Source organism: Rutidosis leptorrhynchoides, chromosome 1 (genome assembly GCF_046630445.1).
Source record: "Rutidosis leptorrhynchoides isolate AG116_Rl617_1_P2 chromosome 1, CSIRO_AGI_Rlap_v1, whole genome shotgun sequence".
NCBI lineage: Eukaryota > Viridiplantae > Streptophyta > Magnoliopsida > Asterales > Asteraceae > Rutidosis > Rutidosis leptorrhynchoides.
The window spans coordinates 7,576,228-7,648,316 of record NC_092333.1 but is presented as its reverse complement, the minus strand read 5'-3'; the positions used below and the strand labels follow the sequence as shown (position 1 = coordinate 7,648,316).

Genomic DNA, 72,089 nt, shown 5'->3' with positions numbered 1-72,089 from the left:
CGAACACTGTGTGAAGACAACGCTCTAAGAGAATAAATTCTCAGTCAAGGAGTATTGAGCAAACACCTGCGGAAGAAGTTCCGGATATGGAACCCAGTGATCGACTACAATGTTTACTGTAGAATGGGAAATCGTTCACTTATCCATGATGTTCAGATGGCTCTTCTTTGGTGTCTACAAATGCAAGTACCAGTGAACATGGCTTACTTTATGGCCATACGAATGAGAAATGTGCCAAAGGACTCAACAAGAGCTCTTCCTTATGGAATGCACCTTACAAAGTTATTTGAAAAATTAAGAGCAACAGATGACATTCGCATAAATCCAACCAATCAAATATTCAATCGTCATACATTAACAATGATGGGATGGGATGATGAAGATGACTCTGATGAGATTGAGAGGGTCTATGAAGCCATGACCAACTCTCAAATCAACTTGGAAGATATATCCGACAGTGATGAAGAACAGTTTCTGGATGAAGCTAATGATCCTTTTTACGGCTTGGATCGTGATTAAAAGGTTGAACGAATCTACCTGAATCAAGCTAAGATAAAGAAGTATCAATCCAAGATATGTCTGCTACTGAAGAAATCGAAAAAGGCTTTCTCATGTCAAAGTAATAGCGATGTGAGAAGTAGAAGGTGAAGGAAGTGAGAGAAGATAAATTTACTATAATGTTGGTTGAATAACTTGTTTTGTAACAATTAAATGTGTGACTATTTGAATATTTCTTGGATAGCATCTGTTTAAATTAAGTTGTTAAATTAACTCATAATTCTGTCAGATCACACACGGCCAACAACACGGTCGACCGTAGAATCGATCGTGTATCAATCTGACATTTCTTCTTCTCTCTCCTTGAAAAATAAATGCACACTGAACCTCTCAAATCTAATTGGATCTGTTTTCAAAGTATCATTCACAAATTAGCATACTTGAATATGATCAAATTTCTCAAAAGATTCAATTACTCCAAAAGGGAATGAAAGATTAAATGAAGGTTCATCTTTTTCCCTTTAAATTGAGTAGATTGTAATGCAAAACTCACTACACAATCTCACTCAAAATGAGTCAAACAAACAACTCTCCTAACAATCCTTTTGTGATTGACTTGTCTTCTTCAATTTCTGACTCCTTTGACAATCACCTTCCTAACTCTCAAGAAGAACGAAATGTGATCAATCGCAACCTACAAATGGTTAGCACTAGACCAATTGTTGAAGGTTGTATGGTCACTATTGAGCACTTTTCAAAAGAGCTTCTCGTGAATTTTGCTTACATAAAATGGGATTCATTCTTAACCTTAAGAGGTCCCATTCACTCCACTCTTGTTCGTGAATTCTATGCCAACTATGAATTCACTCCCCCAAATAACATCAAATTCCGGTTGTTTGATAAAGGGTTTTCCATGTCTCTCAAAGACTTTGGAAATTTTATGCATGTTCCTGATGAAGGCATGGAATGTTTCTCCTATAGTCCATACCTCCTTTGTCTTCCCGAATTTATCACAAAATGTGACATCATCAACACCTTTTGTCAAAGGCCCATCAATCACATTGAAATCCAAAGTGATGGTCTTAAGGCAAATCATCTTGCACCTAAGTTTGACCTTTGGCTCAAAGTCATAAGTCAAAACATTTACTACAAGGTGGAAACACTATCCACAAATGTTCATGCCTGTGAAGCCTCACTACTCTGGTGTCTTCAACACCGAATTCAAGTCAACATGGCACTGTTCATGGCAAAGAGGATGAATGGATTGGTGTACAATGAATCTCTCTCCCTTCCTTATGGGACACACTTAACAAAGCTCATCACACAACTGGGCGTTCGAGATGTACATCCTGTTGGTCTAACCACCCTCCCAATCAATTACGATTCGGTTCGACCTTTTAACGAAGAAACAGAAGGTGAGAACACACCTGCCTGGAGTATTACGGGATCTGATGATAGTGTTGAATATGAACAGTTCATTGCACTATTATCTTCCACTCAAATGTCCATCCTTCATCGTCAGAATCGTCGAACTCACAAGATCCTGCGATGCTTTCTGAACAATCTTGTCTGTGAAAAATGCTCATCTCACCCAAGCACATCTCGTCCCATGTAGAACAAACCTAGGATTGATCTACTGTACTTTCCATGTATATTTTCATATATGCATCACTATGTTTCGTGCTTGTTTTGAATAAAATATGTGCTTGTTATGTTTTAATATATGTTTTCCAACGTGCACAATTAAAGGGGGAGCTTTGGTCTAAGGGCGAGCTTAGTTCTAGGGGGAGCTAACCTTTTTGCTTCGACAAAAGGGGGAGAAAGATGGATACAAGTGATTGTTAATACTTGCGTATTTATAGCAAAATGTCCTTCATAACTTGTATGTTTGTCATCATCAAAAAGGGGGAGAACGTTGGTTGAATGTTGGTTAATGAACTAAACGACAAACTTAAGTATGATGATTAACCAAAGAATATGTTTTGATGATGACACATGCATATGCATAAGTGATGACCGACATCTTAACATAAAACACGCAAGGTCACTAATCCATACTTTATCTTTCAAATGATCAAGTCAAACATAGCCTAAAGAATGAAATTAAAAGATCAGCTAAATACACGGTCAATGTACGGTCGACCGCACAACCAGCAGCAGAACCCCAAACTGAATTGCAACGCAGATTTATGAAAACAAGTTGCACGGTCGCCACCACGGTCAACCGCAGTGCGACCGCAGTTTTCCTTGTTACCAATTTTGACCAAATAAAGTTTGACTAGTTCCTGAAATCTATAATTCATGAAACCTTTCTCAACATGCTTAGAATAGATGTCCTCTCCATACTCAATTGAGTTTTGGTCATAAAAACACTAATTGTGGTTAATTACGTCTAATGACATCTTAATGACAAATTAACCAAGATTAGGCTTAACACATAAGTGTTAAATAATAACTTGTGATCTTAAATCTTATCTAGGCATCCTTAGTATGATCATCAAGTACCAACACACTTAAGCCAATGTCACTAGAACAATAATTGATATTGAAAATGACTTAGTGATTAATTAAGGCTAAATGAGGAACAATGCTCTCAAGTGTAACTAGTAAAGACTTGTAATCCTAAAATACATTTAGATACATTTAGGATGGTCACCAAGTCCCAACTAGAGATTGCTCTTACCTTGTGCATGTGTTGGACATTAATGTGTGCTTACACATTAATCATGCAATATGTTATATTGCAAGTAAGCTTGCTAAAAGCTTAAATTACAAGTTGTGCAAATATCTATATGATTGATCTTATAGTAACTATCTCTTGCTATGTGTGAGTATTACTTTCTACTTGCTAATATGTTTAATACTCATAAATTTACCAACTTGATTAACATGCTTGCTATGTGCTTACTAGTTAGGATTCAAGTAACTAATCTACTCCAACAAATTAAGTGTAAATTGGTTCACAATGAAATTATAGTCAATTGTCTATTTGGTCTAAGTAACTAAGTGTGATTGCTTATTCAAGAATGACTTAACTTTGATGTCTCTACATACTTCATGATTATCTTATAAAGACATCATTCAATTAATCTCTACCTAAACCCAAATGGAACATGTTTTGTGATTAATTGAAACTAGGAAGTTAATGATATAGTGACTAGTCTTTAGAATTGAACGAAAGGCATTAATGTGACTAACTAAGTCTTGACCAATCTGAGATTTCCCAAAATATCAATCAAGACACTTCTCCAAGAATGTTTGGTTTACCACTAATGGAGTGTTATGTCACTTTCATGCAATAAGACCAAATCTCACACACTTGATTCATATAGTGCTTGTATATGATGTTTGGTTTCTTTTGCAGGTGCTAGAAGGAGTAAAGGTGCCAAAATGTGGTGTTCAAATTTGAGTCAAACGGCTATATAACGGATACTAAATTTGGACTGGAGCACACACGGTCGAACCATGGTCGACCGTGCAGGCAACCGTGTGTCAACGGCTACTTTTTGAATCCCACTATAAAAGGCAAGCATTAAAGAGTATTTGAAGCTGACCCTCTTGCATATTTCAAAGAAATATTTCCAGAGATCACAAGGGCTCTAACTACTAATCAAATGTGATCAAGCAATATAAGATTCTATGATCTTATAGATATAGAATTTGGTTGTTGTAAACTTACTAATCAAATCATTAATCTTGTGAGTTTACTTAGTGTAATGGATGTCCTGGTATTGTCTTATGATCATCATTACAAAGTGTATAAGTCTTATAACTTCAATTAGTAGAAGCATATGCTAGCTTAGTGATCTACTTCCTTAAAGGGACTTAGGAAGTTGATTAATCTTATTTGGAGATTAATACTTGTCCAAGGTGAAGACAAGTTGATCTAGGTTGGAGTTGATCTTTCAAAAGGATAGAAAGATTAGGTTTGTTGTCTACCAAAGAAGTTGAAGACTTGTAAATCGGATCTCCACCGGGTTTGGAGAAAAGTGCTTAGTGAAGCAACAAATCCCGATTAGTGTAATCGAGGAGTGGATTAAGGTGAATTAGTTAACATCCACCCGAACCACTATAAATCCTTGTGTCTATGTTCTTTACATTACTTCATTTATCATTTTGAATATATACACTACACACATCAAGTTTGAGTTGAATTGGTTGATCAAAGTTAATCGAATTTGGTGATCAATTGAAAAAGTGTTGAAAACGAAACAAGTAACTATTCACCCCCCTCTAGTTACTTACATCTTTGATAATGCCCCTTTTGATTGCAACCCCAACAAATAATGCCACTTCGGTCTTTCGAAGGATACCTCTTCTTGAACTTCCCTTTACCCTTCTTCTCAGCGCGATCAACTTTCCTACCACGGTTGTCGGTACTTAATAAAGAACCGGATAACAATTCCCCCGAACTTCTCCTACGAGTGTCTTCATCGAGAATTAAATCCCCTATTCCTTCATACACAGGCTTAGTAGTACCGGTAGAGCTACTAACCGCGGTAACCGTACCCGACCAACTTAGGAAAATATCAAGTATTAGAACTGGATTAAGCGTTTTCACAATCTTTTGGATGTATGAACTAAGAAAGAAAGTATAGGAATGGTGAGAATAATGGGACGGAAGAGTTTAATTTATAATGGAAATATCAGACAGGAGTAATCGAGGCAGATCACCGTATTCAATTATAGAGAATTCTAATTTCCTTATTTACCGAAGAACCATATCTTGTAGATTTTAAAGATTTTCTTTAAATCCCTTGAATTCCGGAAATCAACTGTGACCACATCAAAAGTTAAGTCTAACCTCTACTTAATTCAATTCACTCTTTTGTGATAACTTCACTCATACGCTTCGAATAATTGAATTGTTTTATCTGTATTACTCGATGATGATAAGACTCTATTCATCAACTCATATTTGTCATGAAAACATTTCTATTGTCCGCCATGACCACCTCACTCAAATTTCAGGATGAAATTTCTTTAACGGGTAGGTACTGTGACGACCCGGGAATTTCTGACCAAATTAAAACTTAATCTTTATATGTTTCTGACACGATAAGCAAAGTATGTAATGTTGAGTCTAGAAAATTTTGAAACAATGTTCATATATTCAGTTGACCTACGACTGCTCTCGATGATTCACGAACGACTATTTGTAAATAGATACACACATATTTAAATATAAATGTAATTATATATATTTTAATTTGAAATAGAAACTTATATGAGTTAGTTTATTTGTGTAAATAAAATAATACATGACATTACTATAAATCTATCTATATATGAAAAGTACATTGATTTTATATAATTTAGAATTTATTTATTAAACGCTCGTAACACTCGTTTATCATCTTGATGGTTATTAATCAAGTTAAAAACTAACTTATATGATTTTAAAATAAAAGGTGATCCGAAAATGGGTCATATAAGTTATAGGCTTATTAAAAGTATATTTAGGATCTAATTATTTGATTTTAACACTTTTTATATTTTACTCAAAATTGAGAGGGACAATTGATGTAATTTTTATTTAATAAATTAAGGATCGTATTTCATACCATAATGACTAAAATAAATAAATATAGTTAATTTAAAAATATGAGATTTTTCTGAACACTTTTATATACCACTAATTATCAACGGAGTACGAAATACATTCCGTAAAAGACGATGGCTATTAGGTTCTCACGTTTTTAATTCAAATTATTATTATATTATTATTATTATTATTATTGAATTTGACACAGAAGTTCACGGGACTTAAATATTACTGTACTAGATTAGTACTTGTTACTACTTTTTGATTTGTTTATTTACACCCATTTAAGTATTCTGTTTTCTTTCCTATTCTTAATTGCCCACTTTCCAATTAGTCTTGTACGATCAAACTCACAATCCCACTTCTACTTTATTCATTGCATTCCATTAACACCAACTTTATTCTCTCACATATGTTGTAAAACGAATCTGTGGTTATATATATAGACAACTAAAATAAATATACATATTCATATATATGTACATATGCACACCAATCATCACCATATTCATCTACCCCCTTTGATATTTCCTGCAACTCAACACCCAAACAATCGACGAACAAACAACAAATTTCTTCTTCTTCTCCTTATTTGATAACCGCCATCTCCGGCCACCATTACCAACGTGAAACCGCCATTTTTGCATACTATATGTTTTCTATTTTCATTATTGGATCACCACTTGAACTTCTTCTCCACCATCACCACAAACGCCCACCACCTACTCGTCGACTACACTTCAACCACAAACAAACCGCCAACCACGAATCACCATCTTTTATATTTATTTATTTATTTATCTATTTTTTTTTGAATTATACCGACATCAAACTGCTGCTGGCGAGTTGCTCCTGTTCCGGATCCTATCTTAATCGATAAATGGCAGTTTAAACTGCTACTACCCACTGTTGTCCTACTTCTATGCAGCAACGACAAACTATAGCATAAGGATGTTGAAACAGTGATCGATCAAAAATTTATTTATATTTTTTTTCTCTTTTCTGTTACAACGACGGTGGGTTATGAAGATGAGGGGTACATGAATCAATGATAAGGGTGTTATGCGTGATAAAGGTGATGTATGTTGAAGATGATATTGTTGTATCATAAGGGTGATAAAGACGACAGTGAAAATGGTTAACGATGATTATGATTCTATAATTATGATTTTATGTGTACAAAGATGATATGAATGACGATGGTAAGCTAGATAACGATAACGATCGTGATGAAAAATGATGGAGATGATGAATAGTAATGGGTTATGGAGATGGAAATCGAAAATAATGATGATGTTGTTCATGATAATTATAATCGTGATGATTGTTAAATAATAATCATAAAGATAGTTAGATAAGTATGGAATGATAATTGGTGATGAATTAATGAGGAAGAAGAAGAAACAGCTAGGATATAAGTTATATATTATACTTCCCTGAATTAAACAGAAAGGATCAGATAGAGCAGATGGTTTGGGCAAATGTTGGGTGAGCGAGAGGTCCTAGGTTCAAAACTAGGCCATGGCGTTATTTTTTTTAATTAGTAATAAAAGTCATGGTTGGGCCATCATGGTTATTTTCTAGTGGGCCGTGAACTGTTTTGTTATCGGGCCAATAATTGATAATTGGACTTGTGCAAATTTGAGTTTAGTAAACTGCTGTTGGACCGAGGGAAATTGGGCCACGTTATAGAGATGATACGGGCTATATAGATATATGTCGTGTACTAAGACAAAAAATATAGAAGCAGAAGAGTGGCAAGGTGTTTGTTTGGGTTTACGAGAGGTCGCGAGTTCGAGTCCCGCTTAGGGCAATTCTTCCTTTTTGGAAAAAGCTATAAAAGGGGTATACACTCTTATATTTTTTTTCCCTTCTTTTCCCTATTATTATTACTATTAGTTATTATTATTATGTTTATTGTTATGTTATTATGCTTATTATTGTTATTATTATTAATTATTGTTACTAATGTTAAGATAATCATTATTATTACTATCATAATACAAGTTATTATTATTATTACAATATTAGAATTAGTATCACTTTTGTAAAAGTTAATATTATTATTATCATTATTATTATTATTATCACTATTATTATTATTATTATTATTATTATTATTATTATTATTATTATTATTATTATTATTATTATTATTATTATTATTATTATTATTATTATTATTATTAGTAAACCATTAATATCAAAACTATCATTTTAAAACAAATAAATATTTTGTACATAAAACATAGTTATTACATATACTATAATTATATTAATATTCCATATAATTATATATAAAACATATTAACATTTCTTATATAAAAACTTATATACAACAAATTAAGTATTTATAATATAATACTAAATATATATAGATATTAATATAACTATATTAATCACTTTAAGTACATGTACAAAATAAATATATATAACATATAATTTAAGATATAAAATAAAGTATATGTTTTGAAATAGAATCCAGTATAAATCATATATAACTACGAAATATATATATATAATATATATAAATAGATAAAATTATGAGATTTCTATTATATGTTTTAATAGAAATACAATTGATATAGGTTCGTAAATCCGAGGCCAACCCTACATTTGTCCATTGTCGTTACATGTATTTTTACTAAAAAATACATTAGGTGAGTTCATTTGTTCCCTTTTTACTCATTACATTTTTGGGCTGAGAATACATGCAAATGCTTTATTAACTGTTTTACAATATTTATATGCGTGAGTTTCATTTGCCTTTTTACCCTTTATACTTTTGGGCTGAGAATACATGCGCAACTTTTATAAATGTTTTACGAAATAGACACAAGTAATCGAAACTACATTACATGGTTGAATTATCGAAATCGAATATGCCCCTTTTTTATTAAGTCTGGTAATCTAAGAATTAGGGAACAGACACCCTAATTGACGCGAACTCTAAAGATAGATCTATCGGGCCCAACAAGCCCCATCCAAAGTACCGGATGCTTTAGTACTTCGAAATTATATCATGTCCGAAGGAGGATCCCGGAATGATGGGGATATTCTTATATGCATATTGTGAATGTCGGTTACCAGGTGTTCAATCCATATGAATGATATTTTTGTCTCTATGCATGGGACGTATGTTTATGAGAAATGGAAATATGAAATCTTGTGGTCTATTAAAATGATGGAAATGTTTATTTATGTTAAACTAATGAACTCACCAACCTTTTGGTTGACACTTGAAAGCATGTTTATTCTCAGGTACGAAAGAAATCTTCCGCTGTGCATTTGCTCATTTTAAAGATATTACTTGGAATCATTCATGACATATTTCAAAAGACATTGCATTCGAGTCATTGAGTTCATCAAGATTATAATTAAGTCAATTATAGTTAGATATATTATGAAATGGTATGCATGCCGTCAATTTTTGATGTAATGAAAGATTGTCTTTTCAAAAACGAATGCAATGTTTGTAAAATGTATCGTATAGATGTCAAGTACCTCGCGATGTAATCAACTGTTGTGAATCGTTTATAATCGATATGGATTTAGTCTGGATGGATTAGGATGGGTCTCTACAGTTGGTATCAGAGCGGTGGTCTTAGCGAACCAGGTCTTGTATTAGTGTGCCTAACTGATAGTCGTTAGGATGCATTAGAGAGTCTGGACTTCGACCGTATCTGCATGTCAAAAGTTTTGCTTATCATTTTTGTCGGAAATCATCTGCTTATCATCCTTAGGAAATTACCTGCTCATTATTCTTAGTCTAGACACATTTTACTGCATTGACTGCATAAATAGTGTATAGACAAAAATTCATATCTTAGCGAATCTGTCACTGTAGACTTTATCTGACACGTTTCCTTATTTATCTTCGTAATTCACGGGATCTTTGGAAGTATGTATAGATATTCTATATATAATTAGAATATCATTCGATATTCGAAAATCATTTCATATCAAAACCCTTTAACTGATCGTGAGAGATGGATCCTACACCTAGCTTGGATTCCATTAGTTCCGGAAGCGATTTCGAGATGTATATTGAAGCAGACTCCGAAGTCAATGAACCAGAAGTGCCTCAACCATTTAGTTATTTTTCTTTCTGGAGAAGATGGGGGTGGGTCCGAGACTTACTCACTCGATGGAGAAATGAAGAAGGCGAGCCCTACTGCGAACCAAACTTACCTCCTAACATTAGAGAAAACGATGTACTCACCGGTGAACCTATGCGCAACACTGTATTGACCCTTCTTGCTAAAATATTCCGCCTCGAAGGTCGCATTACTGCAATCTCAGAAAATATTCAACCTCTACTTTCGAATACCAATCGAAGGGGAATATTAGAAGAAGTTAGAGAACTTCGAATTGATAATCAAGATCTATCAAATCAGATGAGTGGATGGATAGAAATGATAGAGGGTAGGATAGAAACCCTGACAAGAATGGTGCGTGATCTACAAGCTATACTTACTACACCAACATCATCACCAACCTCAGCACCAACAACACTTGTAGCATTGACAGCAACAGTACCACCATCAGCAGCACCAGCAGCATAACCAGTACCAACAACAACAACATCATCACACGTCTCAACCTCGTAATCGATACCTCAAGCATAATCATCGTTCTACGAATCGTTCTACATAAACTATCTTCATCCTTCGTGATGATTACGTAATCTCTAATGTTTTAGAGATTATGTACTCTAGTTCTAGCCAGAAATCTGATGAGCTTAATATCATATTAACTCATTAAATCCATGATTATATCTGAAGAAAATATATATGTATATATGTTTTCATAAAGATTGTAATTAAAAATTCTTTTGTACAAACTGTTAATGGTGAAAATATTTTAACAGGTAGGTAATACCCGAGAAATATTTAGATCTCACTTTAATAAGTTATACTGTACATTCTTTGAATCTGATTCAACGGTCAATTACTATCCTACTTACATCCACAGATACACGTATCCGTTCACTGCAGAATAACCATTTTCATTTAATTTCATATTTGGATTTTGACCTATCAGAATCCAACAAGTGGCATAATGAAGAAAATATTGGACAAAATAAAATTTATTAGAAACAAACAAATTAACTATGAGAAAATTTTGTTAAGAAACCACGCTAACAAGATTCTAGCTAACTGTTCCTGGCTAACTGTTAATTCTGTATTACATTTTATTTTATCGCAAGTTATTTATCGCAATTTAATTATCGCAATTCATTTATCGCAGTTTATTTATCGCATTTTATATCCTCACAATTTTATTTATCGTCATTTAATTTCTGTTATTTACTTTACGCATTTTATTTATCGTCATTTAATTTCTGTATTTATTTTACGCATTTTAAATATCGGGACACGTATACAAGGTTTTGACATATCATATCGACGCATCTATATATATATTATTTGGAATAACCATAGACACTCTATATGTAGTAATGATCGAGTTCTCTATACAGGGTTGAGGTTGATTCTATAATAATATATATAATTTGAGTTGTGATCGAGTCTGAGACATGTACACGGGTCACGATACGTATTAATTAATTCGAATGTTATATATTAAACTGTATATAAATTATTGGACTGTTAACTGTGGACTATCGACTGTGGACGAATAATATTGGACAATTAAAATGAATTAAAATACTGATTATAACATATGAAACTAAATAATTCTTCAAGTTTGCCACTTAATTTCATCCTAAACCTCGTTTGTATCTTGACGATTACAATCTGCGTTCAAACCTTTCACAATTCTTGAAAACACCTCAATCGAGAGAATGAACCAACTGTACTTCATCTACGGAAGAAAAGATTGATGCATATAGAGATGCACCTGAAAAACTCTCGGAACCTGAGTAAACGTTTAACACATACCTGTACTAACTCCTTTGGCATTGTTATTACCGAAAATAACTTTGAAATTCCTTTTCAAATTAGCCAATTTTGTCACAGCTTCAACAAGTCAACTTCGATTTTCGTTTGAAACAACCTTATTATAACCTTGATTTATATGCGTGCTCTTTTATTGCTACCGGGGAACCTTTTATATTCCATCTTATTACCAGCAGACGTACCAGCAACCTCGTTGCTCTTTGGCTTGAATCCCTCCGACAAATCACTATATCTATCTATTAAAGTCTCATCATGTACTCATCCGCATCTTGTAACAAAAATTGCCATACCAATTACCGGGAATCAATAAATCTGTATTTTGAGTCTCGCAACGTTTCCACATCAATAGTTATATGTATCCATATAACATTTATCTCTTAGGACTATGATCTTCCATTCTGAAATTTTGAAAAGCAACCAGTCTGCGAATTAATGCTCTGAATTTTGAAAAGTTGAATGAAGCAACAAAAACTGTAAACGACCTCAACAGCCAACAGTTGATGATAAAGAATTGTATGTTGGCAAAGCTCAGAAAAAGTTTGAAACTGAAAAAAAACTGATTGAGCAAACTACGAAGGAGTCTCTGAACAAATCACAAGGACTAAACTTGTACATTAAGAATCCTGATGATTCTGTTTCTGATGAAATCTTTAGCGAATACCTTGCTTCTGACTCTTGCGGACAAATTTTCTTCACCATCCTTCGATACTAGAAATTCTAAGATATCATCGTATCTTTCATTATAAATATCCTCCATATTTCTGAAGATATTTTTATAACTATTCTTATCTGAAATCATTAATCTCTTCGTGCTATCAGTATTACATCATATAGAAACTGTTAGTTTCTATATTCTGTAAACTTTCGAGCTTAAAATATGAATGTTATTGAAGTAATGTTGGGAACTGATGCATGAGTTAGTATAATATAATGACACTTGATCAACGTGATTATATTACAATAAGTCATGCTGAGTTTCTAATGGGGCGTGATGATTCACAGATCATAACGTCATCTTGTGCCATGTTATATAACTCTTTCATTCTACTTAACTCCTGAACAAATCAAGAAAATGTATTCTTGATGGTTCTATCTTACGTGATGTTGATAAATTTGACAAATCAAATCGTGCTATTACGTTCTTTCTTGTTTAGAACATTAAGTTCATTCGAAACTCCATATTTACAAATTCTGGACCATTACTCGCTTTACTAGAGGTCGAGAAGAGAATAAAAAGGCAAAGAGCTCTAAAATATAAGAGAAAATATAAAGCCCAATAACAACACGGAGGTCACAAACCATGGATATTAATAAGAATAGCAATATAAAGACACGGTATAATTAAGAATAGTATCACCCAAGGTAATAGGAGAAGTAAACAGATTTCTCTGGTGGAAGATTGGAAAGAAGGATGACGGAAATGATAATTAGGAAAATATCAAGTATTAGAACTGGATTAAGCGTTTTCACAATCTTTTGGATGTATGAACTAAGAAAAAAAAGTATAGGAATGGTGAGAATAATGGGACTGAAGAGTTTAATTTATAATGGAAATATCAGACATGAGTAATTGAGGCAGATCACCGTATTCAATTATAGAGAATTCTGATTTCCTTATTTATCGAAGAATCATATCTTGTAGATTTTAAAGATTTTCTTTAAATCCCTTGAATTCCGGAAATCAACTGTGACCACATCAAAAGTTAAGTCTAACCTCTACTTAATTCAATTCACTCTTTTGTGATAACTTCACTCATACGCTTCGAATAATCGAATTGTTTTATCTGTATTACTCGATGATGATAAGACTCTATTCATCAACTCATATTTGTCATGAAAACATTTCTATTGTCAGCCATGACCACCTCACTCAAATTTCGGGACGAAATTTCTTTAACGGGTAGGTACTGTGATGACCCGGGAATTTCTGACCAAATTAAAACTTAATCTTTATATGTTTCCGACACGATAAGCAAAGTATGTAATGTTGAGTCTAGAAAATTTTGAAACAATGTTCATATATTCAATTGACCTTCGACTGCTCTCGATGATTCACGAACGACTATTTGTAAATAGATACACACATATTTAAATATAAATGTAATTATATATATTTTAATTTGAAATAGAAACTTATATGAGTTAGTTTATTTGTGTAAATAAAATAATACATGACATTACTATAAATCTTTCTATATATGAAAAGTACATTGATTTTATATAATTTAGAATTTATTTATTAAACGCTCGTAACACTCGTTTATCATCTTGATGGTTATTAATCAAGTTAAAAACTAACTTATATGATTTTAAAATAAAAGGTGATCCGAAAATGGGTCATATAAGTTATAGTCTTATTAAAAGTATATTTAGGATCTAATTATTTGATTTTAACACTTTTTATATTTTACTCAAAATTGAGAGGGACAATTGATGTAATTTTTATTTAATAAATTAAGGATCGTATTTCATACCATATTGACTAAAATAAATAAATATAGTTAATTTAAAAATATGAGATTTTTCTGAACACTTTTATATACCACTAATTATCAACGGAGTACGAAATACATTCCGTAAAAGACGATGGCTATTAGGTTCTCACATTTTTAATTCAAATTATTATATTATTATTATTATTATTATTATTGAATTTGACACAGAAGTTCACGGGACTTAAATATTACTGTACTAGATTAGTACTTGTTACTACTTTTTGATTTGTTTATTTACACCCATTTAAGTATTCTGTTTTCTTTCCTATTCTTAATTGCCCACTTTCCAATTAGTCTTGTACGATCAAACTCACAATCCCACTTCTACTTTATTCATTGCATTCCATTAACACCAACTTTATTCTCTCACTTATGTTGTAAAACGAATCTGTGGTTATATATATAGACAACTAAAATAAATATACATATTCATATATATATGTACATATGCACACCAATCATCACCATATTCACCTACCCCCTTTGATATTTCCTGCAACTCAACACCCAAACAATCGACGAACAAACAACAAATTTCTTCTTCTTCTCCTTATTTGATAACCGCCATCTCCGGCCACCATTACCAACGTGAAACCGCCATTTTTGCATACTATCTGTTTTCTATTTTCATTATTGGATCACCACTTGAACTTCTTCTCCACCATCACCACAAACACCCACCACCTACTCGTCGACTACACTTCAACCGCAAACAAACCGCCAATCACGAATCACCACCTTTTATATTTATTTATTTATTTATCTATTTTTTTTTTTGAATTATACCGACATCAAACTGCTGCTGGCGAGTTGCTCCTGTTCCGGCTCCTATCTTAATCCATAAATGGCAGCTTAAACTGCTACTACCCGCTGTTGTCCTACTTCTATGCAGCAACGATAAACTATAGCATAAGGATGTTGAAACAGTGATCGATCAAAAATTTATTTATATTTTTTTTTCTCTTTTCTGTTACAACGACGGTGGGTTATGAAGATGAGGGGTACATGAATCAATGATAAGGGTGTTATGCGTGATAAAGGTGATGTATGTTGAAGACGATATTGTTGTATCATAAGGGTGATAATGACGACAGTGAAAATGGTTAACGATGATTATGATTCTATAATTATGATTTTATGTGTACAAAGATGATATGAATGACGATGGTAAGCTAGATAACGATAACGATGGTGATGAAAAATGATGGAGACGATGAATAGTAATGGGTTATGGAGATGGAAATCGAAAATAATGATGATGTTGTTCATGATAATTATAATCGTGATAATTGTTAAATAATAATCATAAAGATAGTTAGATAAGTATGGAATGATAATTGGTGATGAATTAATGAGGAAGAAGAAGAAACAGCTAGGATATAAGTTATATATTATACTTCCCTGAATTAAACAGAAAGGATTAGATAGAGTAGATGGTTTGGGCAAATGTTGGGTAAGCGAGAGGTCTAGGTTCGAAACTAGGCCATGGCGTTGTTTTTTTTTAATTAGTAATGAAAGTCGTGGTTGGGCCATCATGGTTATTTTCTAGTGGGCCGTGAACTGTTTTGTTATCGGGCCATTAATTGATAATTGGACTTGTGCAAATTTGAGTTTAGTAAACTGCTGTTGGGCCGAGGGAAATTGGGCCACGTTATAGAGATGATACGGGCTATATAGATATATGTCGTGTACTAAGACAAAAAATATAGAAGCAGAAGAGTGGTAAGGTGTTCGTTTGGGTTTACGAGAGGTCGCGAGTTCGAGTCCCGCTTAGGGCAATTCTTCCTTTTTGGAAAAAGCTATAAAAGCTATAAAAGGGCTATTAGTTATTATTATTATGTTTATTGTTATGTTATTATGCTTATTATTGTTATTATTATTAATTATTGTTACTAATGTTAAGATAATCATTATTATTACTATCATAATACAAGTTATTATTATTATTACAATATTAGAATTAGTATCACTTTTGTAAAAGTTAATATTATTATTATCATTATTATTATTATCACTATTATTATTATTATTATTATTATTATTATTATTATTATTATTATTATTATTATTATTATTATTAGTAAACCATTAATATCAAAACTATCATTTTAAAACAAATAAATATTTTGTACATAAAACATAGTTATTACATATACTATAATTATATTAATATTCCATATAATTATATATAAAACATATTAACATTTCTTATATAAAAACTTATATACAACAAATTAAGTATTTATAATATAATACTAAATATATATAGATATTAATATAACTATATTAATCACTTTAAGTACATGTACAAAATAAATATATATAACATATAATTTAAGATATAAAATAAAGTATATGTTTTGAAATAGAATCCAGTATAAATCATATATAACTACGAAATATATATAAATAATATATATAAATAGATAAAATTATGAGATTTCTATTATATGTTTTAATAGAAATACAATTGATATAGGTTCGTAAATCCGAGGCCAACCCTACATTTGTCCATTGTCGTTACATGTATTTTTACTAAAAAATACATTAGGTGAGTTCATTTGTTCCCTTTTTACTCATTACATTTTTGGGCTGAGAATACATGCAAATGCTTTATTAACTGTTTTACAATATTTATATGCGTGAGTTTCATTTGCCTTTTTACCCTTTATACTTTTGGGCTGAGAATACATGCGCAACTTTTATAAATGTTTTACGAAATAGACACAAGTAATCGAAACTACATTATATGGTTGAATTATCGAAATCGAATATGCCCCTTTTTTATTAAGTCTGGTAATCTAAGAATTAGGGAACAGACACCCTAATTGACGCGAACTCTAAAGATAGATCTATCGGGCCCAACAAGCCCCATCCAAAGTACCGGATGCTTTAGTACTTCGAAATTTATATCATGTCCGAAGGAGGATCCCGGAATGATGGGGATATTCTTATATGCATATTGTGAATGTCGGTTACCAGGTGTTCAATCCATATGAATGATATTTTTGTCTCTATGCATGGGACGTATGTTTATGAGAAATGGAAATATGAAATCTTGTGGTCTATTAAAATGATGGAAATGTTTATTTATGTTAAACTAATGAACTCACCAACCTTTTGGTTGACACTTGAAAGCATGTTTATTCTCAGGTACGAAAGAAATCTTCCGCTGTGCATTTGCTCATTTTAAAGATATTACTTGGAATCATTCATGACATATTTCAAAAGACGTTGCATTCGAGTCATTGAGTTCATCAAGATTATAATTAAGTCAATTATAGTTAGATATATTATGAAATGGTATGCATGCCGTCAATTTTCGATGTAATGAAAGATTGTCTTTTCAAAAACGAATGCAATGTTTGTAAAATGTATCATATAGATGTCAAGTACCTCGCGATGTAATCAACTGTTGTGAATCGTTTATAATCGATATGGATTTAGTCCGGATGGATTAGGACGGGTCTCTACACTGATCACACGTTAGGCCGCGTCGCGCCTTCCAAGGCCGCGGCGCGCCTCCCCTGTTCGTCCGAATCTTTTGTTTTGATATCCTTCACATCCAACACTCGATATGTTCAAGATTCGTCACTGCTTGTTGGTGACGGGCAACATGTTCCTTCCACTCTACGCTATTATACTTTCTTTTTTTTTGATAAAAAGTTAAAAGTGAATAGAAATGAGTATAAAGAACTAAATTTTAATTCATATAACTAATAACGATTGTAAATAGTAAATTAATAATTATTAATATTAATAATTTAGGAATGGTGGCTTTTGTTCGGACGGGATTGGAATCGAGTCTACCTTCAAGTTCAAAGCGACCGGGGAAGATGGCACGTGATTTGGCTCTAGATTCTTTGTTTTAGTTGGTTGTGGTATAGGTTCGGTTGTATTTCTTTGATGTTTTTGGTGTCCACGTAAGGGCTCGGTCTTAGTTAGCGTTGATTTTTGTTTATTGTTGTCGAGCCTTTTTGTGGAGTTCTTTTGTATCCCGGTTTGTTTGTTATAAAAGTTTTTGTTTATTTGCCAAAAAAAAAAAAAAAAAAAAAAAAGGAAGAAATATAACATAGAAATGGTAGGTAGAAACCGTAGAAATGGTAGAATACATTATACAAGTATATACAAGTGGGACACTTGATGTGTAGCATCACGTGAATTAAATCAAACATAGATGTTTCAACCAGCTAAACATGATTAAGTCATTACTCACACCACCCATCTGCAAATTCAACTTGCATTTTTCAATCTTATATCAACCATCTATGGTTTAAAATGTTTAATGCACACTACTAAGATTAGTATCTACGCGAATATTAGCATCAAATTTAATTACTTTTTATCTATACCGATACGTATATGTAACATTTCTCATTAGTTTATCAGGGTTTGGCTAATGTGTACCCTAAATGCATACACTAAGAACATTATTACATCTAAAATTATTTATAACATAATTTTTTTTCTTTCCAAATTTACATTTAATCTTATCACTTTCAATAACTTAAATTTAGAGGAAAATATGAAAAATCATGAAAAAACAGCATGCCGAAACATTAAAAATTATTGTCGGAATATAAATTTTATATGTAATAATAGCCTAATCATGTGCCCTTAGGTACATATTAGATATTTCCATATATAAAAAAAAACTTTGACAGCTTTTAGAAGCATGTTTTATTTAATATTCAAAAAAGTTTTCGGAATGGATAATATTTATTTTTCCGTTATTGACCAAAACGCGCATCTTAAAATAAACTATAACGATTCGCCCTAAAAATGAAATTGCCAAAATGCCCTCGCAAATCGCAAGGGGTCTTGCGACCCTTGCAACTTAGTGTGATGTTTGGTCATTTCAGAAAAACTCCAGTCATGAACTAAAGATTTCAAGTCGCAAGGGGCTTGTGAGCCTTGCTACCTGTGTTTTTTGGCTTGCGATTTTGTGAGTTGGGCCTAAATAATGCATCGACAGGGTCGTAAGGTGACATTACGAAATAGGAAAAGGTTCATTAAATTGTAGTAGTTATAAGTTTATTCTAAACTTTGACACGTTATATATCATTTTACTCGTAGCTCGGAATCAGACACTGTTACTTTGTCATTTTTCGTTGATTTTGACTTTTAAACGCATTTTGACCACTCATAAGTAGCTATAGAACATTCTAGTTTGCGGTTCGTTTAATTCTCCACCATTACTGACTAAAATTAAAAACAATTTGAATTAACTCGAAAATCACGCATTTGTACATAAATCGCAACTCTCAATATGGAGTTGTTTTTTAATAAAAATTGAGACTTTGGTTTTAATAAAAACATACGGATCTCTAAAAATTATACCATTTCAAAAATAACAGGGCCTAAATACGAGCTACGGAATAAAAGTTATCTATATTTGAAAATTTTCAATCGTGCTCAGTAGCAATCAGGCGCAAGGTTGCAAGACCACCTAGCGCCCCGACGACCGCAAGGTCGTAAGACCTGGTGGCAAAGGCACCTTACGACTTGCGAGGGCATTTTGAATTTTTTTTTTTTAATGCGAATCGTTATAGTTTGTTTAAAAATTGAGTGTTTTTATCAGTAGCCCGTTATTTTTATCACTGCCTATTGCCCCAGTGACACAGCAAATGATGCTAATATATCCAGTTAGATTAGATAAGATAGTTACTCCCTTATAAATAAAATTAACTCACGATTCATCATGCATAACGTCAAGTTGCAACCAACACATCTCATCTCCGATGTTACTTTGGTAGAAACGGAAAACAGATGAAAATTCCAGTGTGCGTACATAATGTTCCATAGGAGATTACATTCTTTCTTTCATGCAAATTCGTCATTGCTGATAAACTTAACCTATAGACCGTTATCGCATGACGAAAAATCGATAATCAATGTTTTCCCGTCAATATTAATATTAGTTCTTACTTAAAATCGCTCGGTTTACTTCAAATCTTCAATCAAATTTACATGTTAATCAACTAGTACTAATGCCCATTAAGGCATTAACAGCATTCCATATCCGGGCTTCGACTTGGGCCAATGGCCATTAGTTTAAAAAACAGGCCTTTAAAATCTTGGTGCGTGTGAGCCTGGATGGTTCCTTCGCAAGTCCAATACCAGATAACATGATCGTTGGATTAAAATTGTAAGGGAAATTGATGAAAATGCCCTCATTCTGAATAGTGTTTAACAATATGCCCTAAAAAAATCGTAATTGTAAAAATGCTCCCGTCCGCCGTCCATGCATCACTCACCACGCATGATGCGTGTGTGATGCGTATTGCGCCATAATTTGGGCCGTCTCGGTGATTATCTCATAAACACGCATTACGCACGGATCGACACGCATAATGGGTGGTGCGTGATGTGTGTACATGTCGCATTTTTGCAATTGCGATTTTTTGAGGGCATATTGTTAAACACTTTTCGGAATGAGAGCATTTTCACCAATTTCCCAAATTGTAAACAAGGTAACATAAGAAGCAACTTTTTTTTTTCCCTCTTTTTACTTACGCTTGATAATATTAATCCTTTTTTCAGGTCGTTATTATTTCCGTTTGTGGTTAATACTATTGTAATAGGATATTGATATACCAATCATCATTTTTGATATATATATATATATATATATATATATATATATATATATATATATATATATATATATATATATATATATATATATATATATATATATATATATATATATATATATATATATATATATATATATATAGCCAAAAGTTCAAACGAGAACCATAAAAAGGGCGAGAACTGCGAGAACTTTTGATTTATATATATATATATATAATATAATATATAACTGTACATTAATGAAATGTAAAATACAACATATTAATGCATATTATATGATGGATTAGATATTCATTCGCATGACTGAGTCCATTGCTCTTTTAGATATCATACTCAAAATGCTATTCTTTTTCCTAATACTTTGAGTTACGCTTTCCTTATTATTAAAACCTCTCTAGAGCATTCGGAGTCGAAAATTCTTTCACCATTCTCCAAATTCAACGCCGAGATTTCAGCGTCGGCGACTCCGTGACGACGTTAAACCGTCTTCTTCCTTAACGCCGAGCTCCACCGTCGCCTATCCGACTTTGGCTTTGCAACGTTTTCTTCCTATTTGAAAATCTTTAGAGTAAAAATGAAATTAAACGACTCAAATTCAAAAGCTTAATTGTATTCGGTTCGGTTAAACTCAATCTCGATCATAATTTAATCAAAATAATCATAACAATGGATTTTATATTGACCTTTGCTTTTAACATCGGTTACGATTTATTTCAGTTTTCACTAGATTTGATTTTCGGATTAATCAGTGTGAAATTAAATATTGAATGTAAGCAACCCTTTTTCATGCCCTAATTCTACTAAAACAATATTTGCTTCAACCCACCGAAACCCATTTTGGATTTGAAATTCTGTCTCTAATTTTTGTCCGAAGGTCAGAGATTCTTGCTTTTTGAGCATTCCAGTAATCTCAAATTCAATTTCTTGACTCTTTCTAGTAAAAGTTTTAATCTTCACTGTTTTCTGCAACTTGGGTTTCTTCAATTTTGTTTTATTCAAGGTTTTGATGAGTTTTTGTTTGAAAAAGATCGAATCCTTGGTGTAATTGAAGCCCTAGATGTCAATTCTGGGTAAAAATCTCAAGAAACATATACATTTTGCATATGGATCTTGAAGCTCCACTCAGAGAACGATTAGAGTTAACAATGGCGGTTAAGAATGCTCCAACTTTTAATGAAGTTGAGAATGTTAGGTTGATGGCTCAATCGAATTTGGTGACAAATAAAGGTCCTACAATGATTGCAACAACCCTTCAAGCTATCGCGATTTTGTTGAAGGATAGCTTGAATTGGGATTGGTTTATTAATCTTGGTGCTTCAAATTATCCACTTGTGACACAAGATGGTGAGTTTTAAAATCTATTATGTTCATCTCATAACATGCTTTCTTGCTGATGTTATTAGTTTAGATGCTTCCAAAATGAACATTATCATCTTGTGGATATGTATGGGTAGTTATAACATGATTAAATGAATACCCTTTTTAATATCTTATCAGATTATGGGTGGTCATTACATAATGTTAGGAAAAATGATTTGAACCCACAAATTGGATAATCTAGCTAGTGATGCTATGTTTTAATCGCATTAGTGACTTAAAGCATATAAGTGGATCCTTACCTTCATTATATAGTTTTGAGATAAAGATCAATAATCATTGATATGACATTTGTCATGTTGATTGTATAAGTTGGATGGTATATTAACAACAGATATACTCTTGTTTAAGTGACAAGTAGAAGCAACACGACATTAGTAGCTCGATAATTAAACTTAAGATCAATAACCATCACAAAATAGTCTAGTGGTTGAGGCCCTGAATTCATTGCAAGAGGTCTCAGGTTTGATCATGTCTAGGACGAATATTTAGTGGTGGCCAGAAATGTGTTGGAAATAGCCAGAGAGTAATCATGTTGGGTTGCGTACATCAGAGTATGTGGTCAGATTACTCGCCTTCCCGGTAGCCCGGACAGGGAAAAACCTTCTACCGTTTACCCTTTTAGATCAACATATCATGCCTAAAAGTTTTGATATCAAGATATTTAAAATGAAAGATGTTGTGGTTTAGTAGTTTTACTAGTGAAATGACCCGTGAAATCACGGGGTTGTTTAAACGAAACAATTTAATGAGATGTTTTAGGTATTAAGTGAATGTAAATGTTAAAGTCATTTATTTTAATAACCCGTTTAACTAAGAAACTTGTCGTTGTTTTTACAAATATATAGAGACATGTATTTTCGCATACATATCTAACGTAATTAATTTCGTAAAAAGAATCCATATTTGAATATTAGTAATATAATAATTATAATTATAATTATAATTATTATATTAAAAGTAAATAATAATAATAATAAAGTTCGCTCAAAGTTAAGTATTTATATTTTTATTTTTAATAATATTAATAATTATTAGTAGAGGAATATTCAAATGAAAACAATTTTTAAGTTGAGATTCAAGGGACCAATCAGATTGCGACACGTGGCGCGATAATCACATGTGATTGGAAAAAAAAATTCAAAATTTTTTTTTTTCTTCGAAAAAAATTAAATTTCAAATTTTTTTTTCGAAATTTTTTTTTTCAATCACATATAATTAAATTTGACATACAGTAAATCACATGTGATTGTAAAACCCAATCACATGTGATTATCTCATGTCAAATCCAATCACATGTGATTGGAAAAAAAAAAAATTCAGTAAAATGACGAATAATGACGAATTTCACTAAATTTGTGCTAAAACCTTCAAACACCAAGTTTTTGATCAAAACTTGATTAAATCACCGAATTAAAGTCTAAAATTTTGATACGATCACGAAACGCTAACAAACTTGATCAAATCACCGAATTAAAGTATGTTTCCGGTTGAAATTTTTTTAAAAAAATTGTAATTTTTTTTAATCACGTGTGATTGGATTTGATATGCAAAATCACATGTGATTGAGTTCCACAATCACATGTGATTGGGTTTTACAATCACATGTGATTGGATTTGACATGCTAAATTTTAAAAAAAAAAATTCATAAAAAAAAATTTTCATAAAAAAAAAAATTTCGAATATTTTTTTTTTTAAATTTATATAAAAAAAATTTAATTTTTTTTTTCCAATCACATGTGATTGTCGCGCCACATGTCGCGCTCTGATTGGTCCATTGAATTTCAAGCAAATTTTTGATTTCAAGGGAATACAACTCATTATTAGTAACAATAAATAACTTTTAAATTTTTTTAGAAAATTAAAATTACAATTTATGAGAGATTAGTATTTTCTTTTATAAAAGATTTCATATTATTTTTTAATTAAATTAATATATAATTATGATGTCATCATTATGAAAATTAAAGGGTAATTAACTTAATGATAACATGATCATTTTAGAGCTTTATATGATTATATAGATAGATTACGTCTATGTCGCTAGGAAATTTACTTTTAATTGCTAATCCTGAAATTCTTTCTGAAAATTATGCATACAATGCAAAGAAATAATACCTTTAAAACTTGTTACATTTCATAGCCATTTTAATACTCTTCATGTGTTTGATTTTGCTGATTTGCTTCACGTTTTCTCTAATTTATCAAGAACTCTCAACTTTGTCGAACACATTAAGCTTACTGGATGGAAATTGTAAGAGAAAATTAACTTACCTTTTCGATTGTAATGCAAATAAAATAATGATACTTAATTTTATATGCTTGCTTTTGTAGGAACCAGAGGGCAAAGCCGATTATTGTTGATCCAGGTCTTTATTTTTCTAAGAAATCGGATCTTGCAATCACCTCTCAACGTACTCACTGGTGAGATATTTAATCTGCTAACTTCTAAAATTACCCTGTTTAGCTTTTAGTTCTTAAGTTTAAGCAACTCCTTTTCAACTTTAAAAGCGGCAAGGTTCTTCGAACTCTTCATTAATATTTCAGTAGCTGTGTCTGAACTTCATGTTATTAGATTAGATAGACTTAAGTTGGTGACAACTTTAATTAAAGTTGTCAAATCAGTTAATAATTCAGAATGAAAGGTCCAAACAATAACACAATAGTGACGTCTCTCCCACATTATTTATGGATATTATTTTGAGGTCCTTTCATATATATGTGGTTGCAGGCTATAAATAGTCTTGACTATGATTTTAGTCGTTTTTTGGGGACTCAATCAGTCTATTATCATATAATTGTAGGCCTATTACCCTGTTACTGGCGGCTTGATATGTCATACACGTTTGGTACAATTGAAATCTGGATTTTTTAAAGAATACTTTCAACATTTTCTAGACAAAACAGGGGATTTATTTGTGTTGATATCTAACTTCAATAATTGACTACTCCAAAAGAAAACTTCTTGATAAAAAAAAAATAATTGACTACTCGACTAAAGTTTTTTTTTTTTAGATTTTGAATAGTATTTTAATGGCTACTTTTGAACTTCATACAAGTAAATTGAGAATACTTCTTGATAAATTTGATTGCAATATTCATATTGTGTGTTTGAGATTGCTGTTCTTAAATAAAAAACAGAGGATTACTATGTATTATATGGTGGACTAAATTTGATTGCAATAGTCATAAGCCACGATCTTCATTACATCGCATGGGAGTTGGGACTATCCTCCGAAACAGCACCCGCGTTACTTGACCATTAAAGACTTTGAGAAAATGGTCAATAGTAGCGCACCTTTTGCTAGAATGATTCCCAAGGACGATGTGGTTCTTGACAAGATTGATCAAGAACTTTTGGGTCGTAGACATCGGTTTTCTGAAGGTGTGTGGTGTGTTGATGGTCCAAACACGGGTCAGACCCTTGTTTGGTTCGTGGTGATGATTCTGTTTTCAGACCTGGCCATGGTGCAACTAGGTTAAATGAACTAACTGTTCGCCCAACTTTTGTCAGAAGATTTTAAACACAAAAGTTGTCCCTCGTGGTGGTTTAATTGTGGTAACAACCAGAAGGTGAGTTAGTTCTTCACAAATGTACATTGTTTTTATACATAAAAAATTTGATGTTTCTTTTTTTTTTCTTTTCACTGCATTGAAAGAAAACAACCAGAAGGTACTTAGTTTTGCACAAATGTACATTTGTTTTTAAACATCAAGAATTGATGTTTTATTTCATTTTTCTTTTTATCTGCTCCGCAAACTTGTAAAGTTAAAAGAAATCAAAACAATATATATTTTCTTCAAATACTGTTTTACAACAGCCACCAGTATAGAATCTCCATTTTCATTACAATATAATTGGAATAATACTACAAAAACATTGTGTTTTTTTTTTAAACAAGTAGTTTAGGTGCCATGTTAGAAATATATATAAAGTGCATTAATATATGTTGACTAGATTCTTCTTAGAAATATGAAGATTGTATTAACTAAATTAAAATTAAGTCGCATCCCTATTAAACAACAGTTTTTTTTAAGACTTTGCTCAACTTCTTTATTCTAAGGACGATTGGTATTGCGTAACAAATAACCATTAACATCTCTAGACCAAAATATAAGGTAATAAAAATACATTAAAACATATTATTTGATCTTATTCTTATACCAATAAACACCACCTTTCTTCTCACCATCATCAGATTCAACATAGATGCATTCCTTCATTTCTCTCCAAAACGCCTTTAGAATAAAAGTATCATCGTAATTGTAGTACTCACCTAATATCGGCTTAACTGCCTCCAAAGCCTCGATCGCGTGATAATGTGGAATCGTTGGAAACAAATGATGTAACACATGAATACGTGGCAAATCGTGCACAAAATAATTCAAAAAACCAACATCTCTATCAATCGTCGATAAAGCACCTCTCATCCAGTTCCATTCGGTTGAATCATAATGAGCGATCGAAGGATGAGTGTGTTGTAAGTAAGTCAAAAACATCAAAAGACTACACATTAGAAACAGAGGTAGTCCAAACACATTAATAGCCCAAAACACCCCTTTAGCCATTGCTATTCGATAATATCCATAAAGAGCAACAAATATCCCAATATCCGAAAGAAAGATTAAACCACGTTCGCTATCATTAAATATGCGACTATTTGGATAAAAATGACTCGCGATCCCTTCATACTTTCGGCCTGTATAATTAAAGAATAAATAAGCACTCCATCCAAAAGTGAGATTAAACAAAATCTGTAAAATCACACCAATTCGATTGTTGAGAACTTTTGAATACAATTTATCATCATTGAGTTTAGGGACATGAATTTCGTCGTATTCTATTGAATTTGTGTGAGCATGATGTGTACGGTGACTAAATTTCATTGAATAGTACGGAGTGAGAAGACAAGTAAGGATCAAGAAACCAATTGGGTCGTCTAACCATTGACGACCAGTGAAGCCACGAAGGCAACATTCATGGCCAATGCCCCAAATACCGCCAAATATTACAGCTTGGAACGACCAATAAATAGGCCACACGACATAAGAAATGGGCTTAGGAAGAAGTGGAATATAGTTTATTGATATGTAAAAGAGGGTACACATTATGAAAATGTCGCGAAATAGGGATTTAAACGAGCGAAAAAGAGAGTGTTTGAAACAGTGTGGTGGTACTGCTTTCTTGAGATCACTATACTCAAATGGAGGTTTTGAGATGTGAACTCTTTTTAAAGACTTCATGTGATTAGTTTCTTCCATGGTGGTTGTTTTTGAGTTTTGCTTGTGAAGTTTGGAAGTACGGAATAGTATGTTTTTATACATGGTCCTTGGGTGAATGGTGGCTTATAAATTATAATATCACGTTTAATTATTTAGTCTAAAAAGTACTGAAGAATATCTGCAACTAGATATCAAAATACAAGTGGCCAAGAAGGATTCGAGCTGTCTATTAAGATCACTCCCAATAATAACGTCCTCACTCCACCCTCGTGAAGACACCACTGACTGTGTCCTCACCTTCACTTAGGCCTCAAATCTCACTCTCACATTTTTGGTGAAATAGCATGATTAAGGACTTCACAAGCACGACCGATAAAACAAGGGAGTGCTTCACAAGAGCACGACCGATGCAAGGGAGTGCGACCATGAAAGTGGAGTTTTAGAATAAAGGGATTGTGCTAATAAATTTGACACTTGTAAACTAATTCATTTAATTAATTTAGTGGATTCATGTAATGGTAAAGAAGTATGTCATGTATGTCAATGAATATATCATGGAAAGAAAATGGGGGAATATACTGATATGGCGCTGATGTGAAAGTCTATCTTGATAAGTAAGGAGATTATGGTTACGAGTGGTCTATTTAATCTACATATTGTTGTAGAAAAGGAAATAAAAAATGAATTTTCAGTTTAGTTCTTTTTATGAAATATACATCTTTTTTTCTTTCACGTTTATACCATTTTAAAAACATATTTAACACGTGCCACATTAAAAACTTATTTTTTAAAAGATACGAGTAACATTTAGGATTGTGGTTAACTCGCTAGAAAGTGTTGTACACGATGATTATTTATTATTTTCAGGATGACGATTATTCATATATATATATATATACAATACTTTTAAATGATGTCGTTAGAAAACTATATAAAAATAATTATTGATATGACAAATTAAAATGAATAATTGTAAATAGAAGGAAGGAACAAAATATAAATGGCAATAATTGAGTTAATTATTAAAATAAAAATTATTTTGGTTGTCGGTATATGAGAATAGGAATTATTTGGTTACTAGATATACTTCAAATCCAACTTAAATCCAAAAGAGTAGTCATAATTTCTAAAAGTGAATAATGAAAAAATGTTGGAAAATGTTAATCGTGTTATAATAATAATAATAATAATAATAATAATAATAATAATAATAATAATAATAATAATAATAATAATAATAATAATAATAATAATAATAATAATAATATAGATATGGATAGTCAATTTTGGTGTATAGATATAGTCAATTTTGGTACATAAAGTATGTATTTTTATATTGAGATTTTAGGCTATAAATACTTATGAATGTAAGCATTAAACTTGCACCATTTCTCACACTTACAAAGTGTTTCTTTCTTTCTCTCTATTATCATCTACTTTCTTACACTTCATTATTAATATTCTTAATCAAGAATCAAACCACTAAATGTAGTTATAAGCCTACTGAATTATAACATAATCAAACCACTAAAGATAGTTATAAGCCTACTGAATTATAATATAATCAAACCACTAAAGGTAGTTATAAGCCTACTGAATTATAACACGTTATCAGCACAAAGAGCTCCATATAATCAAGATGATTCTTTTAGTTGCCCAACCACCACTACCACCTCTCAAGATTCCCGCCAGCCACCGTCCTCCGTCGCTGAAACCGTCGGAAGATCTTGAAACCTCCGGTGTGTCTTCTGATCAAGAATTTATCAGCTTGGGTTCTTCCACCACTGAGTTATACTCATCGGGTTACATCTCTTACATTTCTTCCTCTTCATCTTTCAATTCATTCATATCATAAATCATAAAAATATATATCTATATATTATAACACACTCCATATTATATCATATTCTAAAAAAAAAAAAAAAAAACGATAAGCTCATTTTATAAATGTTACGAGTTGATCTAACTCCTTCGGCTTATCCATAAAACGCGGATTGATTTAAACAACAAAATGGAACATATAAATTAATTAACAATTAGTTCCGATTATTTCGCATGTATTAAAAAACGGGGAATACTGAATCAAAAAAAAAATAACATACCTAAATTACCTTTTTTAACATTTTGTTGATAAATTTGGAACTCGCTTCAGCGCCGCGGCTAACAAATTGATATAACAAAGTGCGATTGGACTTCAAGGTTTGATGTGAGAGTTTAATTTATATTTTTGATTTTGATGTGATTAAAATTCAATAATAAAAGGAAGAGACGTTAATGAAGAAGATGAAAATTTTAGTCAGATTGTAGTGACACAATGAAAATTTACAATAAGAATGATTAAATCAAATGATACGTAGGGATATAATATATAAAGATTTTTGAGCAAGTGGACAAATGAAGTAGTTATAATTTTGTCAAAATTTTAGGTGTGAAAGGTAGAAAAGTGGCATCATTAAATTGATTGAGTTAAAAAAAAAGGGAAAAAAATAAACACATCATTTCAATTGGTAAAAAAAAAAAAAAAAAAAAAAAAATTGAATCTTTTAAAAACCATGTAAACCCTTAGCAATCTTAGACTTAAATAATCTGAATTATCTAAGATGTCTAGATTTTTATGTGCACTCTTAATTTACTTAATAGTCTTAATTAATTTTGTTGTACTAAGTAGGAGTAGATATATTTTAATATCTTCTAGTGTGATCCACAACCTACAAACATTATGTTACTCCATTTAAAACATAAAATCCTCCTTGCTAGATTTACTAGTATTCTAGTCTGAGAACTATAGATCTTTGATTGGGTATTACCTAGATAACCATTTAACTACGGTGTCAAGATTAGAAACTAACTCTATATATATGCTTCAATGGACTGAAGTTTATATAGTTGAAAAATAAAGAGCATATATGTTATTAAGTCTTATATAGTACTCCGTAACTGTTATTAAAAAAAATTATGCAAATAATAGAGGTTAACTAATCCAACTAAAACTCCATCCAAATATATGTTTATTAGGTGTTATCATTTATGTACTGCGGATTGTAACTTGTTTTCAGGTAATAAAATTTGATTATCTTGATGAAATATTTACTCATTATTTACTTATCTTATTTGAAGTTTTAGCATGAATCTTGCTGAAATACAATTTTAATTAGATGATAGAGACCTATGTATTGCAGATACTGGTAACACACACAATAATCAAATCTACGAAATATTTCATTAATTTGAAATCAACTGAAAGAATTATTAATACTATATCAGGTCCTGCGAACTTGATAAAAAGAAAGTCAAAATTCATGTTACCAAATGCTACAAATTTTCTGGTAAATAATGCTTTGTTTTCTCTCAAAATCAAAGAGAAATTGATTAAGTTTCTCTGATATATATCATAACGGATATGATTATCAGTAAATGATAAGAGAAAATGAGAAATATTTATGCATCACCGACAAGAATTATGTGGTTGAAAAACTAGCAAGGCTTAGTCCTGGTTTACATTATACATATATAAATGTACCAGAAGCACATATGATGGAAAGCACATATGATGATTATGAAAAGCACATATGATTAAAAGCGCATATGATAAAAAGCGCATATGATGAAAAGCGCAGCGCATATGATGAAAAGCGCATATGATAAAAAGCGCATATGATAAAAAGCGCATATGATTAAAAGCGCAGCGCATATGATTAAAAGCGCATATGATGAAAAGTGCATATAATGAAAAGCACAGCGCATATGATTAAAAGCGCATATGTTTAAAAACGCATATGATGAAAAGTGCATATGATGAAAAGCGCAGCGCATATGATTAAAATAGCATATGGTGAAAAGGATATATGATGAAAAGCGCATATGGTGATTAATGAAAAAGCACATATGGTGATTAATGAAAAACACATATGGTGATTAATGAAAAGCACATATGGTGATTAATGAAAAGAATATTGAGAAAGAATCACCAATATTTCTTGAAAGAATTCAAGGTTATATATATGGACCAATTCATCCATCATGTGGACCATTTTGATATTTCCTGGTTCTAATAGACGCATTTAGAGGATGGTCTCATGTTTGTGTGTTATCAAGCCGTAATATAGCATTTGCAAAGTTTCTTGCACAAATTATTAAATTGAGAACACATTATTCTGATTATATCATTAAAAGGATGAGACTTGATAATGTTGGTGAGTTAACATCTCAAATATTTAATGATTATTATATGTCTACAGGGATTGTTGTTGAACATCCAGTTGCTCATGTGCATACACAAAATTAGTTTAGCTGAATCAATAGATAAACGCTTGCATCTAATAAGTAGACGATTGGTAATGAGTACAAAACTCTCAATATCTATATGGGGACATGTAAATTTACATGATGCGACCTTAATTCGCATTAAACCAAGTGCAAGTCATAAATATTCTCCATTACCAACTTAATTGTGGTCGAGACCAACTATTTTCCATCTTAGAACATTTGGTTGTGCAGTGTATTTTTAATTGCACCACCACAAAAAATGGTTCCTCAAAGAAGGATTGAAATATATGTTGGATATGAAACATCTTCAATCATAAGATATATTGAACCCATGACGGGTGATGTTTTTTAAAGCACGTTTTGCTGATTGTCATTTTAATGAAACATTGTTCCCTATATTAGGGGGAGAAATGAAATATAAATAAAATGATGTTTCATGGTGTGAACATCAATTAAGGTATGTTGATCCTCGCACAAAAGAATGCGAAAAGAAAGTTCAAATATAATGCATATGCAAGAACTTACAAATTAATTACTTTATGCATTTAAAGATACAAAAATAAGTGACTAAATCATATATACCAACAGTAAATGCTTCAGCTAGAATTGAAATTACAAAAGCTGGCAATAATTTCACTCATGAGTCTTTGCTACGGCAGAAACGTGGGAGACCAATTGGTTCCAATGATAAAAATCCTCGAAAAATAAAATCAGCTGATAATGAGGTAAAAGAAAGTGTTCAAGAAGAACCATAAATCAATATTCTTTCTGCAGAGGATATTGATAAATGTAAATACATAAATTGTTATAAATTATGCAATATTATGGAACCAAAATGAAATGAAAATCTTGATGAGATATTTTCATATAATATTACCATGACATCATGAATAAAGATGATGATCTAGAACCAAAATCTGTCATTGAATATCAAAATAGACATGATTGAGCTCAATGAAAAGGAGCAATACGAGCTGAATTAGAATCGCTTAATAAAAGAAAAGTAAAAGAAAAGTTTTTGGATCAATCGTTATCACTTTTAAAGATGTGAAACATATGGGATACAAATGAATTTTTAATCCGAAAAAGAAATGTGCAAATGAAGTTACAAGGCAAAACTAGACTTGTAACTCAAGATTTTCCACAAAGACCAGAAATGAATTATGAGAAAAACTTATCCTTATGTAATGGATACAATTACTTATTAGATACTTAATCAATCTGGTAGTTACTTAAATGCATCTCATGGATGTTGTTACTACTTATCTGTATGGATCACTTGATAGTGATATATATGAATATACTTGAAGGGTTTAAGGTATCATAAGCATCTAATGCAAAAACACAAGGAAATGTATTCCATTGAATCACAAAGATTTTTATATGGGTTAAAACAATCGGATCGCATATGGTATACCCGATTAAGTGATTACTTGATAAGAAAAAAGGGGTATACAAATAATCTTATTTGCACATGTGTTCTTATTAAGAAAACAATGTCCGGATATGTGATTGTAAGTTGTTTATGTCAATGATCATAACATCATATGAACAAATAAAGAGATCAGTATTGACTTGGATTGCAAATTGAACATATGCCTAATGGTTTACTTGTACATCAAACAACTTAGACCGAAAAGATTTTAAAACAATTTTAAAGACAAAACCATTGGTTGTTAGATCACTCAATATTGACACTGATTCATTTTATCACTGTGAAGATCATGAAGATCTTAACGGATCAGAAATTCCATATATGAGTGAAATTGGGACTCTTATGTATCTTACAAATTATACAAGACCTGACATTTCTTTTGTAGTTAATTTGTTGGCAAGGTTCAGCTCTGCTCCTACCAAAAGATACTTGAATAGGATCAAACACATATTTCGATACCTTCGAGGAACTACTAATTTAGGATTATTTTATTCTAACGAATCAAAACAAGATTTGATTGGTTATGTAGATGCAGGTTATTTATCTGATCCACATAAAGCTAAATCTCAAACTGGATATGTATTCCTAAATAGAGGTACTGCAATATCATGACGTTCTCGAAAACAAACACTTGTTGCTACATCATCAAATCATGCCGAAGTGATTGCATTACATGAAGCTACTCGAGAATGTTTTTGGTTGAGATCAATGACACAACTCATTACTGATTCTTGTGAACTAGAATGCGATAAAAATCCAACAACTATCTATGAAGATAATGCAGCTTGTATAACACAGATGTAAGAAGGGTACATCAAAAGTGACCAAACAAAACACATACCTCCTAGATTCTTCTCATGCACTCAAAATCTCATTAAGGATAACCAGATTGAAATGAGATATGTGCAATCCAGCAAAAACTCTGCTGATTTTTTCACGAAAGCACTTCTAACTGCTATTTTCAGAACACACGTTCATAACATTGGCATGAGCCATGTTCAAAAGATGTAACAGCTGAAGCGATGTCTACTTGAGGGGGAGTCAACTTCATGCTGCACTCTTTTTCCCTTAGCTAAAGTTTTTTCCCACTGGGTTTTCTTTAGCAAGGTTTTTAACGAGGCAGTAATTTATAGTTGATCTTCAATAAAACAAAATTGCTATCCAAGGGGGAGTATTATAATAATAATAATAATAATAATAATAATAATAATAATAATAATAATAATAATAATAATAATAATAATAATAATAATAATAATAATAATAATAATAATATAGATATGGATAGTCAATTTTGGTGTATACATATAGTCAATTTTGGTACATAAAGTATGTATTTTTATATTGAGATTTTAGGCTATAAATACTCATGAATGCAAGCATTAAACTTGCACTATTTCTCACACTTACAAAGTGTTTCTTTCTTTCTCTCCATTATCATCTACTTTCTTACACTTCATTATTAGTATTCTTAATCAAGAATCAAACCACTAAAGGTAGTTAAAAGCCTACTGAATTATAACATAATCAAACCACTAAAAGTAGTTATAAGCCTACTGAATTATAACATAATCAAACCACTAAAGGTAGTTATAAGCCTACTGAATTATAACAAATCGTAGTTTTAATATTGTGTTATCAAGCCTTTTATAGTGAAAAAATATAGAATAAAAAGGAAAAGAGAAAAATGATAAAGTAATGTTTTAATTAATGAGAGTTCTAAGAGCTATATTTAAGAAAGTAATATAAGCAATAAAAATGTTATATGAAAGTTAATAAGATAGTTATTTATTTTTTATTTTTTTGAAAAGCAAGTAAAACTTTTATTTATCATAATGAATATTTACAATATGCCCTATAACACAAGATTATACAACACACGAAACGTAGAACACGGGACTATTACAAAGTGTGAATACAAGGAGAACGGTCCATGTGTATTGGAAGGATGGACGAAGAACTTGCGAGCAAGCAGGCTGGCATACAACACCAGTACCGATCGGGCGGTGACAAGGTTTTAGTATGATAACCATTTAATCCAAGGCCAACCAACCAAAGACATATGGGCCGAATGTATGCGACTATTTTGGAGGGCAGTTTGAGTAGAGATGGTGGATTAACCAATGCCCGTTCGTGTGTTTGGATGGGCAACGAAGGATGAAGGGTGAAATGTCCCGTTCTTATTGATTAAAAACGTTCCATATTAATTGATTTCGTTGCGAGGTTTTGACCTCTATATGAGACGTTTTTCAAAGACTGCATTCATTTTAAAACAAACCATAACCTTTATTTCATCAATAAAGGTTTAAAAAGCTTTACGTAGATTATCAAATAATGATAATCTAAAATATCCTGTTTACACACGACCATTACATAATGGTTTACCATACAAATATGTTACAACAAAATAAGTTTCTTGAATGCAGTTTTTACACAATATCATACAAGCATGAACTCCAAATCTCGTCCTTATTTAAGTATGCGACAGCGGAAGCTCTTAATAATCACCTGAGAATAAACATGCTTAAAACGTCAACAAAAATGTTGGTGAGTTATAGGTTTAACCTATATATATCAAATCGTAACAATAGACCACAAGATTTTATATTTCAATACACATCCCATACATAGAGATAAAAATCATTCATATGGTGAACACCTGGTAACCGACATTAACAAGATGCATATATAAGAATATCCCCATCATTCCGGGACACCCTTCGGATATGATATAAATTTCGAAGTACTAAAGCATCCGGTACTTTGGATGGGGTTTGTTCGGCCCAATAGATCTATCTTTAGGATTCGCGTCAATTAGGGTGTCTGTTCCCTAATTCTTAGATTACCAGACTTAATAAAAAGGGGCATATTCGATTTCGATAATTCAACCATAGAATGTAGTTTCACGTACTTGTGTCTATTTTGTAAATCATTTATAAAACCTGCATGTATTCTCATCCCAAAAATATTAGATTTTAAAAGTGGGACTATAACTCACTTTCACAGATTTTTACTTCATCGGGAAGTAAGACTTGGCCACTGGTTGATTCACGAACCTATAACAATATATACATATATATCAAAGTATGTTCAAAATATATTTACAACACTTTTAATATATTTTGATGTTTTAAGTTTATTAAGTCAGCTGTCCTCGTTAGTAACCTACAACTAGTTGTCCACAGTTAGATGTACAGAAATAAATCGATAAATATTATCTTGAATCAATCCACGACCCAGTGTATACGTATCTCAGTATTGATCACAACTCAAACTATATATATTTTGGAATCAACCTCAACCCTGTATAGCTAACTCCAACATTCACATATAGAGTGTCTATGGTTGTTCCGAAATATATATAGATGTGTCGACATGATAGGTCGAAACATTGTATACGTGTCTATGGTATCTCAAGATTACATAATATACAATACAAGTTGATTAAGTTATGGTTGGAATAGATTTGTTACCAATTTTCACGTAGCTAAAATGAGAAAAATTATCCAATCTTGTTTTACCCATAACTTCTTCATTTTAAATCCGTTTTGAGTGAATCAAATTGCTATGGTTTCATATTGAACTCTTTTTATGAATCTAAACAGAAAAAATATTTTGATGTTTTAAGTTTATTAAGTCAGCTGTCCTCGTTAGTAACCTACAACTAGTTGTCCACAGTTAGATGTACAGAAATAAATCGATAAATATTATCTTGAATCAATCCACGACCCAGTGTATACGTATCTCAGTATTGATCACAACTCAAACTATATATATTTTGGAATCAACCTCAACCCTGTATAGCTAACTCCAACATTCACATATAGAGTGTCTATGGTTGTTCCGAAATATATATAGATGTGTCGACATGATAGGTCGAAACATTGTATACGTGTCTATGGTATCTCAAGATTACATAATATACAATACAAGTTGATTAAGTTATGGTTGGAATAGATTTGTTACCAATTTTCACGTAGCTAAAATGAGAAAAATTATCCAATCTTGTTTTACCCATAACTTCTTCATTTTAAATCCGTTTTGAGTGAATCAAATTGCTATGGTTTCATATTGAACTCTTTTTATGAATCTAAACAGAAAAATTATAGGTTTATAGTCGGAAAAATAAGTTACAAGTCGTTTTTGTAAAGGTAGTTATTTCAGTCGAAAGAACGACGTCTAGATGACCATTTTAGAAAACATACTTCCACTTTGAGTTTAACCATAATTTTTGGATATAGTTTCATGTTCATAATAAAAATCATTTTCTCAGAATAACAACTTTTAAATCAAAGTTTATCATAGTTTTTAATTAACTAACCCAAAACAGCCCGCGGTGTTACTACGACGGCGTAAATCCGGTTTTACGGTGTTTTTCGTGTTTCCAGGTTTTAAATCATTAAGTTAGCATATCATATAGATATAGAACATGTGTTTAGTTAATTTTAAAAGTCAATTTAGAAGGATTAACTTTTGTTTGCGAACAAGTTTAGAATTAACTAAACTATGTTCTAGTGATTACGAGTTTAAACCTTCGAATAAGATAGTTTTATATATATGAATCGAATGATATTATGAACATCATTACTACCTCAAGTTTAGTAGTTAAACCTACTGGAAGTGACAAGAAATGATCTAGCTTCAAAGGATCTTGGATGGCTTGAAAGTTCTTGAAGTAGGATCATGACACAAAAACAAGTTCAAGTAAGATTTTTACTCGAATTAAGATAGTTTATAGTTATAGAAATTGAATCAAAGTTTGAATATGAATATTACGTTGAATAAGAAAGATAACCTACTGTATATAACAAAGGTTTCTTGATCTTAGATGATTACTTGGAATGGATTAGAAAGCTTGGAAGTAAATTAGTAAACTTGAAGGGATTTTTGAAGTGTTCTTGAAGTGTTCTTCCTATGATGATTATAGCTTGATTCTTGAAGTGATTTTTGATGAAGATGATGATTAACTACTGGAAAAATACGTTCATAATAGTGTGTGTGTGTTGAGAGAGAATTAGAAAGAGAATTGGAAGTGAAATGGAGTGAATGATGAGTGGTAATTGGTGAGTGGTGAGTGGGGTTAAAAAGAGTTCTAGTTAGTTGACTAGCTCATGGTAGAAGTTAAAATTGATTAGTCATACATGACATAATCAAGAGTGGAATCCCATGCTAGTTCCTATTGGTATATACCCATAGTAAGTACGTTTTGAAGCTGTGTATAATACGGGTAAGAATACGACTAGAATTCTTGATGAAAGAAAAGAATGGGAAAGTAACTGTAACTATTTTCGTTAAGTATGAGTGTTTTGATATATGTCTTGAAGTCTTCCAAAAGTATTTTAATACATCTAAATACACTACATGTATATACATTTTAACTGAGTCGTTAAGTCATCGTTAGTCGTTACATGTAAGTGTTGTTTTGAAACCTTTAAGTTAATGATCTCAATTAATGTTGTTAACCCATTGTTTATTATATCTAATGAGATGTTAAATTATTATATTATCATGATATTATGATATATTAATATATCTTAATATGATATATATACATTTAAATGTCGTTACAACGATAATCGTTACATATATGTCTCGTTTTGAAATCCTTAAGTTAGTAGTCTTGTTTATATGTATATAACTCATTGTTAATATACTTATGGAGATACTTACTTATCATAATCTCATGTTAACCATATGTATATCAATATATATATCGTCATGTCGTTTTTACAAGTTTTAACGTTCGTGAATCGCCGGTCAACTTGGGTGGTCAATTGTCTATATGAAACATATTTCAATTAATCAAGTCTTAACAAGTTTGATTGCTTAACATGTTGGAAACATCTAATCATGTAAATATCAATCTCAATTAATATATATAAACATGGAAAAGTTCGGGTCACTACAGTTATAGTGACCCGAACTTTTCCATTTTTATATATATTAATTGAGATTGATATTTACATGATTAAATGTTTCCAAAATGTTAAGCAATCAAACTTGTTAAGACTTGATTAATTGAAATATGTTTCATATAGACAATTGACCACCCAAGTTGATCGGTGATTCACGAACGTTAAAACTTGTAAAAACTATATGATGACATATATATGGATATATATATAGTTAACATGATACTATGATAAGAAAACATATCATAAAGTATATTAACAATGAACTACATATGTAAAAACAAGACTACTAACTTAATGATTTTTAAACGAGACATATATGTAACGATTATCGTTGTAAAGACATTTAATGTATATATATCATATTAAGAGATATTCATACATGATAATATCATGATAATATAATAATTTAAAATCTCATTTGATATTATAAACATTGGGTTAACAACATTTAACAAGATCGTTAACCTAAAGGTTTCAAAACAACACTTACATGTAACGACTAACGATGACTTAACGACTCAGTTAAAATGTGTATACATGTAGTGTTTTAATATGTATTTATACACTTTTTAAAGACTTCAATACACTTATCAAAATACTTCTACTTAACAAAAATGCTTACAATTACATCCTCGTTCAGTTTCATCAACAATTCTACTCGTATGCACCCGTATTCGTACTCGTACAATACACAGATTTTAGATGTATGTACTATTGGTATATACACTCCAATGATCAGCTCTTAGCAGCCCATGTGAGTCACCTAACACATGTGGGAACCATCATTTGGCAACTAGCATGAAATATCTCATAAAATTACAAAAATATGAGTAATCATTCATGACTTATTTACATGAAAACAAAATTACATATCCTTTATATCTAATCCATACACCAACGACCAAAAACACCTACAAACACTTTCATTCTTCAATTTTCTTCATCTAATTGATCTCTCTCAAGTTCTATCTTCAAGTTCTAAGTGTTCTTCATATATTCTACAAGTTCTAGTTACATAAAATCAAGAATACTTTCAAGTTTGCTAGCTCACTTCCAATCTTGTAAGGTGATCATCCAACCTCAAGAAATCTTTATTTATTACACTAGGTTATCATTCTAATACAAGGTAATAATCATATTCAAACTTTGGTTCAATTTCTATAACTATAACAATCTTATTTCAAGTGATGATCTTACTTGAACTTGTTTTCGTGTCATGATTCTGCTTCAAGAACTTCGAGCCATCCAAGGATCCATTGAAGCTAGATCCATTTTTCTCTTTTCCAGTAGGTTTATCCAAGGAAATTAAGGTAGTAATGATGTTCATAACATCATTCTATTCATACATATAAAGCTATCTTATTCGAAGGTTTAAACTTGTAATCACTAGAACATAGTTTAGTTAATTCTAAACTTGTTCGCAAACAAAAGTTAATCCTTCTAACTTGACTTTTAAAATCAACTAAATACATGTTCTATATCTATATGATATGCTAACTTAATGATTTAAAACCTGGAGACACGAAAAACACCGTAAAACCGAATTTACGCCGTCGTAGTAACACCGCGGGCTGTTTTGGGTTAGTTAATTAAAAACTATGATAAACTTTGATTTAAAAGTTGTTATTCTGAGAAAATGATTTTTATTATGAACATGAAACTATATCCAAAAATTATGGTTAAACTCAAAGTGGAAGTATGTTTTCTAAAATGGTCATCTAGACGTCGTTCTTTCGACTGAAATGACTACCTTTACAAAAACTACTTGTAACTTATTTTTCCGACTATAAACCTATACTTTTTCTGTTTAGATTCATAAAATAGAGTTCAATATGAAACCATAGCAATTTGATTCACTCAAAACGGATTTAAAATGAAGAAGTTATGGGTAAAACAAGATTGGATAATTTTTCTCATTTTAGCTACGTGAAAATTGGTAACAAATCTATTCCAACCATAACTTAATCAACTTGTATTGTATATTATGTAATCTTGAGATACCATAGACACGTATACAATGTTTCGACCTATCATGTCGACACATCTATATATATTTCGGAACAACCATAGACACTCTATATGTGAATGTTGGAGTTAGCTATACATGGTTGAGGTTGATTCCAAAATATATATAGTTTGAGTTGTGATCAATACTGAGATACGTATACACTGGGTCATGGATTGATTCAAGATAATATTTATCGATTTATTTCTGTACATCTAACTGTGGACAACTAGTTGTAGGTTACTAACGAGGACAGCTGACTTAATAAACTTAAAACATCAAAATATATTAAAAGTGTTGTAAATATATTTTGAACATACTTTGATATATATGTATATATTGTTATAGGTTAGTGAATCAACCCGTGGCCAAGTCTTATTTCCTGACGAAGTAAAAATCTGTGAAAGTGAGTTATAGTCCCACTTTTAAAATCTAATATTTTTGGGATGAGAATACATGCAGGTTTTATAAATGATTTACAAAATAGACACAAGTACGTGAAACTACATTCTATGGTTGAATTATCGAAATCGAATATGCCCCTTTTTATTAAGTCTGGTAATCTAAGAATTAGGGAACAGACACCCTAATTGACGCGAATCCTAAAGATAGATCTATTGGGCCTAACAAACCCCATCCAAAGTACCGGATGCTTTAGTACTTCGAAATTTATATCATATTCGAAGGGTGTCCCGGAATGATGGGGATATTCTATTATATGCATCTTGTTAATGTCGGTTACCAGGTGTTCACCATATGAATGATTTTTATCTCTATGTATGGGATGTGTATTGAAATATGAAATCTTGTGGTCTATTATTATGATTTGATATATATAGGTTAAACCTATAACTCACCAACATTTTTGTTGACGTTTTAAGCATGTTTATTCTCAGGTGATTATTAAGAGCTTCCGCTGTCGCATACTTAAATAAGGACGAGATTTGGAGTCCATGCTTGTATGATATTGTGTAAAAACTGCATTCAAGAAACTTATTTTGTTGTAACATATTTGTATTGTAAACCATTATGTAATGGTCGTGTGTAAACAGGATATTTTAGATTATCATTATTTGATAATCTACGTAAAGCTTTTTAAACCTTTATTGATGAAATAAAGGTTATGGTTTGTTTTAAAATGAATGCAGTCTTTGAAAAACGTCTCATATAGAGGTCAAAACCTCGCAACGAAATCAATTAATATGGAACGTTTTTAATCAATAAGAACGGGACATTTCAGTTGGTATCCGAGCGTTGGTCTTAGAGAACCAGAATTTTGCATTAGTGTGTCTTATCGAGTTTGTTAGGATGCAATAGTGAGTCTGGACTTCGACCGTGTTTACTTGAAAAATGATTGCTTAACAAATTTTGTTGGAAACTATATATTTTTAACATGTGAATATTATGTGATATATTAATCTCTTAACGCGTTTGATATTATGTGATAGATGTCTACCTCTAGAACAAGTCCCATTGACTCACCTAATAATAATGAAGAGTCAAATGTAAATTGGAATGATTCGTGGACTGATTCACAAGTTCCCGAAGAGGAAACGGAAGAAGAGTCAGAACCGGAAGAAGAATCGGAACCGGAAGAAGAATCGGAACCAGATGAAGAAATAGAACCGGTGGGGGAAATAATAAAACGGTTAAGTAAAAGAAAATCCTCAACCAACCGACCAAGGTTAATTATGGTGAATGGTGTTTCCGCCAAGGAAGCAAAATATTGGGAGGATTACCAATTCTCCGATGAATCGGATTCCGACGAGAATTCCGATGATGTTATAGAAATTACCCCAACTGAATTTAAAAAGGCAAAAGAAAATAATAAGGGAAAGGGCATAAAAATAGAGAAATCTAATTCCAACCCCGATGAACTTTATATGTATCGTCAACCCCCGAAGTCCTTAAGTTGTAACAATGACCCGGGAACCTCTAAACCACCAGGTTTTTCTAAACCAATGTGGAAAATTACGGCTCGTATTAGGGGAACATCATATATCCCTAGAAACTTGGCAAAACGAACCAAAACCGAAGAAGAAGAAACAAGCGAGTCGGAATAAGATAGTTGTATTCGTGTGGTGTAATATATGTAATATAGTGTGCTTATGCTTTATGATATATGTAAAAATTGCTTGTATTAATAAGTATTTTTTTATGAATCTAACTCTTGTCTATTTTACAGTATAAAAACATAAAATGGATAGACAACCCAATATTTTAAGAGACCTACCCGGAGACATGATTGATGAAATCTTGTCTAGAGTCGGTCAGAATTCTTCGGCACAACTATTTAAGGCGAGATCAGTTTGTAAGACATTCGAAGAACGTTCTAAGAATGCCTTGGTTTATAAAAGGCTTTTGTTCGAAAGATGGGGGATATCACATTGGGAAATCCATAAGTTACGATGTGTTTACTTTGACGCATATATTGCGGGGAACCCAAATGCTATTTTACGCAATGGGTTAAGAAATTATTTTGACTCAATATATCCGAATATTGGACTTCGTGATTTAGAAAAAGCGGCTAACATGCAACATAAAGAAGCATGTTATGCTTACGGATTAGTAATGTTCTCTTCTCACCAAAGTGAGAACAAGAACATCGGGCTACAACTATTAAACAAAACGTTCCGACAAGTGACGGAGTCGGTAATTGGGGTAAGAAATGAGGTTTTTAGATTGTTACGGGACTGTTGGACATTACGTAACCCTCGTCCCTTTGACGACGTTACAACACGCTGTCTTATCAAAGGCCATAACGGTTATGTTCCACAAGACCAAGGATGGGAAGTAATCCTAGTAAAACCAGAATGCATGACTTGTTTCTAGACGTATGAATTACGTGTCTTTATTGCCTTTACTGAACGACTTGTGTACTAGCTAGAATTATCTTCACAACCATCTTGTATCAAATTTATTGTGTGCTATATTTCATGCTATATGTAAAATCAGCGGTATTGTAAGTTTGTAAAATATTGTGTAAAAGTTTGAACGCGAAATATTATTATAATCAGTTTTTCATATAGAATTGTAGTAGTTGAATTATATATTAGCTACTAAGTATGAACTTAACGGGTAGGTACTACCCGAATTTAAACTTATAAAACGCTAATATGAAGAAAAAGCTTTTATAAATGAGTTCATATTATGCTACGAAATACTATTAACTACTCTTAATATTCTGTATGATTAACTTGTTCCATTTGACTATTTTGAAGGAAATGGCACCGACTACTCGACACACCGTGAATATGAATGAAGAGGAATTCCGTACTTTTCTAGCTTCAAACATAGCCGCAGTACAGGCTGCGCTACATACCAACAATAACCTTGGATCTAGCAGTACAGGAAATCGTATAGGATGCACCTACAAAGAATTCACTGCCTGCAAACCTTTGGAATTTGATGGAACCGAAGGACCGATCGGATTGAAACGGTGGACCGAGAAGGTCGAATCGGTGTTTGCCATAAGTAAGTGTACTGAAGAGGACAAAGTGAAGTACGCTACGCATACCTTCACAGGTTCTGCGTTAACATGGTGGAATACCTATCTAGAGCAAGTGGGACAAGACGATGCGTACGCACTACCGTGGTCAGCATTCAAGCACTTGATGAACGAGAAATACCGTCCCAGAACCGAGGTCAATAAGCTCAAGACAGAACTTAGAGGGTTACGAACCCAAGGATTTGATATTACCACGTACGAAAGACGATTCACAGAATTGTGCCTATTGTGTCCGGGAGCGTTCGAAGATGAGGAAGAGAAGATCGACGCGTTTGTGAAAGGATTACCGGAAAGAATCCAAGAAGATATAAGTTCACACGAGCCCGCCTCTATACAACAGGCATGTAGAATGGCTCACAAACTAGTGAACCAGATTGAAGAAAGAATTAAAGAACAGACTGCTGAAGAGACCAATGTGAAGCAAGTCAAAAGAAAGTGGGAGGAAAACGGTGATAAGAATCACCAATACAACAACAACAGCAATTACAACAATAATCGCAACAATTATCCCAGCAATCGCAACATCAATCGCAACTACAACAAACGGCCCAACAACAACAACAACAACAACAACAACAACAACAACAACAGTAGCAGCAACTACAACAATCATCCCAACAACAATAATAACCGCAACAACAACAACAATCAGAAGCAGCTATGCCAAAGGTGTGAAAAGTATCACTCGGGGTTCTGCACCAAATTTTGCAACAAGTGTAAAAGAAATGGTCATAGCGCAGTGAAGTGTGAGGTCTACGGACCAGGGGTTAATAGAACGAAAGGAACAAATGGTGTCGGAACGAGTAATGGCGGAGCAAGTAGTGTCGGAGCAAGTTATGCCAATGTAGTTTGTTATAAATGTGGAAAACCTGGCCACATCATTAGAAATTGCCCGAACCAGGAGAACACGAATGGACAAGGCCGCGGAAGAGTTTTTAATATTAATGCGGCAGAGGCACAGGAAGACCCGGAGCTTGTTACGGGTACGTTTCTTATTGACAATAAATCTGCTTACGTTTTATTTGATTCGGGTGCGGATAGAAGCTATATGAGTAGAGATTTTTGTGCTAAATTAAGTTGTCCATTGACGCCTTTGGATAGTAAATTTTTACTCGAATTAGCAAATGGTAAATTAATTTCAGCAGATAATATATGTCGGAATCGAGAAATTAAACTGGTTAGCGAAACATTTAAGATTGATTTGATACCAGTAGAGTTAGGGAGTTTTGATGTGATAATCGGTATGGACTGGTTGAAAGAAGTGAAAGCAGAGATCGTTTGTTACAAAAATGCAATTCGCATTATACGAGAAAAAGGAAAACCCTTAATGGTGTACGGAGAAAAGGGCAACACGAAGCTACATCTTATTAGTAATTTGAAGGCACAAAAACTAATAAGAAAAGGTTGCTATGCTGTTCTAGCACACGTCAAGAAAGTACAAACTGAAGAAAAGAGCATCAATGATGTTCCCATTGCAAAAGAATTTCCCGATGTATTTCCGAAAGAATTACCGGGATTACCCCCACATCGATCCGTTGAATTTCAAATAGATCTTGTACCAGGAGCTGCACCAATAGCTCGTGCTCCTTACAGACTCGCACCCAGCGAGATGAAAGAACTGCAAAGCCAATTACAAGAACTTTTAGAGCGTGGTTTCATTCGACCAAGCACATCACCGTGGGGAGCTCCTGTTTTGTTTGTCAAGAAGAAAGATGGTACATTCAGGTTATGTATCGACTACCGAGAGTTGAACAAACTTACCATCAAGAACCGCTACCCACTACCGAGAATCGACGACTTATTTGATCAACTACAAGGCTCGTCTGTTTATTCAAAGATTGACTTACGTTCCGGGTATCATCAAATCCGGGTGAAAGAAGATGATATTCCAAAGACTGCTTTTAGAACACGTTACGGTCATTATGAGTTTATGGTCATGCCGTTTGGTTTAACTAATGCACCAGCTGTGTTCATGGACCTTATGAACCGAGTGTGTGGACCATACCTTGACAAGTTTGTCATTGTTTTCATTGATGACATACTTATTTACTCAAAGAATGACCAAGAACACGGTGAACATTTGAGAAAGGTGTAAGAAGTATTGAGGAAGGAAGAATTGTACGCTAAGTTTTCAAAGTGTGCATTTTGGTTGGAAGAAGTTCAATTCCTCGGTCACATAGTGAACAAAGAAGGTATTAAGGTGGATCCGGCAAAGATAGAAACTGTTGAAAAGTGGGAAACCCCAAAAACTCCGAAACACATACGCCAGTTTTTAGGACTAGCTGGTTACTACAGAAGGTTCATCCAAGACTTTTCCAGAATAGCAAAACCCTTGACTACATTAACGCATAAAGGGAAGAAATTTGAATGGAATGATGAACAAGATAAAGCGTTTCAGTTATTGAAGAAAAAGCTAACTACGGCACCTATATTGTCATTGCCTGAAGGGAATGATGATTTTGTGATTTATTGTGACGCATCAAAGCAAGGTCTCGGTTGTGTATTAATGCAACGAACGAAGGTGATTGCTTATGCGTCTAGACAATTGAAGATTCACGAACAAAATTATACGACGCATGATTTGGAATTAGGCGCGGTTGTTTTTGCATTAAAGACTTGGAGGCACTACTTATATGGGGTCAAAAGTATTATATATACCGACCACAAAAGTCTTCAACACATATTTAATCAGAAACAACTGAATATGAGGCAGCGTAGGTGGATTGAATTATTGAATGATTACGACTTTGAGATTCGTTACCACCCGGGGAAGGCAAATGTGGTAGCCGATGCCTTGAGCAGGAAGGACAGAGAACCCATTCGAGTAAAATCTATGAATATAATGATTCATAATAACCTTACTACTCAAATAAAGGAGGCGCAACAAGGAGTTTTAAAAGAGGGAAATTTAAAGGATGAAATACCCAAAGGATCGGAGAAGCATCTTAATATTCAGGAAGACGGAACCCGGTATAGGGCTGAAAGGATTTGGGTACCAAAATTTGGAGATATGAGAGAAATGGTACTTAGAGAAGCTCATAAAACCAGATACTCAATACATCCTGGAACGGGGAAGATGTACAAGGATCTCAAGAAACATTTTTGGTGGCCGGGTATGAAAGCCGATGTTGCTAATTACGTAGGAGAATGTTTGACGTGTTCTAAGGTCAAAGCTGAGCATCAGAAACCATCAGGTCTACTTCAACAACCCGAAATCCCAGAATGGAAATGGGAAAACATTACCATGGATTTCATCACTAAATTGCCAAGGACTGCAAGTGGTTTTGATACTATTTGGGTAATAGTTGATCGTCTCACCAAATCAGCACACTTCCTGCCAAAAAGAGAAGATGACAAGATGGAGAAGTTAGCACGACTGTATTTGAAGGAAGTCGTCTCCAGACATGGAATACCAATCTCTATTATCTCTGATAGGGATGGCAGATTTATTTCAAGATTCTGGCAGACATTACAGCAAGCATTAGGAACTCGTCTACACATGAGTACTGCCTATCATCCACAAACTGATGGGCAGAGCGAAAGGACGATACAAACGCTTGAAGACATGCTACGAGCATGTGTTATTGATTTCGGAAACAGTTGGGATCGACATCTACCGTTAGCAGAATTTTCCTACAACAACAGCTACCATTCAAGCATTGAGATGGCGCCGTTTGAAGCACTTTATGGTAGAAAGTGCAGGTCTCTGATTTGTTGGAGTGAATTGGGGGATAGACAGATTACGGGTCCGGAGATTATACAAGAAACTACCGAGAAGATCATCCAAATTCAACAACGATTGAAAACCGCCCAAAGTCGACAAAAGAGCTGCGCTGACATTAAAAGAAAAGATATAGAATTTGAAATTGGAGAGATGGTCATGCTTAAAGTTGCACCTTGGAAAGGTGTTGTTCGATTTAGTAAACGAGGGAAATTAAATCCAAGGTATATTGGACCATTCAAGATTATTGATCGTGTCGGACCAGTAGCTTACCGACTTGAGTTACCTCAATAACTCGCGGCTGTACATAACACTTTCCACGTCTCGAATTTGAAGAAATGTTTTGCTAAAGAAGATCTCACTATTCCATTAGATGAAATCCAAATCAACGAAAAACTCCAATTCATCGAAGAACCCGTCGAAATAATGGATCGTGAGGTTAAAAGACTTAAGCAAAACAAGATACCAATTGTTAAGGTTCGATGGAATGCTCGTAGAGGAGCCGAGTTCACCTGGGAGCGTGAAGATTAGATGAAGAAGAAATACCCGCATCTATTTCCAGAAGATTCGTCAACACCTTCAACAGCTTAAAATTTCGGGACGAAATTTATTTAACGGGTAGGTACTGTAGTGACCCGAACTTTTCCATGTTTATATATATTAATTGAGATTGATATTTACATGATTAAATGTGTAACGTCCTCCCAATAGGGTCTGGAAGAAACGTTACTAATATCAAATAAACCAACATATTATAATACGAGAACAATACTAAATGAGAAAATTTAACTTTATTGAGTACGCGGCGGAAAATGAAATGTCGTTACAATAATGGAAATAACGATAAAGTAATTGTTCATATGCAGAAGTAATAAATGCGATATCTCTTGATCCTAAGTCCAAGTAGCATCACATAAGTAGTAGATAAGAAAGCTTGAATCAAACAGCACCTGAGACAAAACATGCTAAAGTGTCAACCAAAAAGGTTGAGTGAAGTTCATAGGTTTAACAAAAGTAGTTATCGTTGTTTTTAGACCACAAGATTTAGTTGTAAAGTTGATCTCCCGCAGGATCAAAAAGTAGATCTCGCAGATCCAAAAGTTATGCCAGTGCGTGATATTTAGACTAAACGTTCAAGTTTGCCCCATGACAAGTTGTGTCTGTCCTTGTCGGTTTAAATTTCATTATCAAGTAATACAAAGACTGAGTCAAATGTATCGGGGACGTTACTCCCGATAGGCCTACCCCCAATAAATAAGCATGCCGCAGCACTTAAAAATATCACTGTAGGGACTTAGTCGGACGTAGCCGGGTATAGCATAGTTTTAGCAGTTGGTACTTGTGTCTAAATTGTAAATAGTAAAAGCAGCATGTGTCTCACCCCAAATAAGTTAAATAAGTTTGCTAGCAATAAAGAGTGGGGCTATGAATTCACCTTAGTAAGTAGAGAGAGTTATTCCTCGGAATAGAGAGTTGAACGAGTGAGCAGGAAAGTCAACCTATTGACATTTAAGAGTAGTTAAGTGTTTTGCCCATGTTTAAGTTTAAGTATGTGTTTAAGTATAGTTTGTTTTACTAAGTTTCTATTCCTAGTAAGTTACTATTTTTATAAAGTTTCTATTTTTAGAAAGTTTCTTATTTTACTAAGTTTCTATGACTAGAGAGTTTCTACTTTTATGAGTGTTTCCATTTTAGGATACTTGCCGTATTTGATAAGCTTCCAATCACCCCTTTCCCTTCGAATGGCTAATTTAGATCTAGGGGCTTGAGCCATAGGACCCTTTAAATCGGAAATCCAAACCCTCTGCCTAGAATCTCGTAGAAACCATTCGTCAAGAAAGTTCGAAGATCTATACATCTCTAATACATATCCCAAAATGTTTTTGTGCTACAATATAATTAGTAGGTTATAGGTGCTAGTAATAGTAATAGTGTATACATGTTAAGTACTAGTATAAGTAGTATTAGGGTTTCATTAATTAGGGTTAGTTAATTAAAGTAGTAATTAATAACTAGGGTTTAGTAATTAATGTCCTAGGGTTTCATAAATGTTTAGAGTTTAATTAATTAGGGTTTAAGAATTATAGTTTAGGTGTAATTAGGGTTTAAGGTTTTAATATGTATATGTATATATAATTCTTATATATATGTATATATATATATATAAAAATATTTTTTTTACATGTATATATCTATATATAAATCTAGGTGTGTTTATGTATATACTTATGAATAACAAGTTTATAATATGAATATGAATTATCAAAGATCAAAGTTTATGTAAATAGTTTAGGGTTTATGTTATACCTTTGAAGATTCAAGATAATTAACAAAGAAAAGATGAACACGATGAAGATGGAAGATCAAAGCCTTGAAAATCTTGAAGAACTCCTTGAAGATTCTTGAAGAACACGAAGAACAAGCTTGAAGATCTGAATACCACAAGAGAGGGAGAGGGAGAGATTGTTTTTGAGAGAGGATTTTGGTGTGATTTGTGAATGAGAAACTAGGTGTTTATATAGTGCAAGTATTAGAGTGTTAGTCAACATAAGGATGTTCTAATTAATGATTTTATTTTGTTTTATAATTTTTAGTCAACAATAGGTGGTACTAGTTTATAATTAGTCAACATAAGGATGTACTAGTTTACACTTTATTTTTAGTCAACATAAGGATGTAAGATTTTTTAGTCTCATTATTATTACTATTATTATTATTATTATTATTATTTTTACATTTACTACATGATAAGTATTATTTTCTTTTTACTAATTCATGACTTGTATATATTTAGTTCCCAATTGTTTTATTATTTATATAAATGTCACTTTTTATTTATTACTTATAGGTTATTAGTTATAATATTACATAAATGCATAAATTTTAATTAGCAGTGAGTGTTGACTAACAGTTTATTATTTTCATCTTTTATTAACTTGTCAATTTTTGTACAAAGTTAATTAATATGTTTTCTAACTCTTAACACTTAACAATTGTTGATTAAAGTTTAATCATTAAGTTTTAATTATATTGTTTGGGCTTTTAATATTGGAAAAATATAGAATGGAAAAAATGAGGGTCGTTATAGTACCTCCCCGTTATTGAAAACTTCGTCCCGAAGTTTTTAGGTAGTTTCCTCGTTTGCATCAGCAGTTGAGAAGAGATGGGGATATTTCCGTTTCATATGGTCTTTGCGTTCCCAGGTATATTCGGGGCCTCTACGCGAATTCCAACGGACTTTAACGATAGGTATATTGCTTTTACGCGTTTGTTTGACCTCTCCTTCCATGATTTCTATAGGTTATTCAACGAAGTACATTTTATCATTAATGCGAATATCATTCAAAATGATGATGTTATACAAGTCATTTCAGTAAATTAGATACATGAAATGTGTTATGAATAGTACTGAGCTCATTTAAAACCTTGAGCATTTTATGCCACAATATTAGGGCAGACAAACAAAGAGGAGTTCGTGAAAATCACAGTCATGAAATTTGATAGAGATCTTCATTGTTTACAACAAGAATATTTTAATGATGAATATAAGTTGAAAAATAAAGTTTTATCACTATTGAATAATATGGATAAAACGATTCGTTTATAGGAAGAGTATAAATGAAGCTATCATAAAAGAGTGAAATGAGAAAATTAAATGTTCGCCTTAACTTTTGACGTAGTCACGATTGATTTCCGGAATTCAAGGAATTAAAGGAAATCTTCGTAATCTATAAGATTTGATTCTCCGGTATTTACGAAATTTTGAGATTTGTTTGATTAAATGCGGTGATTTGCCTCGATTGATGTGTTTGGAATTTTGCTATAAATTAGCTTCTTTCGTTTCATTATCTTCACCACTTCTATACTTTCTTTCTCAATTCAAACTTCCAAAAGATTAAGAAAATTCTTAATCCAGTTCTGATCCTGGTTATTATATTGACCATCTATACAGTCATTCTTCTTTTTCTTTTACCGCCAGAGGAATCTGTTTACTTCTACTATGCTCTTGGGGTTATAGTGTTTTTAATTATCCCGTGTCTTTATATTGCTATACGCATTGATATACACGGTTTGTAATTTCGGAGTCGTTATCGGGCTTTATATTTTCCCTTATATGTCGGAGCTTTATGCTTTTGTTTCTTCTTCCCGACTTCAAGTCAAGCGAGTAATGGTCCAGAATTCATAGGTATGAAGTTTCGAATGATCATAATATATAAAGTAGAAAGGAAAGGTAATAGCACGATTTGATTTGTCATATTACCAGAATATCCGGAAAAGACCGAATCATCAAGAAAAATATGTTCTTGATATATTTAGAGGTTAAATAGAATGTAAGAGTCGTGTAACATGGAAAATGATGATTATAAAATCTATGAATCATCATCTTCCATTAAAAACTTAGCATGACTTACTGTAATATAATCACGTTGGCCTGACGTCATTATATTATACTAACTCATGCTTCAATTCCCAACACTTCTTCAAAGCATTTATAATTTAAACTCGAATTTTACAGAATATAGAAACTAAAACAGTTTCCTTTATAAAGATATCGCAAAGAGATACTTAATTGCGGACATGAATCGTTATGAAGATATCTTTCGAAATATAGAGGATATTTATGATGATATTTTGGAATTTCTAAGTTCGAAAGTTGATGAAGAAAAATTTTCCGCAAGCTTTTAACATGACTTCGGAGCAAGATATTCTCTAAAGATTTCACCGGATCCAAAATTACCTGGATTCTTTGAATATAGGGTTTGGCCCTTGTGTTTGTCCTTGGTCTCCTCCATGGTTAGCTCAATCCGTTTTTCAGTTCCAAATTTTCTTTTGAGCTTTTCCAACGTACCATTCTTTATTATCAAACTGTTGGCCCTTAAGACCATCTACAATTTTTCTGTTTCCTCTGCATTTAATGCAGCCATATTTGAATCATCGGTTATCAATCCGAAATGGTTTCAAGAAATTTCATTTTTAGATGATTAAACGCTGATTGCGATAGATTCAAAGGATGTTTTCAAGAATTTTAAATTTGAAGTGTTTAAGCGTAAGATGCATCCATCAATGGATCTAATGGTTGACGAAGAAATGTTGTGATTTTCAAAAGTAAGGAATGGTAAGTTCGGTGGTTTGATTTGATAATTCATCATAGAATACGAATGAATATAATTCATGAATGTAGTGATCTTTAGGAAGATAACACTTGCTAAAGCTTTACTTAAGTTCCGATATGTCAAAATCAGAGTATGTAACTGAATTTGTATGAAAATGGTTTTTCTTTGGTGAACATATACATATATCATGTGAATGTAAGTAGTATAGTTAACAACTGCTGAATCAGAATGGAAGAATGTACAATGTAACATATTTATATGAGATATGAATATCTCTCGGGTTTTACCTACCCGTTAAAATATTTTTTACAATTAACAGTTTGTACAAAAGAGAAGATATACGTTCATATATGTATTCTTCAGATGTAATCATGGTTTTAATGAGCTAATATAATATTAAACTCATTTGATTTGCTGTTGAAACGAGAATAAATAATCTCCAAAACCTTAGAGATTTCATAATTGTCGTGAAATATTTCGCTAATGAAGTTATGAATTAATACTTCATCGTTCATTGTTATTGATATACTTCGGTATATGATGTTGGTGCTCTTGGAATTCTTGTGAAATTCATAAGGCACTAATGATATTTTCTAGAAAGTTTCGAGTACATCGAAAATTAAAGTATACAATCAATCATATATTTGAGTAATACACTTGGTTTATTACGAAATGGAGTTTATTGTATTGAAGCAATGATTAACGATTGTTAAGTTATTAACAAAAGATGTACATCATAGCATATTGTGATATGAATTAACCATGTAGTACATACTAGTTAAGATTCACACGTAATAGCTTAGTACGAAAAGATTTATTATTGTTCCAATCCATATATATAAAGTATACATATGTAATTCTTCAGGAAGAATGAGTCAATACATCTTAACTCATTATTAATAATATTCCTTGGTATCTATGGGGCGTATGATGTTGATGTTTGAGGTACTGAGTGCGATGTTGAGGCGTGGAATGCGGATGTTGTCGTTGGTGAAGCTGGTGATGTTGGTGGTGATGCCGATGGTACTGGTGGTACTGGTTATGCTGCTGGTGCTGCTGCTGGTGTTCGTAGGTTTCGCACCATATTCTCCAGAGCCACTACTCGAGCGCGAAGCTCGTTGACTTCTTCTATTATTCCGGGATGATTGGCGGTTCGGACAAGTGGATGAATAAGATCTAAAATTTTAGATATTATATATTCGTGACTGGATATCCTGGAAATGAGGGTGAAAATAGTGTTCCGAACGGGTTCGCCAGTAAGTGCTTCAGGTTCTTCACCAAGAGGTGAATTCGGTTGGTGGAAGGGATCACCTTCTTCTTGTCTCCATTGATTAAGTTTACTACGAACCCATCCCCAATTCATCCAAAATAGATGATGGCTGATTGGTTGGTTCATTCCGGTTACGCTGCCATTGGAGCTCGAAGAGTTCGAGGAATCCATATTATGTGTTTGGAATTAGGGTTTTTGATATGAGATTAGTGTTGAATACTGGATGATATATTCGTCTCCTCGAATACGTGTATATAGCAAAAAGATTTCCGTAATTTATGGAGGGAATTTAGGAAAAGTGTTAGACAAAATCTATTGGGATAGATACGATAAGATATAATAAGATATGATGTGTCTATACTTTAATAATGGCAGTATGACGTGTCGAGATCATAAAGTGATAAGTATGTAATCTAATAATCTTTTGATTAAAGACTTTCAATTCGTATACTGTGATAACCCAATGACATTTTTCGATTCATAAACCGATGCATAAAGGCATAAGGCATATAGGTACGTGATATAACAGGGAGTTATATACGTTTGTGTGTGAGTAGTAACAATTATAAAAGTTTCAAAATCATGGATAATATTTCATGTAATACATATGTAATACACATAACCATGATAGATGACTTATGAATGTCAAGAATTTCTGAAATCATTGTGTCGCATTTAGATGCGGTGGTGTAATTGGATAGTACTCAGGAAAGTGAGCAGAGTTCTTAGATTAGCTCATCATTCTAAGATAAGTAAAGTTTCTAAAGTATAGTGTAGCATTTAACAGTTAAAGGCAACAATTAAAGGCACTATGGTCAAGAAAAGTTGTAGTCCTACATTAGGAAAGAGACTTTGATTAGAATCTTTAAGTCAAGTTTGGTAAAGCATGATTGTTAAGATTATAAGGCAATCCTAAGTGCTTTAAGTGTAAGGCAGGAAAGGTTATAGTTTCCTAGATTGCTAAGGCACCCTAGCTAGCAAGTAAGGCACACATAAAATTGCAATCCTGGTTCTCTATAACAGCCTGGTTATGCTCTGATACCAATCTGTAACGTCCTCCCAATAGGGTCTGGAAGAAACGTTACTAATATCAAATAAACCAACATATTATAATACGAGAACAATACTAAATGAGAAAATTTAACTTTATTGAGTACGCGGCGGAAAATGAAATGTCGTTACAATAATGGAAATAACGATAAAGTAATTGTTCATATGCAGAAGTAATAAATGCGATATCTCTTGATCCTAAGTCCAAGTAGCATCACATAAGTAGTAGATAAGAAAGCTTGAATCAAACAGCACCTGAGACAAAACATGCTAAAGTGTCAACCAAAAAGGTTGAGTGAAGTTCATAGGTTTAACAAAAGTAGTTATCGTTGTTTTTAGACCACAAGATTTAGTTGTAAAGTTGATCTCCCGCAGGATCAAAAAGTAGATCTCGCAGATCCAAAAGTTATGCCAGTGCGTGATATTTAGACTAAACGTTCAAGTTTGCCCCATGACAAGTTGTGTCTGTCCTTGTCGGTTTAAATTTCATTATCAAGTAATACAAAGACTGAGTCAAATGTATCGGGGACGTTACTCCCGATAGGCCTACCCCCAATAAATAAGCATGCCGCAGCACTTAAAAATATCACTGTAGGGACTTAGTCGGACGTAGCCGGGTATAGCATAGTTTTAGCAGTTGGTACTTGTGTCTAAATTGTAAATAGTAAAAGCAGCATGTGTCTCACCCCAAATAAGTTAAATAAGTTTGCTAGCAATAAAGAGTGGGGCTATGAATTCACCTTAGTAAGTAGAGAGAGTTATTCCTCGGAATAGAGAGTTGAACGAGTGAGCAGGAAAGTCAACCTATTGACATTTAAGAGTAGTTAAGTGTTTTGCCCATGTTTAAGTTTAAGTATGTGTTTAAGTATAGTTTGTTTTACTAAGTTTCTATTCCTAGTAAGTTACTATTTTTATAAAGTTTCTATTTTTAGAAAGTTTCTTATTTTACTAAGTTTCTATGACTAGAGAGTTTCTACTTTTATGAGTGTTTCCATTTTAGGATACTTGCCGTATTTGATAAGCTTCCAATCACCCCTTTCCCTTCGAATGGCTAATTTAGATCTAGGGGCTTGAGCCATAGGACCCTTTAAATCGGAAATCCAAACCCTCTGCCTAGAATCTCGTAGAAACCATTCGTCAAGAAAGTTCGAAGATCTATACATCTCTAATACATATCCCAAAATGTTTTTGTGCTACAATATAATTAGTAGGTTATAGGTGCTAGTAATAGTAATAGTGTATACATGTTAAGTACTAGTATAAGTAGTATTAGGGTTTCATTAATTAGGGTTAGTTAATTAAAGTAGTAATTAATAACTAGGGTTTAGTAATTAATGTCCTAGGGTTTCATAAATGTTTAGAGTTTAATTAATTAGGGTTTAAGAATTATAGTTTAGGTGTAATTAGGGTTTAAGGTTTTAATATGTATATGTATATATAATTCTTATATATATGTATATATATATATATAAAAATATTTTTTTTACATGTATATATCTATATATAAATCTAGGTGTGTTTATGTATATACTTATGAATAACAAGTTTATAATATGAATATGAATTATCAAAGATCAAAGTTTATGTAAATAGTTTAGGGTTTATGTTATACCTTTGAAGATTCAAGATAATTAACAAAGAAAAGATGAACACGATGAAGATGGAAGATCAAAGCCTTGAAAATCTTGAAGAACTCCTTGAAGATTCTTGAAGAACACGAAGAACAAGCTTGAAGATCTGAATACCACAAGAGAGGGAGAGGGAGAGATTGTTTTTGAGAGAGGATTTTGGTGTGATTTGTGAATGAGAAACTAGGTGTTTATATAGTGCAAGTATTAGAGTGTTAGTCAACATAAGGATGTTCTAATTAATGATTTTATTTTGTTTTATAATTTTTAGTCAACAATAGGTGGTACTAGTTTATAATTAGTCAACATAAGGATGTACTAGTTTACACTTTATTTTTAGTCAACATAAGGATGTAAGATTTTTTAGTCTCATTATTATTACTATTATTATTATTATTATTATTTTTACATTTACTACATGATAAGTATTATTTTCTTTTTACTAATTCATGACTTGTATATATTTAGTTCCCAATTGTTTTATTATTTATATAAATGTCACTTTTTATTTATTACTTATAGGTTATTAGTTATAATATTACATAAATGCATAAATTTTAATTAGCAGTGAGTGTTGACTAACAGTTTATTATTTTCATCTTTTATTAACTTGTCAATTTTTGTACAAAGTTAATTAATATGTTTTCTAACTCTTAACACTTAACAATTGTTGATTAAAGTTTAATCATTAAGTTTTAATTATATTGTTTGGGCTTTTAATATTGGAAAAATATAGAATGGAAAAAATGAGGGTCGTTATAAAATGTTTCCAACATGTTAAGCAATCAAACTTGTTAAGACTTGATTAATTGAAATATGTTTCATATAGACAATTGACCACCCAAGTTGATCGGTGATTCACGAACGTTAAAACTTGTAAAATGTGGCGACCCGACCAAAACCGTTATTGACGGCGTCGTTAACTTAGGTCCCGTTGCGTGGTCGTAGTCCCTATATGAGACTCGTTTGACCAAAATTATGTCGCGTTCATTTGAAAGGTACAAAGTTTAGTTTAACAAACGGATCGACAATAAGTTTAAGTTTACAAAGTTATAAAGTATGAATGAACTAACTTGCGACATAATTAGTCTGAAACCACAGTTGCTATAAATAGCGTAAGTAAGTGGACAAAAGTTTGATTCCAAAAATGCTATCCCTAGCGTATGCATGCATGGTAGACTCCAATCAAGTAATCAAAGAGTGCGGAAGCATGTAACAAATAGCCATGTGAAAACCTGAGAAAACATAGAAGAATCTGTCAACGCAAAAACGTTGGTGAAATCATAGGTTTAAGTAAGTGAGTAAAAGTAAAGTAAGTCGAACCACAAGATTTGCAAAGTTGAAATAATAGTAGTACATTCTAAAAGTTAATATTCACGAGCACCCAATTATCAAAGCTTAACGTTCCGTCCGTTGAATACCCCATCAATTAGTGCTAGAACAACACTGTTCCCGAAAATATATTTCATCCGTAGACGGTAGCGAACCGTCAAGGATGAGGGTTGTCAACCCAATATGGCCATATAACATAAGTTCTCGCTTACACCATCTGATGTAACTAATGATAATCGGATTGAGGATTTTTGTTCTAAACTCGTATGTAGAATGTTTGTTTTCCCGTTCTTGTGTTCACTTAGTTCAAAAGAATCATTTATGTTTTCTCATCCCAAAAGTAAGTTCAAAAGAGTAAAAAGTGGGACTATGATCTCACCTCGAGTGCACGAGTATAAAGGTACTTCAACAAGTAAACGTGTGCATGAAAGTTGCTTAGCCTTGACCTAAACAAGTAAGTTGTATCAATTAACCGGTTACGACACAAGGTCGGGTGAAATGTGTTCAATTAGTCCTATGGCTCGTTACGACTCAATTAAGTATAGCATGTGAATCACGTTGTCAAGTTTCATACAAGAAACAAGTATAAAAGCATGTTAGAATGATTGTATAAAAGTTTGGTTAAGTTTGACTAAAAGTCAAACTTGGTCAAAGTCAACGAAAAAGTCAACACGTTCGGGTTCGGTCCCGAACTATTTTTCTGAGGTTTTTATTCATATATAAGCATATTAGAACAAGTTTCATGTGAATCGGAGGTCGATAGCTAGTCAAACATTTCGCGTGAAATGCGCCAAAGTGAGCAGAATCTGACCAGGCCAATCCGCGCGCCGCGCGGGGATGGGGCGCGCCGCGCCACCATCTGGGCAGAGAATTCTGGTCAGTTTTCAAAGTATGCACGAACCAAAACACAAACAATCACATTTTATGATCCGCAAACAATTAGAACATGTATTTTATATCATCGGAAAGCTATTTCGACAAGGAATACAACTAACCACATATCATCAATCAAAAACATCATTTACAATAACCGAAAACTCGTCAATTGATCAAGAAGGGTTTATTTTCAAAGTTTCAAGTTCGTAAAACGTATTTTATGATTCGGGAATCCAATTTACACATACGATATGCCGTTTCGAAGGTAATTAAGCATACATTACAACTAATCACTAACAATTAACATTCCATGGCATTCAAGCATCAAAAGTTCATGTCAAGAACTATCAAACCCTAGTCAAACATCACAAAATCAATATTCATGTTTTTGAAGTTTTCTTAATCAACCTACGCATCAAAACGAAGCTAGTGATACTAGTAACACAATTAAAACATGCACTTTAACAATCTAACAACATTAACTCATCCAAAATCAAGGATTAAGCACACCCATTTCAAGTTCATGCTAGTTACTCCAAAAACAACAAATCGAGCAACCCAAACATATATTCATGTTAGACTTGAGCCATAGACACTAACTAACACCATTTCAAATCAAAAACACGAATTTAGAGAAATCTAGAGTTTTAGAAATGTTACCCAAACGAGATGAAGTTGGTACCAAATCGAAGAGGATGATGAGAGGATCACGAATATGTAATTTGTTTTGAAGTTTGCTTCCCGATCCGAATTTAGATGATGAATTATGTTTGTGTTCTTGAGAGAAAAAAAGAAAGAAAGAGAGAGATAGATGGAGGGATTGAATGGTGGAAAAATGGGTTGACTAGTTGACCTAGTCAACTAGTTTGCCCATTTGGCAACTCCGGTCCCTCGAGTTTCAAAGCGGGTGCGGGATTTAACCGATCGAATATTTTTAAAACGCAAGTTAACGAGAGATGTTATAATTGAATGACGGAATTATTATGAACGTTAGTCAATGGAAACTACGAATTTAAATAACGAAAAGTATTATTTAAAAAAAAAGACGGTGTTAAAAATAAATTTAACGGAAAAACGCGGGATGTTACATTATCCACACCTCAAAAGAAATTTCGTCCCGAAATTTAGTTGGAAGTAGTAGTTGTTGAATCTTACTCGAGATTTTGTGTTGCCAATTCTACGAATGAGGGAGAAGTACGTTCTAGGGTATTTCAACGAATTTTTTGACGGTCGGGATCATATGTTGTTTTAAGGTTTGGCTTCACGATTTATGGTTTCAACCGGTCCTCCTAGGAAGTGAGGGTTATCGTCGATAGTGAGTTCATCAAAGGAGATAACAAGTTCTCGTTTCGCAAAACACGTCTTTAAGTTGATACATCGAATGTAGGATAAACGGAGACTCAAAATGAGTCGGAAAATCTAAACGGCTAGCAACGGGTTCAAAACGCCCCAAGATTTCAAAAAGGATCGAAATATAGCGGATTTAGCTTCCTACGTTTCCCGAAACGGATTGCACCTTTCCAAGGTGCGACTCTTAACGTGACGCGGTTTCCCACGTGGAATTTGAAATGTTTACGTCTAACATCGGCGTAGCTCCTGGTGATTACGAGTCGCGTAGGGTTTTACCTGAATATGAATAAATTTTCTCGGTTGCTCATGAATAACCTCGGCCCCGTGAATTGATCATCGTTTACTTGGTTCGACAAAGGAGAATGACGTTTCCGGTCACATGTGGTTTCAAAAGAAGTGACGTTAAAACTCGAATGAAAATCATTGTAGTACGAGGATTCGGTTAAAGGAAAATACTTTTCTCAAGTAAATTTGAAGTTGGTAATACAAATTCGTATTATGGTTTTCAAGACTTAAATCGTATGTTTGCTCGGTCCGTCGGGTTGTGGTTGATGTGCGGTACTCATGTCTAAACGTGGTCCCGAGACTTTTTGTGAGGCACTCCAAAATCTAGAAGTGAAACGAGGATCTCGGTCCGAAACGGAGTACATTCCGTAAGGTATATTTGAACAAGTTTGTTAGGACAAGTTTCTCATCGGTTTCTGGAAAAAAAACGTTCGTCGGAACTATTCACCCTCGAGGTGAATACTAGTATAACGTGGAGAGTCTCTCCCCCCATTGAGAGTTTAGAGTAAAGATTTCCTGAACCGGAAGTACGAGTGTGATGAGAGAGAAATTTCCGCCTCGGTGCGAGCATAACGAGTAAATCGTAATTAGTCAATAAGACTGTGCGAGGACGAGATAGTATACACGTGTAACATACGGTTAAAGTCGAGAGGAATCGGTAATTCATTCGGAAGCATAAGTATAGTTCGACAAAAGTCGAAGGGGTGTCCCCGGTATGGTTGTTATCAATATTCTCGGAGTTTTCGGATGTCCAAACATGAAAGGATGAAGTCATGTACTTGGCACATGGTGGTGTTTAGGTTGATCGAGTCTAACCACCATCACGCGTCACTAGAACTTTGGTATGTCTTACCGTAATATAACCACGTTGATCGAGTGTCGTTATATTACGCTAACTCATACCTCCATTCCCACATCACTCTATAGATTCAAGTTCGTGTAATCGCGAAAATCTAAAATGAACAAAATGTAACGACGTCTCAAACGTGACTCGTATTAAATCGAAAGAATTGGTGCAACTCTGAAGATGCGTTCCCCGAGGGAAGTGTATAGTTGATTGTTCACGTCAATGCGGTTCGAGTCGGACAAAAATGTATTCAGGTATGAAAAGAGTAACGAGTCATGATAACGAGTAGCACGCAACCGTAGTGATAAATGTTGATGACGATACTCACCTAGAGTAGTGATGGTAGTAACACCAAAAAGTAGATAGTAAGAAACACCAGTGGGAAATCGATAGTAAGTTGAAACGGTGGCAAATAACAATCCGGGAGACAGAGTTCCCGAACAAGTGTGACTAATGAAGTCGTCGTCATCCTTACGGGTATGAATCTTGAATTTACGTGTGTTACCAAAAAGTGGCGGAATACGAGTTCGTATGATGAAGGTTGGGTACCATTAAAAAGTTTGCCTAAGAATGATTCAAGTATAATGCACAAGTAGTCAAGTAAGTGCTATCTATAGCAAATGTATGTCAGAATGCAAATGCTAACTATCCGGTTGTAGTCTAGACTCACTAATGCGTCCTAACGACTCGGTTAGACACACTAATGCACGTCCTAGTTCCCTACAACCAACGCTCTGATACCATCTGTGGCGACCCGACCAAAACCGTTATTGACGGCGTCGTTAACTTAGGTCCCGTTGCGTGGTCGTAGTCCCTATATGAGACTCGTTTGACCAAAATTATGTCGCGTTCATTTGAAAGGTACAAAGTTTAGTTTAACAAACGGATCGACAATAAGTTTAAGTTTACAAAGTTATAAAGTATGAATGAAATAACTTGCGACATAATTAGTCTGAAACCACAGTTGCTATAAATAGCGTAAGTAAGTGGACAAAAGTTTGATTCCAAAAATGCTATCCCTAGCGTATGCATGCATGGTAGACTCCAATCAAGTAATCAAAGAGTGCGGAAGCATGTAACAAATAGCCATGTGAAAACCTGAGAAAACATAGAAGAATCTGTCAACGCAAAAACGTTGGTGAAATCATAGGTTTAAGTAAGTGAGTAAAAGTAAAGTAAGTCGAACCACAAGATTTGCAAAGTTGAAATAATAGTAGTACATTCTAAAAGTTAATATTCACGAGCACCCAATTATCAAAGCTTAACGTTCCGTCCGTTGAATACCCCATCAATTAGTGCTAGAACAACACTGTTCCCGAAAATATATTTCATCCGTAGACGGTAGCGAACCGTCAAGGATGAGGGTTGTCAACCCAATATGGCCATATAACATAAGTTCTCGCTTACACCATCTGATGTAACTAATGATAATCGGATTGAGGATTTTTGTTCTAAACTCGTATGTAGAATGTTTGTTTTCCCGTTCTTGTGTTCACTTAGTTCAAAAGAATCGTTTATGTTTTCTCATCCCAAAAGTAAGTTCAAAAGAGTAAAAAGTGGGACTATGATCTCACCTCGAGTGCACGAGTATAAAGGTACTTCAACAAGTAAACGTGTGCATGAAAGTTGCTTAGCCTTGACCTAAACAAGTAAGTTGTATCAATTAACCGGTTACGACACAAGGTCGGGTGAAATGTGTTCAATTAGTCCTATGGCTCGTTACGACTCAATTAAGTATAGCATGTGAATCACGTTGTCAAGTTTCATACAAGAAACAAGTATAAAAGCATGTTAGAATGATTGTATAAAAGTTTGGTTAAGTTTGACTAAAAGTCAAACTTGGTCAAAGTCAACGAAAAAGTCAACACGTTCGGGTTCGGTCCCGAACTATTTTTCTGAGGTTTTTATTCATATATAAGCATATTAGAACAAGTTTCATGTGAATCGGAGGTCGATAGCTAGTCAAACATTTCGCGTGAAATGCGCCAAAGTGAGCAGAATCTGACCAGGCCAATCCGCGCGCCGCGCGGGGATGGGGCGCGCCGCGCCACCATCTGGGCAGAGAATTCTGGTCAGTTTTCAAAGTATGCACGAACCAAAACACAAACAATCACATTTTATGATCCGCAAACAATTAGAACATGTATTTTATATCATCGGAAAGCTATTTCGACAAGGAATACAACTAACCACATATCATCAATCAAAAACATCATTTACAATAACCGAAAACTCGTCAATTGATCAAGAAGGGTTTATTTTCAAAGTTTCAAGTTCGTAAAACGTATTTTATGATTCGGGAATCCAATTTACACATACGATATGCCGTTTCGAAGGTAATTAAGCATACATTACAACTAATCACTAACAATTAACATTCCATGGCATTCAAGCATCAAAAGTTCATGTCAAGAACTATCAAACCCTAGTCAAACATCACAAAATCAATATTCATGTTTTTGAAGTTTTCTTAATCAACCTACGCATCAAAACGAAGCTAGTGATACTAGTAACACAATTAAAACATGCACTTTAACAATCTAACAACATTAACTCATCCAAAATCAAGGATTAAGCACACCCATTTCAAGTTCATGCTAGTTACTCCAAAAACAACAAATCGAGCAACCCAAACATATATTCATGTTAGACTTGAGCCATAGACACTAACTAACACCATTTCAAATCAAAAACACGAATTTAGAGAAATCTAGAGTTTTAGAAATGTTACCCAAACGAGATGAAGTTGGTACCAAATCGAAGAGGATGATGAGAGGATCACGAATATGTAATTTGTTTTGAAGTTTGCTTCCCGATCCGAATTTAGATGATGAATTATGTTTGTGTTCTTGAGAGAAAAAAAGAAAGAAAGAGAGAGATAGATGGAGGGATTGAATGGTGGAAAAATGGGTTGACTAGTTGACCTAGTCAACTAGTTTGCCCATTTGGCAACTCCGGTCCCTCGAGTTTCAAAGCGGGTGCGGGATTTAACCGATCGAATATTTTTAAAACGCAAGTTAACGAGAGATGTTATAATTGAATGACGGAATTATTATGAACGTTAGTCAACGGAAACTACGAATTTAAATAACGAAAAGTATTATTTAAAAAAAAAGACGGTGTTAAAAATAAATTTAACGGAAAAACGCGGGATGTTACATAAAAACTATATGATGACATATATATGGATATATATATAGTTAACATGATACTATGATAAGAAAACATATCATAAAGTATATTAACAATGAACTACATATGTAAAAACAAGACTACTAACTTAATGATTTTTAAACGAGACATATATGTAACGATTATCGTTGTAAAGACATTTAATGTATATATATCATATTAAGAGATATTCATACATGATAATATCATGATAATATAATAATTTAAAATCTCATTTGATATTATAAACATTGGGTTAACAACATTTAACAAGATCGTTAACCTAAAGGTTTCAAAACAACACTTACATGTAACGACTAACGATGACTTAACGACTCAGTTAAAATGTATATACATGTAGTGTTTTAATATGTATTTATACACTTTTGAAAGACTTCAATACACTTATCAAAATACTTCTACTTAACAAAAATGCTTACAATTACATCCTCGTTCAGTTTCATCAACAATTCTACTCGTATGCACCCGTATTCGTACTCGTACAATACACAGCTTTTAGATGTATGTACTATTGGTATATACACTCCAATTATCAGCTCTTAGCAGCCCATGTGAGTCACCTAACACATGTGGGAACCATCATTTGGCAACTAGCATGAAATATCTCATAAAATTACAAAAATATGAGTAATCATTCATGACTTATTTACATGAAAACAAAATTACATATCCTTTATATCTAATCCATACACCAACGACCAAAAACACCTACAAACACTTTTATTCTTCAATTTTCTTCATCTAATTGATCTCTCTCAAGTTCTATCTTCAAGTTCTAAGTGTTCTTCATATATTCTACAAGTTCTAGTTACATAAAATCAAGAATACTTTCAAGTTTGCTAGCTCACTTCCAATCTTGTAAGGTGATCATCCAACCTCAAGAAATATTTGTTTCTTACAGTAGGTTATCATTCTAATACAAGGTAATAATCATATTCAAACTTTGGTTCAATTTCTATAACTATAACAATCTTATTTCAAGTGATGATCTTACTTGAACTTGTTTTCGTGACATGATTCTGCTTCAAGAACTTCGAGCCATCCAAGGATCCGTTGAAGCTAGATCCATTTTTCACTTTTCCAGTAGGTTTATCCAAGGAAATTAAGGTAGTAATGATGTTCATAACATCATTCGATTCATACATATAAAGCTATCTTATTCGAAGGTTTAAACTTGTAATCACTAGAACATAGTTTAGTTAATTCTAAACTTGTTCGCAAACAAAAGTTAATCCTTCTAACTTGACTTTTAAAATCAACTAAATACATGTTCTATATCTATATGATATGCTAACTTAATGATTTAAAACCTGGAGACACGAAAAACACCGTAAAACCGGATTTACGCCGTCGTAGTAACACCGCGGGCTGTTTTGGGTTAGTTAATTAAAAACTATGATAAACTTTGATTTAAAAGTTGTTATTTTGAGAAAATGATTTTTATTATGAACATGAAACTATATCCAAAAATTATGGTTAAACTCAAAGTGGAAGTATGTTTTCTAAAATGGTCATCTAGACGTCGTTCTTTCGACTGAAATGACTACCTTTACAAAAACGACTTGTAACTTATTTTTTCGACTATAAACCTATACTTTTTCTGTTTAGATTCATAAAATAGAGTTCAATATGAAACCATAGCAATTTTATTCACTCAAAACGGATTTAAAATGAAGAAGTTATGGGTAAAACAAGATTGGATAATTTTTCTCATTTTAGCTACGTGAAAATTGGTAACAAATCTATTCCAACCATAACTTAATCAACTTGTATTGTATATTATGTAATCTTGAGATACCATAGACACGTATACAATGTTTCGACCTATCATGTCGACACATCTATATATATTTCGGAACAACCATAGACACTCTATATGTGAATGTTGGAGTTAGCTATACAGGGTTGAGGTTGATTCCAAAATATATATAGTTTGAGTTGTGATCAATACTGAGATACGTATACACTGGGTCGTGGATTGATTCAAGATAATATTTATCGATTTATTTCTGTACATCTAACTGTGGACAACTAGTTGTAGGTTACTAACGAGGACAGCTGACTTAATAAACTTAAAACATCAAAATATATTAAAAGTGTTGTAAATATATTTTGAACATACTTTGATATATATGTATATATTGTTATAGGTTAGTAAATCAACCCGTGGCCAAGTCTTATTTCCCGACGAAGTAAAAATCTGTGAAAGTGAGTTATAGTCCCACTTTTAAAATCTAATATTTTTGGGATGAGAATACATGCAGGTTTTATAAATGATTTACAAAATAGACACAAGTACGTGAAACTACATTCTATGGTTGAATTATCGAAATCGAATATGCCCCTTTTTATTAAGTATGGTAATCTAAGAATTAGGGAACAGACACCCTAATTGACGCGAATCCTAAAGATAGATCTATTGGGCCTAACAAACCCCATCCAAAGTACCGGATGCTTTAGTACTTCAAAATTTATATCATATCCGAAGGGTGTCCCGGAATGATGGGGATATTCTATTATATGCATCTTGTTAATGTCGGTTACCAGGTGTTCACCATATGAATGATTTTTATCTCTATGTATGGGATGTGTATTGAAATATGAAATCTTGTGGTCTATTATTATGATTTGATATATATAGGTTAAACCTATAACTCACCAACATTTTTGTTGACGTTTTAAGCATGTTTATTCTCAGGTGATTATTAAGAGCTTCCGCTGTCGCATACTTAAATAAGGACGAGATTTGGAGTCCATGCTTGTATGATATTGTGTAAAAACTGCATTCAAGAAACTTATTTTGTTGTAACATATTTGTATTGTAAACCATTATGTAATGGTCGTGTGTAAACAGGATATTTTAGATTATCATTATTTGATAATCTACGTAAAGCTTTTTAAACCTTTATTGATGAAATAAAGGTTATGGTTTGTTTTAAAATGAATGCAGTCTTTGAAAAACGTCTCATATAGAGGTCAAAACCTCCAACGAAATCAATTAATATGGAACTTTTTTAATCAATAAGAACGGGACATTTCAACAGTACCTACCCGTTAAATAAATTTCGTCCCGAAATTTTAAGCTGTTGAAGGTGTTGACGAATCTTCTGGAAATAGATGCGGGTATTTCTTCTTCATCTGATCTTCACGCTCCCAGGTGAACTCAGGTCCTCTACGAGCATTCCATCAAACCTTAACAATTGGTATCTTGTTTTGCTTAAGTCTTTTAACCTCACGATCCATTATTTCGACGGGTTCTTCGATGAATTGAAGTTTTTCGTTGATTTGGATTTCATCTAACGGAATAGTGAGATCTTCTTTAGCAAAATATTTCTTCAAATTCGAGACGTGGAAAGTGTTATGTACAGCCGCGAGTTGTTGAGGTAACTCAAGTCGGTAAGCTACTGGTCCGACACGATCAATAATCTTGAATGGTCCAATATACCTTGGATTTAATTTCCCTCGTTTACCAAATCGAACAACGCCTTTCCAAGGTGCAACTTTAAGCATGACCATCTCTCCAATTTCAAATTCTATATCTTTTCTTTTAATGTCAGCGTAGCTCTTTTGTCGACTTTGGGCGGTTTTCAACCGTTGTTGAATTTGGATGATCTTCTCGGTAGTTTCTTGTATAATCTCCGGACCCGTAATCTGTCTATCCCCCACTTCACTCCAACAAATCGGAGACCTGCACTTTCTACCATAAAGTGCTTCAAACGGCACCATCTCAATACTTGAATGGTAGCTGTTGTTGTAGGAAAATTCTGCTAACGGTAGATGTCGATCCCAACTGTTTCCGAAATCAATAACACATGCTCGTAGCATGTCTTCAAGCGTTTGTATAGTCCTTTCGCTCTGCCCATCAGTTTGTGGATGATAGGCAGTACTCATGTCTAGACGAGTTCCTAATGCTTGCTGTAATGTCTGCCAGAATCTTGAAATAAATCTGACATCCCTATCAGAGATAATAGAGATTGGTATTCCATGTCTGGAGATGACTTCCTTCAAATACAGTCGTGCTAACTTCTCCATCTTGTCATCTTCTCTTATTGGCAGGAAGTGTGCTGATTTGGTGAGACGATCAACTATTACCCAAATAGTATCAAAACCACTTGCAGTCCTTGGCAATTTAGTGATGAAATCCATGGTAATGTTTTCCCATTTCCATTCTGGGATTTCGGGTTGTTGAAGTAGACCTGATGGTTTCTGATGCTCAGCTTTGACCTTAGAACACGTCAAACATTCTCCTACATATTTAGCAACATCGGCTTTCATACTCGGCCACCAAAAATGTTTCTTAAGATCCTTGTACATCTTCCCCGTTCCAGGATGTATTGAGTATATGGTTTTATGAGCTTCTCTAAGTACCATTTCTCTCATATCTCCAAATTTTGGTACCCAAATCCTTTCAGCCCTATACCGGGTTCCGTCTTCCAGAATATTAAGATGCTTCTCCGATCCCTTGGGTATTTCATCCTTTAAATTTCCCTCTTTTAAAACTCCTTGTTGCGCCTCCTTTATTTGAGTAGTAAGGTTATTATGAATCATTATATTCATAGATTTTACTCGAATGGGTTCTCTGTCCTTCCTGCTCAAGGCATCGGCTATCACATTTGCCTTTCCCGGGTGGTAACGAATCTCAAAGTCGTAATCATTCAACAATTCAATCCACATACGCTGCCTCATATTCAGTTGTTTCTGATTAAATATGTGTTGAAGACTTTTGTGGTCGGTATATATAATACTTTTGACCCCATATAAGTAGTGCCTCCAAGTCTTTAATGCAAAAACAACCGCGCCTAATTCCAAATCATGCGTCGTATAATTTTGTTCGTGAATCTTCAATTGTCTAGACGCATAAGCAATCACCTTCGTTCGTTGCATTAATACACAACCGAGACCTTGCTTTGATGCGTCACAATAAATCACAAAATCATCATTCCCTTCAGGCAATGACAATATAGGTGCCGTAGTTAGATTTTTCTTCAATAACTGAAACGCTTTCTCTTGTTCATCATTCCATTCAAATTTCTTCCCTTTATGCGTTAATGCAGTCAAGGGTTTTGCTATTCTGGAAAAGTCTTGGATAAACCTTCTGTAGTAACCAGCTAGTCCTAAAAACTGGCGTAGGTGTTTTGGAGTTTTCGGGGTTTCCCACTTTTCAACAGTTTCTATCTTTGCCGGATCCACCTTAATACCTTCTTTGTTCACTATGTGATCGAGGAATTGAACTTCTTCCAACCAAAATGCACACTTTGAAAACTTAGCATACAATTCTTCCTTCCTCAATAATTCTAACACCTTTCTCAAATGTTCACAGTGTTCTTGGTCATTCTTTGAGTAAATAAGTATGTCATCAATGAAAACAATGACAAACTTGTCAAGGTATGGTCCACACACTCGGTTCATAAGGTCCATGAACACAGCTGGTGCATTAGTTAAACCAAATGGCATGACCATAAACTCGTAATGATCGTAACGTGTTCTGAAAGCAGTCTTTGGAATATCATCTTCTTTTACCCGCATTCGATGATACCCGGAACGTAAGTCAATCTTTGAATAAATAGACGAGCCTTGTAGTTGATCAAATAAGTCGTCGATTCTCGGTAGTGGGTAGCGGTTCTTGATGGTAAGTTTGTTCAACTCTCGGTAGTCGATACACAACCTGAATGTACCATCTTTCTTCTTGACAAACAAAACAGGAGCTCCCCACGGTGATGTGCTTGGTCGAATGAAACCACGCTCTAAAAGTTCTTGTAACTGGCTTTGCAGTTCTTTCATCTCGCTGGGTGCGAGTCTGTAAGGAGCATGAGCTATTGGTGCAGATCCTGGTACAAGATCTATTTGAAATTCAACGGATCGATGTGGGGGTAATCCCGGTAATTCTTTCGGAAATACATCGGGAAATTCTTTTGCAATGGGAACATCATTGATGTTCTTTTCTTCAGTTCGTACTTTCTCGACGTGTGCTAGAACAGCATAGCAACCTTTTCTTATTAGTTTTTGTGCCTTCAAATTACTAATAAGATGTAGCTTCGTGTTGCCCTTTTCTCCGTACACCATTAAGGGTTTTCCTTTTTCTCGTATAATGCGAATTGCATTTTTGTAACAAACGATCTCTGCTTTCACTTCTTTCAACCAGTCCATACCGATTATCACATCAAAACTCCCTAACTCTACTGGTATCAAATCAATCTTAAATGTTTCGCTAACCAGTTTAATTTCTCGATTCCGACATATATTATCTGCTGAAATTAATTTACCATTTGCTAATTCGAGTAAAAAATTTACTATCCAAAGGCGTCAATGGACAACTTAATTTAGCACAAAAATCTCTACTCATATAGCTTCTATCCGCACCCGAATCAAATAAAACGTAAGCAGATTTATTGTCAATAAGAAACGTACCCGTAACAAGCTCCGGGTCTTCCTGTGCCTCTGCCGCATTAATATTGAAAACTCTTCCGCGGCCTTGTCCATTCGTGTTCTCCTGGTTCGGGCAATTTCTAATAATGTGGCCCGGTTTTCCACATTTATAACAAACTACATTGGCATAACTTGCTCCGACACTACTTGCTCCACCATTACTCGTTCCGACACCATTTGTTCCTTTCGTTCTATTAACCCCTGGTCCGTAG

The 72,089-nt window shown here is 33.1% G+C and overlaps 2 protein-coding genes across 2 annotated transcripts; one reads left to right on the top strand and one right to left on the bottom strand.

Moving 5' to 3' along the window:
* The first annotated feature begins 18,229 nt into the window (after window positions 1-18,229).
* On the top strand, window positions 18,230-26,090 carry LOC139901905 (beta-glucuronosyltransferase GlcAT14A-like). Its single transcript, XM_071884590.1, has 5 exons — window positions 18,230-18,330; window positions 22,108-22,398; window positions 24,611-24,688; window positions 24,769-24,858; window positions 25,621-26,090. Exons 1-5 carry the CDS (start codon window positions 18,230-18,232, stop codon window positions 25,691-25,693), a joined length of 633 nt encoding a protein of 210 aa, XP_071740691.1. The 3' UTR covers window positions 25,694-26,090.
* A 298-nt stretch (window positions 26,091-26,388) lies between these two features.
* On the bottom strand, window positions 26,389-27,769 carry LOC139855939 (fatty acid conjugase FAC2 A-like). Its single transcript, XM_071845181.1, has one exon. The coding sequence runs from the start codon at window positions 27,757-27,759 to the stop codon at window positions 26,578-26,580; it is 1,182 nt and encodes a 393-aa protein (XP_071701282.1). The 5' UTR covers window positions 27,760-27,769; the 3' UTR covers window positions 26,389-26,577.
* Window positions 27,770-72,089: the final 44,320 nt, after the last annotated feature.

What these genes read in the sequence shown, in the direction of transcription:
- LOC139901905 (XM_071884590.1), top strand. Translation starts at nt 18,230, where the DNA reads ATGGTGGCTTTTGTTCGGACGGGATTGGAATCGAGTCTACCTTCAAGT. An exon ending in GCTCTAGATTCTTTGTTTTA is followed by an intron (nt 18,331 to 22,107) that starts GTTGGTTGTGGT and finishes GTGTAATTGAAG; the next exon opens with CCCTAGATGTCAATTCTGGG. An exon ending in TATCCACTTGTGACACAAGA is followed by an intron (nt 22,399 to 24,610) that starts TGGTGAGTTTTA and finishes GTTTGATTTTGC; the next exon opens with TGATTTGCTTCACGTTTTCT.
- LOC139855939 (XM_071845181.1), bottom strand. Translation starts at nt 27,759, where the DNA reads ATGTATAAAAACATACTATTCCGTACTTCCAAACTTCACAAGCAAAAC.